The sequence below is a fragment of the Acipenser ruthenus genome, chromosome 16, assembly GCF_902713425.1.
Source record: "Acipenser ruthenus chromosome 16, fAciRut3.2 maternal haplotype, whole genome shotgun sequence".
NCBI lineage: Eukaryota > Metazoa > Chordata > Actinopteri > Acipenseriformes > Acipenseridae > Acipenser > Acipenser ruthenus.
Genome location: NC_081204.1, coordinates 1159938 through 1226644, shown reverse-complemented (window position 1 = coordinate 1226644; position 66707 = coordinate 1159938). Strand labels below are relative to the sequence as shown.

The 66707-nt window shown below is 41.6% G+C and overlaps 1 protein-coding gene and 1 long non-coding RNA gene across 5 annotated transcripts; both read left to right on the top strand.

Annotated features, from left to right (window-relative positions):
- Nucleotides 1-15731: 15731 nt before the first annotated feature.
- LOC117411798 (uncharacterized) lies at nucleotides 15732-18756 on the top strand. The gene is made up of 3 exons (XR_004545855.3): nucleotides 15732-15863; nucleotides 16045-16116; nucleotides 17763-18756. It is a non-coding gene; the product is annotated as an uncharacterized LOC117411798 (long non-coding RNA).
- Nucleotides 18757-26678: 7922 nt separating this feature from the next.
- On the top strand, nucleotides 26679-50221 carry LOC131696506 (GATA-binding factor 2-like). 4 transcript variants are annotated; one of them, XM_058988288.1, is made up of 6 exons: nucleotides 26679-26809; nucleotides 40173-40640; nucleotides 41592-42185; nucleotides 44345-44493; nucleotides 46734-46859; nucleotides 47969-50221. In XM_058988288.1, the coding sequence occupies exons 2-6, from the start codon at nucleotides 40406-40408 to the stop codon at nucleotides 48254-48256; spliced, it is 1392 nt and encodes a 463-aa protein (XP_058844271.1). In that variant the 5' UTR covers nucleotides 26679-26809; nucleotides 40173-40405; the 3' UTR covers nucleotides 48257-50221. The 4 variants fall into 4 exon arrangements, with proteins under 4 accessions (XP_058844271.1, XP_058844270.1, XP_058844267.1 ...); XM_058988287.1 differs by lacking the exon at nucleotides 26679-26809 and adding an exon at nucleotides 30129-30302; XM_058988284.1 differs by lacking the exon at nucleotides 26679-26809 and adding an exon at nucleotides 39577-39865.
- The last annotated feature ends 16486 nt before the right edge of the window (nucleotides 50222-66707 follow it).

The window sequence follows — 66707 nt, the reverse complement described above, 5'->3', positions numbered from 1 at the left end:
CAGTTTCACCACAGTATCCTGGAGCAGTGTCTGGTGCGGTGCTGATAGCGCTGAGGCTCGCCTATGCCCTTTCTCTCCGGAAGCCCGGGACTGGCAGCGGTTAGGCTCCCCGCTCAGACCCCCCCCCCCCCAGCCCTGCTGCTGTTCAGGAAGGACGCTGCATTATTTGTCTTCACTTGTAGAGGGGTGGGGGGAGATGTCAGACCCAGTGGTAGGTGGTCAATGTTTGCCAATAAAGGCCCCAAAATAAATGAACTAACTCCCCCCCCCTCACCCAAAGGACCTTTAATGAGAATGGAGAGGGAGGCAGAAAGAGAAGTCAGGTGAAATGGGGGGTATGGTAGAGATGGGGGTTGGGGATCGGGTAAGGTACCATAGCACAGCGATGGATTACCAGTGCTTTGTATTGGTTTGTTCACAACATTGAACATTTTCCCACTGGTACCATTCTCCTCATCCCATTAGCTATCCTAGTGCTATCGTCACCCCTCAAACAGTGCAAAGCCTTTCAATGCCAGTGTTAAGGGTGAGCGGGTCACATTGTGTGCAGCTGTTCACAATACTGGGCTCATCAGTGAGGGAGCATTAATGAAGGTAGTGAGGATGAATCTCTGATAGCTCCATACAGGGAGCAGGTTCAGTGAAATGTCACTAGGGGGTGCTGCAGTCAAAGAGATTGTGGGTATCCTTGTAAGAAAGACTTCATCTCACTACACCAGTCCTGCTCAGCATTAACTTCACATGACTTACAGATCCCATATGAAATGCATGGGATCATGGTTCTTGTATGAGTTCAACTTTAAAGCACAGTCCCATGGCGGACCCAGGACAGAGGTAGAGCATAGTGAAGAAGAAAGAAAGATAGAAAGTAAGAATAATAAATGGAAAGAAAGAAAAAGAAAGGAGAAGAATTTTCTTTAAACACCCATTCATTAATTCTGAATAAATGAAAGTTTATTTGTGAACAAACATATTGACAGGAATAAATAAATGCAATTTGTATATGTACTTTTAAGTACTCTTTCTGGCATATGGCAGCTATTTCTTAATTACTTTGCAGCATTATCTATCAGTCGATCAGTCATGAGCCAACGGAGTACACATTCTCAGTTCCAAAGGCGACCTGGAAGAAAGTCATGTGCGAAGAGTCTATTGGGCCGGAGTCTGAGGCTTCCTCTAACACATCTGGATCGTGGGCAAGGTTGAGAAGCTCATCAAAAAAGAATATTTGAGTAGTTGTCATTAGAAACGTTTGGATGAGTTGACAAAACTGGGCATGCATTCTTCCTTTTTGTAGTTTTTAGCACCATCTAGTGGCTGTCGTAGAATACCGTCTGACAGTTTCGATTTGTGGTGGTTTCTGCCTCGTGTTACAACAAGAGTGCGCATTGAACTTACAAGTGAATCGGATTTCGAACTCTACTGTGGATAAGTGGCTGACTTTTGGTACCCTGAAGAGAAAGCATTCAGAGACAGACCAAAGGCCTGTTGATGAGCTGGGTGATGAATCAGACCTCGATGAAGAAGCTGTTGATTTACCAGACCCTAGCACGCACGGCAGTGAAGACAGCCAAGATGCTTCTAGCAGTTCTGATAAGTGTCCTGCTACAACAACCAGGGGTAAGTGCACGATCACAAGAAGATATGATCCCAGATATTTAGCATTTGGATTTACTTGGAGCGGTGAAGAAAGTGAAGCAGTTCCTCAGTGCTTTATTTACTATGAACTCTTATCAAATCATTCTATGAAACCTTCCCCTCATCAGCGTCACCTAAATACAAAGAGCAGCTCCATAAAAGACAAGCCTCTCTATTTAAAAAAAGAGAAGTAAGTCAGTTTCAAGACAGTAAGAGAACAGTAACTGTTTTCACTACAAAGTAAGTTTAAGGATTGCGCAAACTGGGAATGTGCATACAACAGGCGAGACTCTTGTGTTACCTGCAGCCAAAGACATCGTGTCATCAGTTCTTGGAGATTTAGCCGGGAAACAGCTTGACGTTGCTCCTTTATCTGACAACACAGTGTCAAGAAGAACTAGAGTCAAATAAAAACTCATTGAAAGCATCAAGAAAAGTAAGTTATTTTCGTTACAATTAGACGAGTGTACAGCTATAACTAATTTTTTGCAGCTTCTTACACACGTCAGGTTTGAATCTGATATGACCATTAAGGAAGAGTCCTTGTTTTGTGAAGCTCTGTCAAGTTGTACAACAGCACACAAGATATTCAAGAAACTCGAAGAGTTTATAACAAAAGTGGCAAAAACGCATTGTTGTGTGCACTGGTGGGCTCGAGTCATGACTGGTCCAGCGGCACTGGCAAAAGTTCAAGTTGCACCCGCTGCCAAATTCACACACTGCAGTAACATCGAGAGACTCTGGCACGTTTGTTTTCGCTGTTGTGCAACGAAATGGGGGAGTGCCCATGAAACGCTGCTTTTCCACACAGAAGTGAGATGGCTTTCTCGTGGAAAGGTGTTGACCCGTCTGTTTGAACTCTGAGGTGACAGTTTTTCTCAGTGACATTAATCTTATGTTTTCTGTCTGCTTCACGAAGGAGCTGAGGTTGTCAAGACTGGCCTATTTGATGGACATGTTCACATGTCTTAATGAGCTCAGTGCCAGTTAAGAAGGTCTGAAAACAACTCCTTTTAAGCTCATGACCAAACAAAGGGCATTTCTAAAGAAACTTAATAGTTCCAGAAATACAAGGGGGTAACTGCCAATCATTCCCACGTTTAGATAGTTTCCTCACTGAAAATGAATTGAAACTTCATCCAGACCTGATTGCTGACATTAAAGAACACTGTTGGTCTGACCTCAAGTTTTGGTGAATATTTCCCTGAAGATGTAGCAGATGAAAGCTGGATCAGAGACTCATCTTCACTTGGAGAGAACACCGTGCCAGAAGACTTTTTCACTAGGGAAAGGGAAGAGCTGGGAGAGCTGTCATGTGATGGTGGGCTTCAGCTGGAATTCAGGAAAGTTCATCTCAGTGATTTTTGGCTGTGGAGAAGAGAGGAGTATCCACTGATTTCTGACAGGGCAATGAAATTTGTGATACCGTTATGAATAACCTACCTGTGCGAGACTGGCTTTTCAGCTATGATGAACAAGTACAGAACGAAATTAAACTTTGAACCAGACCTTTGGCTGAAATGAACCGAGATTTCACCTGACATCCATCAATTGTGTTCCATCAGGCAAGCACACCCCTCGCATTAAAGACATCCCCACAACTTGTCTAAACCGGTCCCTTGATAATTTTTGTATAGTACATTTGTTATATTGTAACTAATATTGTTACATTGGCTTATGAATACTGAAAATGTTGATGTTGTTCAGTACAAAGTATTTTGGGGGGTTATATGAAAAGGTTGCTGGTGGTACATTAGGTTATAGATTTTTTTAATGGTGGTACGCCAGCAAGCAAAGTTTGGGAACCCCTGACCTAGTCAATCAGGTGCCAGAAAGGGGGTTAGTAATACTATTGTTACTTGTTTATTTAGCAGACACCTTTATCCAAGGCGACTTACAGAGATTAGGGTGTGTGAGCTATGCATCAGCTGCAGAGTCACTTACAACTACGTCTCACCCGAAAGACGGAGCACAAGGAGGTTATGTGACTTGCTTAGTGTCACACAGTGAGTCAGTAGCTGAGCCGGGATTTGAACCAGGGACCCCCTGGTTACAGGCCCTTTTCTTTAATCACCAGACCACACAGCCTCCTATTTGAAGTTTAAACATATTGTGGATGTAAGAACAGAAGAACATAAGAAAGTTTACGAACAAGAGGAGGCCATTCAGCCCATCAGTGCTCGTCCGGTTCCTAGGAGCTGATTGATCTCAAAACTTTATAAAGGATCCCAGTGATTCAGCGTCACCAATATGGCTAAATAACCCTTGGTAACCCATTCTATCCCCTCGCCACAGTTCACAGTTATTACACATGATGCCAGTTGCTCTAATTTAGAGTCGTGTTAGAGGGGTGGTGGGGTTGATGTGTGTTACTGACACACTTGATATTAAATAAGACTTGGCATTCATGCAACATTTCTCAAATTATTCTTGTGTTTAAAAACACTCGCTTGTCTCCACTAACTAACCTGCCCTTGTCTTGTGTCTCTTCTCAAATACCAGCCAGATTGGAAATAGTCATAAATCATGTCTTTTGACAATCTTATGATCGCGGCACAAAGCTGCCCTTTCCAGCGGAACCCCTTTGAAGTGCTGCAGGACCCGGCAGCACCGCAGACAGAATTAATAGAGGCGCTGGGCTGAGTCTGGAGACACGCCAGCACACAGAGCACAGGAGTGTGTGCACTGGGAGGGAGGGAGAGGAGTGCGGCTTAGTGTGTAGAGCTGAGGGACTGGGAAAGAGGTCGTGTGGTCTATTGGTTACAGCAGAGGGACTGGGAGGCAGTGTGGTTTAGGGTTTAGTGTTCAGAGACTGGGAGGCAGTGTGATCTAGTGGTTAGAGCTGGGAGGGAGAAAAGGAGGCAGTGTGGCCAGGTGGTTTGAGCTAAGAGACTAGGAGGGAGGCAGTGTGGCTCTAGTGTTTGGAGGACAGTAGCCTCTTATTTGTAACCTGTGTGGAATGTGGCGGCTCTGATTTTGCCGGCATGTTTAAGGTTACAGATGATTTTTTTTCTGCTGCAAAACAAATCCAATTTCACTAGCAAAAAGAAGGACCATTTAAGGACATTTACTGAAGGCATGTAAGTGAAAAATAAAATGAAACTGGAATTCCTGAAAGAGAAAGTGTAAACATCTCAATTTTCACAGTGAAGATTATATGACGGCACCCCTTTGTCACGGCTCCCTGCAATACCCACTTCAGCAACTAGGAGTCTCCATTGCACTACTTTTAAAACATTCCCTGTACCCCCCCACCACACACACATGTTTCCATAAATGTTGTTTTTTTGATTGGATTCTGAGAAACTGTTGCTCTACTGTTAGACCCTTCATTTACTCACAGGCACACACACACACCCTCGCAGTCACACACGTGCGCAGAAAGAGTTCGTTAAATGCCAATTCAGGAGCCCCGGAGTGAATGCCACAGTGATCTATGGGATGCTTTTGCTAAATATATATATCAGGGTTGCGGTTGACCAATGCTGTGCAAAATTCTGTTTAAACCGGAATTCGGAAAAGGCCCTGTATCCTGATGTGGTGAAACACTGATGCAAGCCTGGGGCTACTGATGGAGGAGAGAGAAAGAGAGGGGAGGGAGAGGGAGTGAGAGAGGACTGAGAAAACACTGTCAGGTCTAGAGATATGGGGGTGGGTAGAGGATTAAGGTGTGACAAAAATGGCTTTTGTGGTTCCCTTTTGAATCTGAAGAGACCCCAAACCTCGTGGATGCTGCCATTACCCTCTACAATGGCAAAGCAGACAGGAAGATGGTGGAAGTACAATGGCAGTCCAGTGGGTCTATGTTTTACAAAGGGGTAATGGTTGCACAAGGGCAGATCCAATAGGACCAGGCTGCCTTTAAGGAGAGTGGTACCACATTGCAAAAATTGTCATGTTGTTTCAAGACCTGGGACTTATTGTCTGATTTTTCTTTTCTTCCAAATTCATATATTTGTCATTTCTAGTAATGCTGTTGCCTCCCCTGTTCATAGCATAGCAAAGTGTAGTGAAGTCCACTTTGAGAAGGAGATGGTTGATTGCAGGTATCTTCTCTGTGCTTTACCTTGCTTTCATTGCTTACCCTGTGCTTTTACCAGGGGATACCAAAGCTGTAAACTTTGAGAAGGGGCTGGTTCATTATCGCTTTGCTTTATTTCATTTGGGTTTACAGCACTTTGCTGTGCTTTTTTAAAATCAAAATGTGATTGTTACAAAACTAGTGAAAGAAAAAGGTTTTAAAAAAAACTGATTCTAAGAAAAAAAATCTTTGTAATATTTGAGTTTTTTTTTTCATTGCTTTTTATAGCAGTTGTGCAAACATTTTGCACCAGAACAAAAAGTTATTAGTGCAACAGATTTGTGTTGGTTTGTATGGGAGTGTTCGCTGGCTGTGACATCACAATGCAAAAAAAAAAAAAAAAACACCAGGCCAATCGTAACACAGAAACACACAAAAAAAACAACATTTGGGTCGCCCCCACCAGGTGCTGCATACATTCTAACCAACAGAGAGCAGTATGTCCTAACATATAAAACAATCAGTTTGTTTGGCAAAACAGCATGATGAGTAGCAATGTGAGCTTTTATTGCATGCATGAAGTCTGCCCTGTCCTGGCCTGGTGTGAGCACCTTTTCTCTTAGTGGGTGGTATGGTATCGGAAATCATGCTGTCATGTGATGGTATTTTTTCTATGGGTTTAGTTCCCATGTTTTTAACAGGATCAGTGTTGTGCATTTACAGCAAAGGCGATTATTATTCCTGGAGCGGAGGGTTGGCGGCAGACAGAGAGCTCCAGAATTGAAGGGGTTAAGTCCACAGCTCTCTCCTCTCTCTGCTGTCTCCCATACCGGAGTGAAGAGCTGTTGCTATCTAATCCTGAGCTCAGCTGTCATCCCTCACCTTTAAAAAAAAACAGTAAAAAAGAAGGCAGCGAGTGAGAAAGAGGGAAAGGAAGGAATCTAATCCTGATATCAAAGGATGAGTTTGTCTTTGATACAGCCCTCATCTGTGATCGTCTCTGATCCCTGACAGGAGCTCGTCAGCTTCCCCCCCCCCCCCCCCCCCCCACGCAATCTGTGAACTTTCACAGCACTGCTGTGTCACTCCTCTGCCCCTCCCCTCCCAGGCATGCTTTCTCGCTCTCTCTCTCTGTCGCTTGCTAAGAGGATTTGAATCACATTTCTTCCAGATTTAGAATTTATTTACGGAGCCACTGCTCCCAGTTCAAAGCCGCTGCATCTCTTTATAGATGGGAGAGTGTTAGAGGGCCAATCTCAGTGAGGTTGGCTGTCTGGTTCCTAATTGCAGCACGCTTTCAATATTTCAGTATTTCACTGCTCCAGGATTTACAACATTTGTTTGATTCCCGTTAGGCAGTTGACATTCAACCCTTCACTAATTCGCTGCTTTTATAATTTCAATAATTAGTGTGGGCCGGTGGGCATGGCTGGTTTTTAAAATCTAAAGAGTTGACAAACTCTAGGCAATACTTTTAAGTGCAAGTACAATATAGCAGTGGTGGTAATACCCCTGCTGAGCACAAGAGGGCCGCGTTGCCCCACCAGCAAGCGGCAGGAACTGCTCAGAGCCTTTCCACAATCTAAAGAGCAGGAAGTTGAAACAACCATTTTACGAGTGCTTCAAGGTTCTGTTGCTCCGATAATGAATTATCACTTTTGTCTAAACCTGCCTCTACTTGGCTTTGTACTGGCTTTGAGCTTGTCTGGAGAATCCTAAGTGCCTGGCACTGAACAGCCTTCCTCATCCCCTTCAAATCATGTGACAATGCCCCATATACCCCTTATAAAAGTAAACCATAGTAAAAGCATAGCAAAGTGTAATAAAGCACAGTGAAAGCACAGTAAAGCATAGGCAAGCTTTGTAAAGACCAGCAAAGTATGGTACAACATAATAATACAAATGTCAAACCTGGGTAAACAAGGGTAAATGTAAAGTTCAAGAATGGGAAAAGCATAGGGAAACTGCAAAGAAATACCGTGCAAAAATTCAGACTTTTAGAAGGGACCCTACAAAGGTCATCTTGTCATTTGTTTCTGTCTTTGGGACTGTTGGAAATGAGTTGTTGTACATAGTGATTTTCTATCAAATCAGAACTCAAGACTAGGAACACAGTGTGGCTGTTGAAGGGAAAACAGTAATGAAACACAAGCACTCTCAATCCCAGGTCCCTCTCTGACGTGAGGAGTGGGAATGTGTCTCTCTCTCTCGCTCTCCCTCACTCTCCACTGACAGTGCTGTCTCCCTTTGTACGGAGATTAGACCCCCCCCCCTCCTCAGATAGTCGCAGGTGTGTCGGATGGGAAGGGGCAGCACAAGTGAGAGAATGGGGGGGTGGACAGTGGACAATGAAATAGCCTGTCCCCTCGCACCTGCATCCAGAGAAAGGGGGAGTGACAGACAGACAGACAGACAGAATATAATTACCAGTGACAGACACATGTCAGGAACAGATACCTCTGCGCACACTTCAAACAAAGGGAAGCGTCGGCGTTGACATCACAGAGCTCTTTGAACTCGGGAGCACTGTGGGACTGCTGGGAGCCAGGGGAGGTCACTGCAGCCCCAGGAGTGGGTCGGACTGCAAAACACAACCTCGTACAGCTAACCTCCAGGAGCGGGTCGGACTGCAGAACACAACCTCGTACAGCTAACCTCCAGGCGCGGGTCGGACTGCAGAACACAACCTCGTACAGCTAACCTCCAGGAGCGGGTCGGACTGCAAAACACAACCTCGTACAGCTAACCTCCAGGAGCGGGTCGGACTGCAGAACACAACCTCGTACAGCTAACCTCCAGGAGCGGGTCGGACTGCAGAACACAACCTCGTACAGCTAACCTCCAGGAGCGGGCCAAGGCATGGGCCTGGACTTCAGAGGCCCAGTGTAATATTTAGTACTGTGCGCTTGGCTTTTGTTATTGTGTAATTAATCATAGCTGATTGTACTTTGTCTGTTTATTTGGGATTTTAATGCACAGTGTGTTACGCAATACAGGAGTTCACAAATATTGTCTTTTGAAAATCACTATAAAGAAGGGCAGCGGATATGTCTGACTGTGTGACTAAAAAAATTCCTAAGCAGTTATGTCAAGATCGCTAAATAAAATATATAATCTCATTGAAATTTTGCAACTGTCTTGTGATCTCGACATATCAAAATTTAAATGATCGGTCATGTACATTTTTTGTAAAAATGATAAATCGGAAGATATTTTCACGTAATTCCTGAGAATGCTTCTGACAACCAAGACCGCTGAATCTATCACTGTTTAAAGCAGGAGCAGGCATGCGCCAGGCTCATCAGCTTAACATGTACACTTGATGCGGAGTGTAAATAAATAGGATTTCAGACTTGAACTGGAAACAGTCAGACCGGTCGACGTGTCAGCTGGAGGCTTAGTGACAAAAACGGAGATCCATGATGGGGAGTGATTACATGCACTGCACTGCGGCGGCGGAGTTAACCCTTCGAATCCTGGACCCTGTGAGTGCCTATCCAGAGCAGCACGGTTCCAAAGTCCCCCAGCCTCTACTAAATGGATAATGCTGTCCGTTAAGAAGTGTGTGTGTCTGTGTGTGTCTCCAAGCTAAAACTATTTGTTTCAGTTGGAAACTTAAGTAGCAATGATAAAAGCTTCATAAACACATTGGAATAACTCTGTGCATAACCACTTTGAAAACTGAAATAGCATGCTTGCAGGAACATAATTACAGGCGTTACTCTCGTAAATTGCCCAAAAAGTGCTTGACTTCCACTATCTGTTTGTGTGATTCCTGCCCATCGGCCGTACAGTCCCACACTCGTTTATAAACCTGGGCTGCAGACAGGTGCACAGTGCCAGTAGGCAGTGCAGGTAGACGTGCTGCAGCATCTCTTGATGGTGCTCAGAGGCTGTATTAAAGCAGGGTCACTTCCCATTGCCCTATCACAGCATCCTCTCCCTTTCAGCCCCGGCCGTTTCCACCTCCTATACGGGACGATAGGAAGCCTCTCATTGTTCCTCCAGTGGATATTAGCGCCATGGAGGAAGCGCGCTATCTGATAAAGCCGCAGTAGAGAGCCGAGCCGCTTCCAAGTGAGCGATCCCGGAGACACTGTGCCTTCCTCTCCCTGGAACTGCCAGCCGCCAAGAGGCAGGGAATCCAGGGCAGGGCTTTCTCCAGTGAGACCCCCTCGAAACACGGCTGTGCTAGAACAGGCTGGGCTGCTGGGTTAGAAATGTATCATTTAGGATAATAACCTAAATCCAACCCCAACCCTGGCTATCCCTAGCCCAAACCCTTACCCTAACCCTGATCATAACCCAACCCTTATTCTAACCTTAACACCAACCTAAAACCCCAGTTAAACCGCACATGTACTGGAACGGAGACAAGGCAGAAGCAGTTTTTTTTTTAAATGTATTTATTTAATTAAAGTGTTTTTTAATATAATAATGATCGTGTAATAATGACTGGTTGTAAATGATGCACTGCCATGTTTTGACAGTGTGTGTGAGTTGAACACAGTTTGGCTGTGGTGCCTGATATCCCAAGCAGGGTCTAGCTAACACAGTTAAAACAGGGATGGCCAATTATTCAAGGTTTAACCATGAAGAAGATGGCACAATGCTTGCTTTAATCATGACACAATGTGCCAGTCTTTCTACTCGTGCGTCTCAGATTTTCCGTGCGCTCCACTCCTCTCACGTTCTCGCGCTCTGGGTGTGTGTGTGTGTGCAGGCCGTCACACTGAGATCTCCCCCCAGCCATGGAATTACTGTCTAAATCTGTCTCCTGCAGGAAGAGGGATGTGGGGAGCTGTGCAAACTCTCGCAATGAAACACTTCTTTCCATGACCTCTCCCCCTCCCTGGCCACATATCTCATCTGACGGACCTTCACTGTAGTTTCCATAAACAGTGTGTGTGAAGCGTATTACACATGGTGACCTCACTTGTAAATACGGTTTATTTTTGTGATTTATTTTGAGTCAAAAGCTTATTTTGTACCGGTGTCACTGGAAATTGGTAGACCGTGAAAAAATTAGATATTGCTTATACTGCGCATGCACACATTTCTGAAGTTAAAGGGAAGGTTTGTTGGAAATTCAATGAAGATACAGGATCAAAACGCCACGTTAGTTATTTTTCAGATACAAAAACAAAGTTTTTTTTTGTTTAAAAATGGGGCATTGTCATGTTCTCCAGGTGTAAAGTAAATGAATGCTTAATTCATTTTTATCTTTGAGATCGATCGCACCGTTCAATGTTTTTTTTGTTTCATTTTTTAACAGATGGCTGTGTTTGAATATTTAATGAAATGTGTTTTTAGCATATATATATATATATATATACATTTATATATATATATAATTTAAAAAATGACATTTTTAGTTCTGTTGTATATTTGTGTGTGGTTGAAATCACTTTTTGACAAGCGCTTGCTTAAAAAATGTTGTTCCTATGATACCTCACTGCTTCAATATGCAGCATTAAGTTTGCAATTCATTTTTCTACGGTAAACATTTACAAGAGCTGTATTGACTTATTGTGATTGGGGTTCAATAAATAATAATTCAGCAGGGTGGCACTGCAGATGAAGCGTGACTGTATTTCTTTTGCATGCATGTTTGTTTTAGATCCACAATAACAATAAGCTAATTTGATTGCCATACAACACGTATAATACAAATAACGAGAATAATGAACGCAGTTTATATATATATATATATATATATATATATATATATATATATATATATTACAAAGTTAATAAAAAAAACTAGACATAATTTCTGCTCAGCTGTACTGAGAAGGGGTCATACAAATTTCTGTTAAATTTTTATAAAAAAGATAACACATTTTATCATGATTATAATTGCACATAAAAATCAACGGCAAGGTAAGTGCATGATTAGTCACATATACAGAATAATGCATTTATTAATTTTATTTTAATATTTGTACCACGAAAAACAATGACGTACAGTTCCCAGCGTTTACAAATGTAACTTTACCTTCCAATACCATTGCTATTTCAGAGTATCTCTTGTGCCTAACCCTCACAAATTGTTGGGTATTCCAATTTTTCCAAGACACCCCTCTCATGTCTCAGTGCGCCGAAGGCAAAGGGGTCAATACACTGTCCAACTGTTTGAACCTTTCCTGGGAGTTCCTTGATCAGGAATTCAAAAGAAATCAGAAGTCAAGAAATCGAAGCCTGACCTCCAGTCTCTTAATTGACTTCTATATATTTTTAAAATGTTGCACAAATGTCTCCCAGTGGTCTCAACCCTTATAAAAGTGTGTCAGGGTAAACAGTTTCCTCCATGCTTTTCCCATGGTTATGCTATGCATTCACCATAGTTTGAGGTGGTTTCCCATCCCATGCTTTTTAATGCGCTTTACCGTGTCTCTCTGCTTTACAATGCTTACTTATGGTTTGCCATGCTTTTACTATGGTAATCTTTTATAAGGAGTGCCTATGAGGAGGTTGGTGTAAATCAGGCTTGTAACCCTTCTTGCCCCCTTGCCTGGTGCAGAGTGACCCAGTTCCCTCTCCTCTCACAAACCAATAATTTCCATACAGCTGCTAATGGAAGCCCAGCTGTGTTGATCGCTGCGAAAAAATAACAAATAATAAAATCCGTCTGTTGCCAGCAGCACCACACTGGCAGGAAACATTCCCTGTTGCACCTGCTTCCTGTCCGCCATGTTTATTTGCTCCCATGGCACCATCTGGGCTGTGCCCCCTTCTTTTGTCCTGGTAAAACTTTAGCAAAACAATTTGTCTGTGAGCAATGAATAACACACAGTGTGTGTGTGTGTGTGAAGGAGGGATGGAGGGAGGAAAGGGGAACCAGACATTTGTATCATGTTTAAACCCTATTACACTGTAAGAACAGAGGAAAATATAAGAACAAGAGGAGCCCGTTCAGCCCTCAGCTCATCCAGTTCCTAGTAGCTGGTTGATCTCAAAACTTTGTGAAGTCGGGTCTTAAAGGATCCCAATGATTCAGCATCAACAACATGACTGGGTAACCCATTCCAAACCCCAACCACTCTCTGTGCAAAGAAGTGTCTCCTATCTCTGTGCTTAAACCATGAGATATTAATACTATCAACACTGATTTCCCTCTGCTTAACCATTGCCAGACCAAGTTTGGTATATGGCAGCACAGCCAAACCGTGCTAAGCCATACACATTGTTATTGCCATTGAGCAGGGAGTTTCAGTATGGTATGGTTATACCAGCAGTGACTTAGGAAACAATCTTGCTGGGATCCGGTATCCCCTGGAGCTATCTGAGCAGATCACAATCCAAGAAGAACTGACCTGGCCTGACCCTGCTGCTGCTGCTTACATTAGATATAATCAGAAGGTGTTTCGGGATACAGGTTTATGATCGGTACACTCTGTGCAGAATAAAGTGTTCCCTTTGAAACCTTTGAAATCTACATCTCTGGAATCAATCCCAGTGAGTCACTGAGTGTCACGGAATTACAAAATAGAAAGAAAACGCGCCTGAATCCTGGAATACCTGGGCGGGGCTGTCCCGAGAGAGAGAGGGTGGGGGTGGTTACGGAGCGGTGATATCAGAGGCAGGGGAGGGGTGCAGGGCAGCTAGCAACACACACGTCCCTGTTTCGGACATTGAGCTACAGTTTCAGGATGATGTGTTTCCAGCAGGTTTCCGACTCAGTCATGGACAGTTACACTAACAGACGAACGGATACCAACACACAGACAGAAAAGGGGAAGCAGTTAGTCAAAAGGGGCACATTTTACTTTAAGCCCCATGCACCATCTGTCTAAATATTAAATTAAGCCTTAATACCGATACCAGGTTTGCATTGTACATTTTCTGTACTGTGCTGTACTAATGGATAATGGTATTACAGTGTGTTGTGTAAAGAGATCAATAAATTACCTGAATGCAGGAGTTCCGTTTTTACTGAGGAACATGCCACAGCAGTGCCAGTATCACTAATTTTACTTCCCTTTACTTCTTTTAGACCAGGGCTTGAGTGTCCATGGCGACGGGTGTCATTAATTAGTGTCTCCCAGCAGTGCTTTATTTTCCATTCTTTTACTGAGTAATAACAGAACGTTTGAACTCCATAGAAAACAATGGGAGAGCAGTGTTCTGTTCTGTAACGTGGGGTATCCCTTTTAAAAGTTGTTCACTAATTTTGCAGTTTTCCTATGCTTTTCTTAATGGTGTATTACCGTAGTTTCCCATGGCTTGCAGTGTTTTTTTTAATATGCTTTACCATACCTGTCTGGTCTTTACAATGCTTTCCTATGCTTTACCATGCTTTCAATATGCTTTATCACCCTTTGCTATGTATTTACGATGGGAAGCAACTGTGCGTTACTATCCTCTTTCACTATGCTTTCCAGCTTTGCTCTTACATTCATAATTTGCACAATAAATCTTGTTCATTCACATCCAGCAAGACATAATCAGCTTTACATTTGTGCTAGTATTCCCCCGTCACCCCCCAGTTCCAACCTGAGGAAGGAGGTCAGAGGTCACGGCACAGCAGCGGTTACGGTAAAGAGTACACAGAAACATTCCCATCCTGCGAGCCCCGAGCTAGCGGACTCTACCATCCTGTTCAAGACCTTCTAGGAAACCTGATCCCACTGCCCCGCGACTCCAAACACTGACAGGTACAGAGAGGGGGGAGCCACAGCAATAGGAAGAGGTTCGCAAGAGGGGTTTCCACAGTGAACACAGCGCTCCTTCCATCATTTTCAAGGGTCGTATCTTGGTTCTCCCTACTAATGAAATACAAAACATGACCTCCCCCGACACCATCACAGTTTGTTGTCATTAAAGAGTCACTAGTGGGTTTCCGAAAAATATAGCGGTACACGTCCTCTTGTGTTGCTACAACTGTTTAAATAATGTGCCTGTCATTTTTCTTTTCATTGTTAACATCCTGACAACTTTTTACACTCAACTTTAAAGTCTGTTTCAAAGCTTTTTACAAAATGTCCACTCAGCTTTGTTTTGACACCGGTCCTTTTTTAAGACAATGTGATGATGAGAATTAACTCAAAAGCAAAAAATACCATGTGGGCATTCTGACACCATCTCTGAATATGTAATACAATATAGTATTATGTAGAATATTGTGTAGTTTACTAGAACTATGTAGCTGACTGAAAAGTAACAAAGGCATTTAAAAAAGACAAAAAAGCAGATCCGGTTTACCCTGTCTGTACGACGACACAGGTTCAGCATGTTTAAACACAACATCAGTTTGTATGCATTTTGACATAACTTGCTTCTACCAAAGTTAGTCCTGGCTATCTTTTCAAACCCATGTTATCCCTTATAAAAGTTAATCAGAGTAAAAGCATAGCAAAGTGTATAAAGCACAGTGAAAGCATGATAAAGCATTAACAAGAGTAAAGCACAGAGAGGTATGATAAAGCACATGGAAACATTGTAAAGCATAGGCAAGCATTGTAAAGTCCAGAGAGGTCTGGTAAAGCATAGGGAAGCATTGTAAAGCCCAGAGAGGTCTGATAAAGCATAGGGAAGCATTGTAAAGCCCAGAGAGGTCTGGTAAAGCATAGGGAAGCATTGTAAAGCCCAGAGAGGTCTGGTAAAGCATAGGGAAGCATTGTAAAGCCCAGAGAGGTCTGGTAAAGCATAGGGAAGCATTGTAAAGCCCAGAGAGGTATGGTAAAGCATATAAAAAAAACCTGTCACAAGTATACAATGGGGAAAACTGCAAAATTACCATGCAAATCTACCGTGGTAAGCTTTTATAAGGGATGAGCCTTGAATTAAATGTGATACTCGGGATTGTCATCCCACTGTGCAATGCAACGGAGGGGACAGAGTCCTGGCTTTCAGATTATTGCAGTAGCAGAGCCAAGGACTTTCCAGACCGCCTCATGAAGGCACTCAAGGTTGAAAAGTCAGCAGGGGACCTCCGAGGGCTAGGCCCCCCCCGTACAGAACGGCTGCAGGAAGAAGGCTGGGAGCTGCCCACACACCACCAGAGTCCTGGCGTCTCTCAGAGCCACTTCCTGTCAGGCACAAACACACTTCCTGCCTCCCTTCCTGTTCTCCTGGTGCAGGGAGAAAGCCGACAGGCTAGCTGGGAACACCTGCAGGACAGCTCAGCTGTGCAGAGGGGCACTGTGTGTGCTTTAAAATAATATGAATAATAATCCTCATCAGAAGAACAATAATAATGATGGTAATAATAATAATAAAACTACTGCTACTAATAATATTATGAAGTTTTGAAGCATGTATGGAAAGGTAGGAAACATTTTATATCAAAGTTTGTATGTTTTTTTTTCAATTGCTTTTTAATATTTACCTTATAATTTTTCTCTCAATCTGCCTTCACCTGGTTTTGAAATTGCTCTGCAAAGATGTAGACAAAATGTTTCCCAGCATGTAGGCTTCTCCAGGCATGCACAAAGCCAAGCAAAGGCGAAAAAATGGTAAGAACTCAATGTTGGATCTTTTTTTACTTGCATTTTTTTCTGTTCTGGGGTCATCTACTGTGAGGCAGTGCACTATAAAGAAGCTTTGATTCAAATATCATGTGAACAGTTTGGAATGGCAGTGATTGCCTGCTTTACTTTTATTATACATGTGTATATATTTCTTAATGTTGCTTAAAAATGTCTCTTATTAAAATTGCACTTTGCGATGACTCCACCATGAAAGACAAGCTTTATTAAAACCCAGATTGTTGTTGTTGTCAATCAGAAAGCACAATAACCCAAACACTCCTCTCAGGTAGTGCGGAGAGTGAGCTGGGAAGCACACAGGGCCACTGTGTCTCACATGCAAACCTCTAATGGAAACAGACAGGTTAGGGGTTACAAAGAGGACAAGAAGTGTGCCAGAGAGTTCATGCACTGCCTTCTCCCTCCTTCAGAATAGGAACGTCTGATAGGTATTTAAATAAATCTGTAAAATATATACAGAGAGAAGTCATGCTTTTTTCCTTTTTTCTTTTTTTACCAACCTCTCAGGACCACCACTTTGAAAATGAGCTGATTGCTTTCAGCCTTTAAAAAAAAAAAAAAAGACTGCATGAAAGCGCCATTCACATAAATGGGTTTACATAAAGTTTACATAAATTACTGGAGAAATTACAATGTGTCAGACATAAGCATCGCTCCAGTGTTATGCACTGAGGAGCCTGCTGGACTCAATATCCCGGGGATATTTTCAGAAAGCTGGGTGATTGACAGGTTGTCAGGGCGGGCGAGAAGCTGCCGTTGGAGCTCTCCGCAGAGACAACCCCAGGATGTGTGGGGCATTACACAGCGTGCAATTAACACATGTGCTTCGTTACATTAATAAGAGGTCCTCCCAAGCTTGAACTCTTTGGCTTTTTTTTTTTCTTTTGTTCAAGTGAGCTGCCTTGCTGTTTTTCCTTTTAATTCAGGACCCCAATCATAACAAATAAAACCTGCATTAACTCCTGCAGAGTGCTTTTCCTCCTCCAACAGAATTTCATCCCTCGTCACTTGACCCGTCACTTTACTCTGTTTCATTATGACTCCATCCTTCTTGCTGCTTATATATATATATATATATATATATATATATATATATATATATATATATATGTGTGTGTGTGTGTGTGTGTGTGTATTACAGTGCAGTGTCAGCGTTTGACAGCTGTGATCGGAACATTTCAGTACAATAATGCTAGACTATACGCAGGTTAACAACAGCACTGCAGAGCTGAGAATGGAGTGTGCAGACTAGTGCTCATTATTAAGGTGCTGGTAATGATAGTGCTGGAGGGCTGAGAAAGTCACTACCAGATTGCAGAATTGCCCTTCCCCAGCAGGATGATTGAAATTATCTATACAACAGATACAAAGAGTGGCTCCTTTTGGAGAATTTAGCACAGTCTGATTTCTGTGACCTCTCTGAGTTCTCTGAAGAGCCAGCTGCCCGCAGTGTAGGTGCTATCATTTTTACACAGGTTTAGCAGGAGGCTGATGCAACGGCAGTAACTGCTGGTTTATTTCAATGTGATTCTGTGTTTGTGATGTCATCATGTCACCACGCAGTTCTGTTCTCATACGTCAGTTAATAGTCTGTATGTATTTTTGCTGTCCAGATTCCGGACTCCCTGATCTGTGAAGTGACTGGCGTTTGGATTGCTGGTCTCAGACGCTGGGGAGTCTGGTTCTCCCCTTCACACTGGGGGGTTCAGCCCTGTTAGAGGAAACCGCATCTTGTGTCAAAGAGCCGTTACACCACGGCCACAAGAAGATTGACCCGGCAACGAGATGAGTGCAAATCTAAAGACCACGAGGCAACTTTTTCTAACAATTTGAAGGTTGTAGATGGCATTTGTAATCAAACGCAAATAGTCCAATGTACATTTTCTGAACAATCTTGATTTGAGCTACTGAGTGAAACTACAGAAAGGTTGCCTGAGTGGTTTGATGAAATGAAGTGTTTTAGTTTACAGTTGTATTAGCTGTGCAGGGTTGTCCTGATCATCAGAGTCACTGAGCAGTGCCGTTCCAGTCCGCTCTGCTATGTGAGCTCAGGCTAGCAGGATACGAGTGGAGCTGCCATTCACAAACACCGCAGCCCAACACAATACAGGTCAGGGATGCCTTTCAGTAATACAGGAAGTCGTGAAGGAAACCTTCATGGATATTCTGAAAAATAATATATAGATTTTTTTTTTTTTAGCAACATTCTCGAAAGTCATGTTGTTAGAAGAGGTCGAAGCAAAGCTGCTTTTTGGAGAGCACACACACAGGCACATTGCCAACACCATTTTATAATGAATTGTTTTATTACATTGTAACGATAACTGTATGGTTAGCTCCTGTGTTATTACAGTGTAGCTGGGAGGTGCTCACATCAAACCTTTTAAACATCACAATGTTGCACTTGTGTATCAATATGCCCCCCTCGTCTGATGAAGCACAGAAAAAAAACTGCATCACGTACTTGAGAAAGCCTTTTATTCACACAGAATTGCCATTCACTGTGATGTTTAGACGAGCACAGGAGCGTGGCACTGATGAAACACAGAATTCAGCCAGACCTGTCTTTACTGGTCATCTGAAGCAGGTGGTCCGATTTGCTCTTTCTTAATCTGCGTGAATGAGAGACAGAGAGGCTCATTGAATATACAGCAGGGCATGTTCAGTACCTTGGGTGGTCAGGTTGCACTGCTAAAATAGAAAAATAAAAAGATGAGTAAACAAAAGGAATGCTGTGATGTTGTTTGACAGACGAGGATTAGAGTTTTATAAACAGGCGGTGTAGCCAGAGACCCAAAGCCTTTTAGATTAATTGTCCTTCACAGCGCCATGAAACATTGTGACTGCAGGGACACACGCAAACACTCGAACACACACACAAGCATTAAAATACTAACACACAAACACTTAACACACAGAGACTCACACAAACAGACACTAACATACACAGACCCATACTGACATGGTAACACAAATAGTTGTGTAGAATTCTTTCTTTAAGAGTTTGTATACAGTAGCCTTCATGACGTGGGGTCATGTGCAGAACTCTTCAAAATGAGCTATATCTCTATCTGAGATTCTTCCCTGGTAAAGGCACTACCATGTGGTGTGCAAGGTGAGTCTTACAGTCAGTCTTTCCACAGGTGAAGGGACCCAGCCCGCTAGTTCATCTCCTTAGCGTCTAGTCTGCCTTCTATATCTCATTACAAAGCTGGGTTTCTCTTCAAAGTTTCTCAGCCCTGTTACGAGCTCTGACGTATTCTTCTGAAACTCGCTTGTTCTGGTGTAAGGAAGAGAGATTGCATCCCCTGCATATGTTATGTGTTGCTAATACATTCCTATTGAATTCAAGGGATATAGATACCTCCACCAGATAGGTATGACACATTTAACACCTATTCACGTGGAACGACATCAGTTAATCAGAAACAGCAAAAGATACAGGATCTAGATTTGCAATTAGCAAAGCACAGAGCGTAGAGCATGGAACAATTAGCAGGAGCACTGTATGGGAATTAGCTGCAGATTATCTGATGAGTGTGATTGAGGTCGGGGGGGGGGGGGGGGGGGTCTGCCTGCATGGGACCTGGCAGGGACTCGAAAATATGGAGAGCGCTCTCAAAATCACTGCAGCCAAGCAGCTCTCTGTGGCTTATCTAGGAAAATGTATTCTCACCCTCATGAAGTATAGGATATATATATATATATATATATATATATATATATATATATATATATATATATATATATATATATATATATATATATAATGAAGAAAAGTAATTGATACACTGAAAACTCACAACTCACTATTTCAGTATTTCGGCTTCCTCCTCTTTCAGATATCGTAGACCAATGTTTGTGTTTCAGTTTGAAAGCTGCACAGTGACTTACAGATGAATGTTCTAAGAACACTGAGACACAGGTATTTCCGAGGTGGAGTTCCAATCCTAAAAGGATGCATTGTCTTCCAGGTTCAGTTGAGAAAAATAGCAGGGAGGTATTCCTTTTAAAAACAAATGTTGTAGGACTGCTTTTGAAGACGGAAATCCAGAAATAATGGTCAAATACTACACCCCCCCCCCCCCCCCCTCCCCGACAAAAATGAGTCTTCCATCCACTGAAATCGGGACACTTGGCTGCAGTCGTGTTTTCATCGCTTTGCGGGTTAAACAGTAACCCGCTGTTCGTCTGTTGTTCGCTAGGTGTCACTGTTCTCTTTCAAATAACGCACTTCGTCTGAGCTTTCTATAAGCCCTTATACACCAGCAAGACATTCATCCTTAATGGGCTATAATCATGTAAACACGCATAATGCATTTCTCCATGCCAACACTAAAATAATTACACAGTCTCTGTACCCGTGTTAGTGTTTGGAATGTCTTCATTACATTCGTCAGAGTTGGGGCGCGTGTTTTACACACCTAACCGTTTATAGGACAGTGATTCTGTGAAAAGGTCATTTTTTTAAAGAGCAGAAGGTATACAAGGATGTTAAATATTCCAGGTTCTATGACTTTGTGCCTGACCTTTTGCAGTAAACGAACTAATCCCAGAATATAATAGTCCTTCATAGAGATATGGAAAATGGCTGCTCTTTATCGCAGTTGCCTGGGCGACCATCAGAGCGCCGGGCTCGTGGAGATGCTGGGGCGGTTATTAAAGTCGAGTTGTCTATATTGGAAAAATACAGCTTTGTGTCATCCCGTGTCACTCACAGCTCTCGATACACCATATTCGAGACGTTTTAATAAATGGAAGATTTTTTTTTCTTTTCTGCCGGAGCTGCGAATGCAAATACTTTGAGCAAGATTAGATTTCTTTCTTTCTTTCATTGCACTAAAATGTCCTTGTAAATGCTACATAAAACACGTGTTGTATGCTATACTGCAATACATTGTGCTAGGCTGCTGGTGAAATAATATACATGCAAATACAGAACACAACGATCTACGCTATATATTAACACTACTTTATATAAACTTATATATATATATATATATATATATATATATATATATATATATATATATATATATGTAAACGATGAACATGCTAAAATATTTAAAACATATATGCTCGTATGATATTTTTTACAGCATAAGGTTTTTAATTAAAACAAATTCAGCAAACGCAACATGCAGAGGTTAATTACGCTTTTGCAAATATTGTATAACCCTGGTACAGCCGTATCCTATATGCATTGCTTTTTTAGTTAATAGCGTGCTTGTTTTCTGTGCAATAACGTGACTGCAATTCACAATCCGATTAAAAACGTCTTTAGATTTGTTGTGACGATCTTGTGATTTTTTTTCAGTTTTGTAATTAGGATTGTTGTTATTTTGACATGATTGTTTTCAGGCGCCATGCATTTCAGTTGCTGTTAGTTATGTGTATAGACATTCACACTTTGCTAGAAGAAAGAGAAGCAAGAGAAGGCGGGTTTGTTTGCAGTGAAGCAGTTAAAGGAAGGGTGTGTGTTAATCTGTACGTGAAGATAATAAACGTGTATACACGCAGGTGGCCTGCGTAATTACAGGGCTTAGAACGTTGGCGACAGTGACGCAATAGATGTAGGTTATTTCACTGGAACCGGACATTGTGCCGGTGTTTAATACAACTTGCATGCCTATTTAATGAAACGCGTGCGTTTTAACTTGTTTTAAATGTTTATTATTATTATTATTATTATTATTATTATTATTATTATTATTATTATTATTATTATTTTTACAACTTTAAGGTATTTATTTAGATTGACATGTGTAACTTACAGTTTGTGTGTTTGTGTGTGGGGGGGGGGGGGGGGGGGCATTACAGTAATACAAGGATTTTTTTTTTTTTACACCAGTTTGTTTGTTTGTGACAACACAATCCACGATCCCTTTCAGAAACATTTCCCTAAACGGTATTGTTATTTAAACATTTTTAGGAGTGTCTCCCAGTAACTCGAGTTGACTTGTCATCATCACCGGTGAGTGATGCGCGCCTGAAGGTTGTAAACCCGACCGCTGAGCAAGAAGAGGACACGGGCTCGATGTGGTGATAAGGCGCGCCGCTCTTCAAGACGTTCGGAGATAGGAACCGGACCAACAGGGGGGGCTTCAGAAACCTCCAGCAACATCCATTCAATAGGGCTCTCGTCATTCCTTTAACAGACAAAAGAAAGTTGAGCCTACAAGTGTGTCTGTCGACTCATTACTTTCGCTACGGCTGTACCCCCTACACCACACAACGCAATCTAAAATGAATACATTCTATTTGAAGCATGCAAGTTAGTAGAGATCTCATATTGTTTCAATAAACCACCAGAACACGACATTATGTATTTCAATTGCTGGATTGCAGGGTATTAAATAAAATACATGCTAGAATACCGCCATTCTATACGAGTCACAGTGAAGTATATATATATATATATATATATATATATATATATATATATATATATATATATATATATATATATGACAACATCCCTCTGCTTCGTGGCGCTGTATCGATATCTTAAGATATGACTTCATTAGTTTTCTTTGTGACATCAGAATGTAGTTTTGCTGTATTCAGTTTTTTTTTTTAATATCTATCAAATCGTCACTTTGCAGCCTGTACTGTTTATATGCTTGTGAGCAAACATCTTCCCCGTTATACCGAGGCAGCGGAATATCTTCTTTTCATACACGGAGGCCAGAAAAGTGTGTTTAAGAAATTAGAAGCATACGTTTAAATTCTGCCCTTACAATAATTTGTTGGATATATATATATATATATATATATATATATATATATATATATATATATATATATATATATATATATATATAATAGAACCACCAGGAAATAACGCATTATTATTATTAGTAGTATTATTATTAGAAACGTTATCACGTACATTTTTTCTTCATCAATTGTTTTGCAACCCTTGCAGTGTTTCCTACAATAACTACCGTTATGTAATGTATCGGAGAGTTCAGAACAGCATTGTACGGATATGTATGTACAGATAATTAATGTAGGCCTATATGTATGAACACACTGCAGTGTGTGTTTCTGCAAAAGATTGATATCCAATACTAATTCAATTGAAATGGTCAGTTATTTGATGAATCAATAAAAGTACAATTAAACTACACTACATAAACAATATATATATTGGAAAATAAAATAATAATAATAATAATAATAATAATAATAATAATAATAATAATAATAATAATAATAATAATAATAATAATACAGCTTTTAAATTAGTGCCACATGAAAGCGGATCTCGCTCATTCAGATTTTAATGATCGCTTCCTCGTATATATCTTGATAAAATAAAAAGATTTTAAAAATTTGGACGAGAGATAAGATAATCAAATCACACCTCTGAAAGACACACAAACATGGATGTAGCCTGATTAACAAACAAACCACGGGTACTTACTACATAGATACAGCCTTTTCCTTTTATTTCCACTAAAACTGTTAACAAATATACTTATATATATATACAACATATCGAAACGTGGGCAGCTGGCTCTTTGAGCTAATATATATATATATATATATATATATATATATATATATATATATATATATATATATATATATATATATATGAAAGAAAAGGTTTTTTAAAAATGTACACAAACAGTTTAAAAGATTAAAAAATCTTTCAGGACATTTCGGGCAAGAAGCCCTTCTTCAGCTGTTTAAAATAGCCTGTACAAATATTGTCTGTAAAATAAAATAATAGAATTAAAAAAGTATATTGAATTATATTGGGGAAATGTCATCATAGATATATATATATATATATATATATATATATATATATATATATATATATATATATATATATATATATATATATATATATATATATATATAGTGTATGTATGTGTGTGTGTGTGTATATATATATATTATTTTCTAGGTCCTATCTGTCTATCAAGCGGCGAGATCTCCACTGGTAAATGATGCATTAGATGCAGAGAATGTATTTGTTGTGTGAGTTTGAAAAGGCTCTGATAATCTGGAAAGGGGAGATAAGAAACACCATTTATCCAACAGCACTTTGGAGCCAATTTCCAGCCCGCTCAACCCCATTCTCCATCTACCTCCCGGAGCTGCCAGATAACGATTAGGCTATTTATTATCTTCAGAAGGAACAAAGATTACCTAGCGCCGATGAAAAATTACCCCTGGATAGTAATAATCACAAGAAGAAGGGCCCCAGATCTGCCGAGCATATTTCTTAGTCCAAATCAGTATTGAAATTGCACTTGCTCGTGAGCTAATAAAGCATGCCCCGCTCTCTAGCTGTAGCGCAGCCGGGATCCGCTTCCTCACACCGGACTGCAGTGAGACGCGCATTGCGATCTGAAGATGACATCTTCATATAGATAACAAGGGGACTGGAGCAGCGTTACAATGCACACGCTTCTTCATAATAACACTAAATGCTGGGAATAATGAAACACACAAATCAGACTAAGAGCAATCTTCAGCAAATACCTATTAGCATTGCCCTAATTCTGATTCCCAAGACAATACTATTATTATTATTATTATTATTATTATTATTACTGTGATGCAGAAGCGATACTACAAGTTAAAGCGAGTGCATTTAATTCACCTGTTTTTTGTTTATTTTAAAGATTTTTTTCAAAAACATTTAATAGTCTGATATCTTATATAGACTAGAGTAAAGCATATCATGAGGCATTTAATATAATTCACATTCGTAATTAACATTATAAACAGTACACAAAATGAATGTTAGCATCACACAAATTATAGACCGATAGATAGATAGATAGATAGATAGATAGATAGATAGATAGATAGATAGATAGATAGATAGATAATGTTCATAAAGGTTATTTATGAGGCTGCTGAGATAATAAAGCGTTTATTCGGATTATTATCAGTATGTGTACAATCTGTGTGTGTGTAGTGGAAAGACTAAATGAGTAATTATCACAGATCACTGTATTTTACACTATAAAATAGACGGAGATGTGTAAAGTACATGTTTTGTCTTTCAAATCCGATTCTAAATATGCATGTGGCCAGTGTTATATATCTAATCGTATCTCTCTTCCTTCGGGGTGATGGAAATGAAGCAGTCGTCTTTGAGCTGTGTATAGCTCTGCACCGAGGTGAGATTCATTAAAACCTCGTCCCAATGCAGAGCCGTGGAAATGCGTGTTTGCTCCCGATAACTCTTATCTGCCCGGCCATCGCGGGCGCTTCTATTCTCTCAGTACAGCGGATCATAAGGGCTTCAGCTAAACGGCAGCGGAACAGCCCCTTGTAACGCTAATATGTATCTCTGTATTATCATGGTGATTCACTTCTCATTAAACTCCGGTTCATTTTCTTTGTTTCTTCCACCCGCAGTGAGTGTACAATTCGGACGCTTCTTTTCAATGCGGCGCACATGCACACATCAACAAGATCAATGCGATATTTGCAATGTCCGATTGAGGCGATAAACAACCAGTTCAAATATGAAACTCTCACGGAGGCGCCCTTATTAACATGCACATTGTATGGACAGTGCTATTGCTATTGTATTCACTTCCAGTAAGATAGATTAATATCCTTTGCATAAAGCTGATGCAGATTCCCAAAATATAAAAGAACTGTATTGCAAATAGATCTAAATATATGTGTATAAAATTCATGGCACTAACATTATTATTATTATTATTATTATTATTATTATTATTATTATTATTATTATTATTATTATTATTATTATCATACTGCTATTACTATTACTACTGCTACTATACTAATAATAATAATAATAATAATAATAATAATAATAATAATAATAATAATAATAATAATAATAATAATACAGCATTCTGAAGAGAGAGATAGCATCTGAATTAAATCGAATAAAATGAGATTATTGCAAAAGGAAAGAATGAAAGCGTGTTCTACCGCAGTACTAGAGTATATAGAAGCCCTGCACAGGCACACTATACCCGCGGCTGTGCAGAGCTCCTCTTTAGACGATTCTTATATCAGGAAGACGATGGGTCGCGTGGAGCGGTGAATGCGACGTTCTACACAAGGTGCAAAGCGCGCACAATGAGACGCGCGCGTGTAAAGATATTGTAATGATACAAATGAAGGCGAAGGGACGAGCCGCTTTAATATGTCCATAAATACACAAATGGACCATTGTGTCACCTTGGAGAACCCGTGCAGAAAATAGTTATCAGCTTTCAACTGAATACCGTGGCAACCTGTGTGTGTGTGTGTGTGTGTGTGTGTGTGCGTGTGTGTGTGCGTGTGTGCGTGTGTGCGTGTGTGTGTTGTGTGTGTGTGTGTGTGTGTGTGTGCGTGTGTGTGTGTGTGCGTGTGTGTGTTGTGTGTGTGTGTGCGTGTGTGCGTGTGTGTGTGCGTGTGTGTGCGTGTGTGTGTTGTGTGTGTGTGTGCGCACACACACAAACCTAAAGACCGAGCGGATAGGAAGCAGTGTGAGGGCTTCACCATGCCCTCGCATTGAAGCCGCAGTTGTGTCTGCTGTAAATGTGCTTATGAGTTGTAGCGGATAGGTAACACCACACCACACACGAGAAACCCATCTGAACTGCGCAATTAGAGAACCACAGGGCGAGCCGCTGAGTGAGACACCGAAGACACGAAAGACGAGGTAAGGCCACTTCACACAACTCTTGTTTCAGTCCGGTTATTATCACCTGACTGGACTGTAGCCCTTATTTGGTTTATGATGTGTTTTTTTTTTCTGTCATGGATTCCCGCAGGTATTGCGGAGAACGCATTGACAGCAGCAGAGCTTTGTCGCGTTGTTGAGCTGCAATGCAATGTTACACACTGTGCAGACATTACAGGGAGGCGTGCGAGGATTGCGGGGTTATATTAACTGCTATGGATTGTAAACTTACATGAAAACAGGAGACGACGATAAGAGAATATAACGGACTCGGAAACTATGTAATACACAGCCTGGGGCGTCTAGTTTTATCCAGACATGCTTACATACAAGAAGCGCAAAGGAAAGTGACAATGAGACCGTTTTATTAAATAATAATAATAATAATAATAATAATAATAATAATAATAATAATAATAATAATCAATATTGACTAATAATAAGTAACATGAAACATACGTTTTTCTTTATCACCGCAGACGAATGATTCTGTATCTCCCACGGGAGAGACCGGAGGGGGTATGTTATAAACAAATTAAACATGTCATAATATTGTAAAAGAAATAATACCGACACGGCAGTATGTTTGTTCAGAGGTTAAACCCAGATAGACCCTTTCCTCCGAATTCAACTCTATTCCTCAGCTGGACTTGCTGTTAAAATGTAGAATGTGATACTGCCGCTGCTAAAATGAACCGTTCAGGATTCTTGCCCCTTCTCCAGTGAGTATCCGGTTCCTTTATAAGCAAGTAACGATAAAAGATGATATCGTTCATTAACATGGTGTAATCGTACAACACAATAAGCATCTTGTCAATAGCTAGCTGCATAATATGTGCACAGTGATGTTACATGTCTACACAGGATTACAAGAAACAAAAGCAACGTGAAATATGATCATTCAGAAATCACCCTCCCTTTAAAACAATCGCACCTATATATACCTATATCTATCTATATCTATCTATCTATCTATCTATCTATATATATATATATATATATATATATATATATATATACATATATATATATATATATATATATATATATATATATATATATATAATGCGCATTTGTGAGGTTTGCGTTTTTATTTAAACAAAAAACCCTGCTTTTTATATTATTTAATTCTAATAGGAAATGATGAGCAAAACTACTAAAGACAAGACTTCGTTTAAAGGATAAGAACCCAACAATAACACACTTGAATTTTAAGCGTTATATAAAATACAAGATAACAGCTGAATACCTGTTTTAGGAGAGAATGCAATGTGTTTTACACACACACACACACACACACACACACACACACACACACACACACACACACACATATATATATATATAGCATATATAGAACCAAAAGGTCATCTTTTTAGATGTCGCAAATGCACGCACAAGTGTAAATAATAATATAAAAATCAGATGGACGCAACTTTTACAAATGGAACTAAAACACGGAGCTTACGACCCTTTTGTTTTAGTTTTGTCCTGTTTTTGCTTTTAAGCCACAAGCTTCGCTTTGTAGAAGCGGGCATTGTCTTTCACAGAAAGGCTGGGTGACCCTATAGCGGCATTATGAGATGCCCTTCGCTGATGCCGGCTAGATGTGGATTTGGAGGAATTAGAATTAATTCGCTCAGAGTAAACTTCCATCTTTTTTCTGTTGTTGTTTCTTTTCTTCGGGGAGTGAGGCGAGTCGCGAGCCCCGCAGCCGTCCTCTGCTGCACCTGCCCTGGCTGCTGCGAGCACGGGCCTGCAGTCTCGTGCAGGAGATTTACTCCGATTTTGCATTTAAAAGAAGGGGCTCCCCTTTTCTTGGAGAATAACCAGATTATTTTTTTTTAGGGGGGAGTGGGGGGTCCGTCTTCTCTGTTGAGACACCCCACCCTTTTCTTTACTGTTTTAAACATACACATTGCAGGCTGCATGGTCTACTAGATTGCACATGGCAGATGCAATTGAGGGTTATTTAAGTAAAAAGGGGGCTGGTTTTAAAACTAATAATAGTTTAATATGAAAATCGTTTCAACGCTGGTAAAAAGCTTCGACAATTCTGTAGAAAGTAATGTCTTCATTGGGTGTAATTCTTCTCTGTGAAATCGTTCCTTTGTGAGCAATGCCCAGCCTCACCCCGGGCTATAATATATATATATATATATATATATATATATATATATATATATATATATATATATATATATATATATATATATATATCCCGTGGTGGAGCTGCGTGCCACAGAGCGCAGAGCCACTGCAGGTACCATCTTTCTCTATATAGCGCCTAAATGAACCTGAGCTATTTATTTGAAGCTTTTTAACACAAACATTTCTTTACTTTGAGGTGGAAAGGGACTGCGTTACTTTCTTGGTGGTAAATGCACTGTAAACATGCCCCTGGATGTGATTTAGGGAAGTCCTGTTGTGTCTTTTTGATATTTTACACACAGTTCAGGCCAGATAATATAGTCACAATAATACAGCAAGAACCTATGAGGGCAGCACTATAACCATGTTACACACATCATATCCAGCATGCCGTTTCATTTGAAACAGCTGCTTTTGCAATACACCATTTGGAAGAAACTAAGTGTACCATATTTACAATTGAAAGCGGAAATTCGCGGAAGATATTATGTACAAGTGTTAGGCTGCAGTGCGGGTTTGGACGCTTGGGGCGTTTGGGTGAACATTACTCTCACTTACACATTTAGTTTTCTTCTGACACTGCATGGAAGAGAGTTTAATTAAAGGACTGCTATCCTCACAGCGGCATTCAAAGAGTAGCACACACTGAAATATATAACAACCGTGATACACTGCATGCAACAAGCGACTGTGTCACACTTGTGTGCTGCGTTGCTTGATACTTATTATAAACACTGTAGGGATAGCGGAGGCATGATTACAATTTAACTGAGACAAAAAAAAAAGGCAAATTACCAAAGTTTGAAGAATAAAGTGATTTGCACGTGGCCTGTACTCTGCAGAACTGGGCAATCCCAGGCAATCCCATGCAATGATATTCATGCGCTACACCAGCCCCGGATCGAGTGCGAGGCGTGTATTCACTCAGTCAGACAGACTCGAATGAAGGTCTGGCGTGTTCGTTACCTGCTGCCTCCTCGGTTTGACAATAAACTCCGGCAGCGCGACAACCCGGAAGAAAGAGAGTTTGTATTCGTTCTGACGCCAGTCTTACGTGCAGCTATTTGTGTGTAACCACCTGAGTACACTGACTGACAGATTCTTTATTTTACAAAAGAGTGAGAGGACGAGAGAGAGAGAGAGAGAGAGAGAGAGAGAGAGAGAGAGAGAGAGAGAGAGAGAGAGACTCGCATGCCGGAGCGCGGTGTTTCTTTTCTATAACTATGTTCATTTTGCTGCAAACGCGGATGACTCTTCTACTAAATGATAGGCAGATCTGAAGCATTGAATTGATCATCGCCGGCTATTCTCCTTTATCGAAGTGAGTATTGTCGCAATCTCCTTTCTGAATGCCTACAGTTTGATTAGCCCGCTTACACACTGTTCCACTTCTGCTTTATTTATGTAACTCAGAGGGTATCGGGGATGAATGCACTTGAGCTGGACTATTTTAACTCGATAAAGAACATCTTTTTTTTATTACAGTAATTAGTAAAACTCGACTTTATTTGTCTCGTAGTTGCTTTTCCTCTGTTTCGTGTCTCCAGCGCGGTGTTATAAATAAGATCGCTTACAGTTTCAGCAGCATGCTCTTAATTGAGTTGAAGTGTTTGCGTGGATTCAAAATATTTCTAAAGGTCAATTGACGTGTTTTTCATTATTCAGAAAAATAAATAAGTGCAAGAGAATGTGTTACAAAACCAAAAAGCATGAGCGCATTCACAGTATACCGCGAAAGAGCAATTCTGATCAAATACTACTACTGATAATAATAATAATAATAATAATAATAATAATAATAATAATAATAATAATAATAATAATAATAATAATAATAATTAATCAGTTGTTATATACTCCTAAACTAAAACGCATTGCAATTCAACAACAGAAACATGCATATAAAAACTCGCAAGGGAACAATGTTGTTTGGATAGTTGCTTGTTTGTATTAAATCTAACGCAGAGCCCCGTGTTGCATCAAAAGCACCCTCTCTTGTATTATTTAGTCGTTTCTCTCTTGTCCTGTTAAACTCTGAAAGCGATCAGCAGCTTTCCTGTATCTCCGAGTGGAAAGCAGCGCCGGATCCCGCAGCGCCGGGCAGGCTTGTTTGGGAGCTGGGAGTGTACACGGGGGCCATGCATGCGAGCCCTGAAAGAAAGCAAGACAAGAATGATACCTCCCTGAAAGGATCTCAGCGCTTCCCAAACAAAAAAACTGACATTTACATCGAAAAAACTGCAAAGCCAACTACACAGACTACGCCCATTATTATTATTATTATTATTATTATTATTATTATTATTATTATTATTATTATTATTATTATTATTATTATTATTATTATTAGTAGTAGTAGTAGTAGTAGTAGTAGTAGTAGTATTAATATTATTATTATTATTATTATTATTATTATTATTATTATTATTATTATTATTATTATTATTAATCCAAGGTATGCCATCATATTAATTAATTTATCTCCTAGTGTTACACCATTTTATTTCTGAGAGTAAAAAAAAGTTTTAAGAAATCTTGTCAGTTCTGCAGTAAATGCTTTTCCTTTTACAGAACAACTAAGTAGCTAAATAAATAGTATATATATATATATGTATGTATGTATATGGGAGAGAGTTGTTCTTCCACTGGCCCGTGCTTGAAGATATTTACCGCTGCTCCAGTTCACCATCTCGGGTTATAGTCGCTCAGAACAGTCCCGCTCTCTGTCGATCTCTCCGGAGACCGCTTTAATAAAATTGACAGCATCGCTAGTTAACCAGCCGTGTGAAACAGGCTAAACTGCGCTCAGACAGCCGCGGAGATTCAGTTAAGCCTCTGCTAAAGACCCGCGGCGGTATGTCTTGATGACTGAATTCATTAAGTGTGTCAGAAAGATGAAAAGGAGCGCAGCAAAACTCGGGTTCAAACAGTGCCGCTGGATCCGTGCGAGGCAATGGCGTTCAATGTGCAGCCAGGACTGGAGCTCGGAGTCTCTTCGTTCATCATATATTGCATATAAAGTCACTACAAAACAACCTGTTATCAAAAAAATAAACAAAGGAAATCAAATAAAAACTGATGCGCATTTTCTACACCTGCTGTATTCGGAAAATGTTATTTTTTAACATCATTAATGTAGTATTGAAGAACAAAAACCATTTCACGTTCGTTTTAAATTCATAGCTATGTTTGTGTATTTCTGTTTCTCCATCTATAAATCTGTGTAGTTATCTGTACATCTGAGATACAGTGCGACTCTATCACATTGAAATCGCAATGCAATTCATTGAGGCTGTTTTAAATGCAATGATCTTAACTCTCCCATGAAGGGATTTGAGCCGCTGTAGGGTTACGTTGTCAATCAGCTATCAAATGCAAATCCTGATCGTTTTCCAGCAATAGCGGCACATTACACTCCCCGCCATGGAGAGATGCCACCAGTACACCGTGCTGACACAGACCCATTTTAACCGTTCATTTGCGGGTGTGTTCATTTCTAGTTGGCTTCTGTACTGGCGGTGTTGCAGCTTGGTCTCTGCCTGGTGTAGTCTGATAATATAAGCAGTTTGAGCAATGTTTCCAACGTGATTTTGTAAACCACGTTGTTGCTGCAGCTCTGTACAATATGCTGTTAATAGCCTGTTTAGAAGGTGGGGGGGGTGCAGTCAGTATTTGACCAGGGACGAGAGTAATAACAATCCATACTAAGTGGAAAATCCGGATAAAAGGCTCTCATTCCGATAGTGATTTCTGGTCCTCTTGTGACTCTCCAACAAAGTTACAGTTAATAAAAATAACGCGTTCCACACAGACAGATCAATCAGTGCCCAAACCCGCTAACCATGCGCGAGTACTGTACTGTGAAGCTACTCTATTCGATTAGAATGTGATGTTGAAAAAAGAGCTTCATGACCCAGGCTATTTCCTTATATTCATGAAGGCACATTTCCAGAGCTGTGGTATTGGCTGAAAGTTTATATATATATATATATATATATATATATATATATATATATATATATATATATATATATATATATATATATATATATATATATATAAATACACATAACATATAAGACTTATACTATAATAATAATAATAATAATAATAATAATAATAATAATAATAATAATGCATCTTTTCTGTAGTGTGCAGCGTTTTGGTATGCTGTGACTTCTGTTGGTAGAAGTGACAGGATCAAGCTCTGTATCCGAGGGGTATTTGTTCTTATATTTTATAACAGATTGTTTTTGTTTTGTTTTGTTTTCCAGAGTGAGATAACCTTTCGTTTGGGTTTGACAAGCTTTCAGATCGTGAATGTGATTTCTAGCTCCTTTCTGGCCATGTTGTACCCCATGCTATCTTAGACAACCGGCCTTAAACATTAGAAAAGAACGTTTCTAACGAGTTTACCACAGCGTTATTTTTAAAACTGTTTATTAGAGTTAAAAAAAATAATTGAGGCCAACCATATGAAAACACAAATATATTTAGGCGTATCTGAATATATTTATTTAGCTGGCATAAATAGTTCAATGTTATTGTAAGACCTGTTTGTTTTGTTTTGGGGTGTTTAAACTGCAGTAATAATGGATGATTGAAAGAACTGGACTATGTGCACAGCTTCAGTTACTTCACCAATACAACAAACTTATCTGTTTTTTTTTTATTTTATAAAGACTATCTCAAAAACAATCAAAATATATAAATATTATTAATTGCGCTCTTATAAAAACAACCTGTGCATTCTGTGTCCTCGGAAGGGGTTGTGCTATGTTCATCTTGAATAAGAGAAGGGGCTGTGCTGTGTTCATCTTCAATAAGAGAAGGGGCTGTGCTGTGTTCATCTTCAATAAGAGAAGGGGCTGTGCTGTGTTCATCTTCAATAAGAGAAGGGGCTGTGCTGTGTTCATCTTCAATAAGAGAAGGGGCTGTGCTGTGTTCATCTTGAATAAGAGAAGGGGCTGTGCTGTGTTCATCTTCAATAAGAGAAGGGGCTATGCTGTGTTCACCTTGAATAAGAGAAGGGGCTGTGCTGTGTTCATCTTCAATAAGAGAAGGGGCTGTGCTGTGTTCATCTTCAATAAGAGAAGGGGCTGTGCTGTGTTCATCTTCAATAAGAGAAGGGGCTGTGCTGTGTTCATCTTCAATAAGAGAAGGGGCTGTGCTGTGTTCATCTTCAATAAGAGAAGGGGCTGTGCTGTGTTCATCTTGAATAAGAGAAGGGGCTGTGCTGTGTTCATCTTGAATAAGAGAAGGGGCTGTGCTGTGTTCATCTTCAATAAGAGAAGGGGCTGTGCTGTGTTCATCTTCAATAAGAGAAGGGGCTGTGCTGTGTTCATCTTCAATAAGAGAAGGGGCTGTGCTGTGTTCATCTTCAATAAGAGAAGGGGCTGTGCTGTGTTCATCTTCAATAAGAGAAGGGGCTGTGCTGTGTTCATCTTCAATAAGAGAAGGGGCTGTGCTGTGTTCATCTTCAATAAGAGAAGGGGCTGTGCTGTGTTCATCCCGATACTGTATTTTATTTTCAATTAAAAGTTGGCCTGCTGCAGTTAATCACGACATTATGGGGACTCTGAGACGCTATCAGGACACACTTGTTAATTATATAAGTCATTTTAACGGCTCACCCTTTTAATTATTATTATTATTATTATTATTATTATTATTATTATTATTATTATTATTATTATTATTATTATTATTATTATTATTCAAACAATAGACAACACAGAAGGTCAGAGAGGTCGCGGGTTGTCTCCTGCTGCAGATTAGCAGTGCTTGCTGGGCGTTTTAGGGGGATCAGTGTAACATTACCTACAGACACAGAGAGGACAGGGTCACGACGGGGTGAGTCATGCAGTCATGCACAAAGAAAGAAAGAAAGAAAGAAAGAGAGAAAGAAAGAAAGAAAGAAAGAAAGAAAGAAAGAAAGAAAGACTCACTGTATCGCAAACCCGTTTTATACCATCATCATTGTTATATATAAGACCAAAATATATTATTATTATTATTATTATTATTATTATTATTATTATTATTATTATTATACAATGTAATACAATAACCGTTCTATTTCAAGAGAGAGAGAAAGAGAGAGAGAGAGAGAGAGAGAGAGAGAGAGAGAGAGAGAGGTGTGCAGCAGCAACACTAACTGCCAGTAAGCTTATAAATTCTGTTTTCATTTATTGCACATGTAACACAATCTAATATCTAATGTTTATACATTTATGATTCGCAAAAAAAACAATAACACACACACATTCACGCTCACAGACACACACAGCATTTTCCGATTACTTGTTTATTTAAAAATATACTGGCTCTATTTACTGCGTAAAACGCCGGGTCTTTGATGCTTATCGATCGCATCTCAAGTAAGATCCTTTAAAAGAAAGAAAGAAACCCTCGAATGCGACCGTTTGCGTTTCGACAGAATTCCCCTGGCTTGCAAAGCAACGCAAAACTGCAGGAACGACAGCGTGAAGGCCAGGGATCTTTTCTGACAGCCCATCCATGTAGCTTTGTATCATCTTTACCTCAAACATTATTAGATGTTTCGCGTTTTGTTTTTTTAAGTACAGGATAGGGGTAGATTCTCATTCCGCGTTTCAGGAATGGTGTCGTGGGACTAAACTAAGCACCGGATTGCTTCCCCCCCCCCCCCCCCCCTCCCCCATATTATTAAAAGTTCATTTCCTGGTGATTTTTTTTCAAGCAGAGATGACGTCAAGCTCCCGGCGTCAAAGTGGCTGCCTGACTGTCGAGGGGCCGGAATCAAAAGACGGCCTCCTGTTACCCAGTTACATACTGTCAATCCTTCAATCTCCCGAAAAACACCAATATGAAAGAGCCCAAGTACAAGGAGAGAGGGAGAGAGAGAGGGAGAGACAGGGAAGGAAGGAGAGGGAGAGAGGGAGAGAGACAGGGAGGGAAGGAGAGAGAGAGGGAGAGACAGGGAGGGAAGGAGAGGGAGAGAGGGAGAGACAGGGAGGGAAGGAGAGATGAGAGGGAGAGACAGGGAGGGAGGGAAGGAGAGAGAGAGAGGGAGAGACAGGGAGGGAAGGAGAGGGAGAGAGACAGGGAGAGAAGGAGAGATGGAGAGGGGGAGACAGGGAGAGAGGGAGAGGGAGAGAGGGAGGGAAGGAGAGAGGGAGAGGGAGAGGGAGAGACAGGGAGGGAAGGAGAGAGGGAGGGAGAGACAGGGAGGGAAGGAGAGAGGGAGAGGGAGAGACAGGGAGGGAAGGAGAGGGAGAGAGGGAGAGACAGGGAGGGAAGGAGAGATGGAGAGGGAGAGACAGGGAGGGAAGGAGAGAGAGAGAGGGAGAGAGACAGGGAGAGAGGGAGAGGGAGAGAGGGAGGGAAGGAGAGAGGGAGAGGGAGAGGGAGAGACAGGGAGGGAAGGAGAGAGGGAGGGAGAGACAGGGAGGGAAGGAGAGAGGGAGAGGGAGAGAGACAGGGAGGGAAGGAGAGATGGAGAGACAGGGAGGGAAGGAGAGAGGGAGAGGGAGAGACAGGGAGGGAAGGAGAGAGGGAGAGGGAGAGACAGGGAGGGAAGGAGAGAGAGGGAGAGACAGGGAGGGAAGGAGAGAGGGAGAGGGAGAGACAGGGAGGGAAGGAGAGAGGGAGAGGGAGAGACAGGGAGGGAAGGAGAGAGAGAGGGAGAGACAGGGAGGGAAGGAGAGAGGGAGGGAGAGAGACAGGGAGGGAAGGAGAGAGAGAGAGGGAGAGACAGGGAGGGAAGGAGAGAGGGAGGGAGAGAGACAGGGAGGGAAGGAGAGAGAGAGAGGGAGAGACAGGGAGGGAAGGAGAGAGGGAGGGAGAGAGACAGGGAGGGGAGGAGAGGGAGAGAGACAGGGAGGGAAGGAGAGGGAGAGAGGGAGAGAGACAGGGAGGGAAGGAGAGAGGGAGAGGGAGACAGGAAGGGAAGGAGAGAGAGAGAGGGAGAGACAAGGACAGAATGACAAGCTTCCCCCGGGGTCTCGGTTGCACAGCTATGCGTCTGCAGATCAGCCAGAGGCGAGGGAGGCCAGCCAGCCAGCCAGCTCAGTCGCTTTGCATTTTACAAATAGGCGCAGCAGCTATTCACCCGTGTAGAGATACATTCGTCCATTCATGTTTTTGTATACACGCTTTTTGTTTTTTTAACGGTTAAACCCCGAGGTTTTACACTTTTGTACAACAAGGCAACGGTCTGCCGTCCACTGCTTTATGTCATATATATATAAATACACATTTTTCTGGACGGGAACATCTCGTTTCAGTGGTGATCTGGAGACACAGAGGTCCAATTAGTGTTCGTGGTATAGCGTGTCAGATATTTCCCTTATATTATTATTATTATTATTATTATTATTATTATTATTATTATTATTATTATTATTATTATTATTATTAATAATAATAATAATAATAATAATAATAATAATAGGCATGCATGCATGCACCACGAGTACCCGTGTTTTCCTGTTCTGTGAACACGTTTACTCAACACTGCACAGTAGGCGCATTTTGTACAGTAGCGGGTATCGAAATGGAAAGTGTATATAAGCATGTGAAAGCAGTCGTGCTGTCGTGTAACCGCGACATCTGCTTTTTGTGGTTCGCCGCAATATTCTAACCCATAATCGGACAAGCAGGTTCTACTGAACGATGCCTGGCAATACAAGGCTTCTACCTGCTTCACCAAGGCCAGGTAGTGAAATGTGGACTACGTAACATCTACCTGTTCCACGGTGTGCCTGCTTCTCTAACCGCGCCTCGGGAATGCAACGCAGCTAAACACGAGCAATGCAGGGCTGCGGAAAGACGTGCCGTTCATTAATCAGGGGCTTTCATCAAGGCACAGAGAGGTGACAAAGATGCGCACAGGACACCGCATGTTTCTCATCGGACCTTTTTATTGCAGTCAGCATATTGTCTCTGTATATACGGGCTGTGCAGTTTTAAACCTGTATTTTGGATATATATATATATATATATATATATATATATATATATATATATATATATATATATATATATATATATATATATACATTTTAAAAGTGTGTGTGAAATTCGTGGAATTTGAGAAGCTGCCGTTCCAAAACTTAAAAAAAAGAAAAAAACCATTATACATTATACATTATAAAATAGATACATAGATAGGAAACTTAACATGGCACACTATATATATTTGAAGTTCATTGCGACCCTTTTTGTTTGTTTTGTTCACACATGTCCGCATTAACACCAAGGCGTTGAGTTTTGATTACAGAAAGGGTGCATTTTTGTCTTATAGTAAACGCGCTCCTGCGCTCCCCTGTCTTGATTGCTAATCAAATTCATTAGCGCCACAGTGTCCTGGGCACCGCTTCGTGTTTGCAGAGGAGTAGATCACTCCTTGGAATCAGATAATTGCTGGTTAGGATTAACAAACCCTCGCTAATAGCAGCAATCCCATTTTATGGCCCTCTCACGCCCATGCTGGATAAGAATGGCCGGAGAGAAGGAGGCTTTCACATGTAAAGTGATGTTTGATCACCCGGTTTCATAGACAAAAACTGTTTTTCTAAGAGGACGGTTTCATTGTTTCTTGGAAGAACAGGGCTAACACCGAGTTGCTGTTATTTCACCCGATACAACATGTAGCCTGTATACATGTGTGCTATTCATTAATGTGTAGAGCCTACACAAATGTGAAAAAATAAGAGGGTGTTGTTTTTTTTGGAATTATTTGATTTTTTTTTTAACACAGAATTTTGGAAAACAGAAACATAAAAACAAATGTATATGAACACACACACACACGCACGCACGCACGCACACACACACACACACACACACACACACACACACACACACGCACACGCACACACACGCTTGCATTCCTATATTTGTGGGGACTTCTCATTGACTCTCACTATATTTGTATTTGCTATTTCAAACTCGACAACAAACTAAATATTTTGGCTTTTTTTTTTTTTTAAGGCATATTTAGTTCTTAAAAACGTGTTTTACAACGTAGGGACGTGTCCACAACGTCGGTTTTTCAGGAGTTGCTATCTTTGTGGGGACACATTTTGTCCACACATTGACTGTAATCTGCCAAGTGTTTAACCTGTAGTATTTTGTATTTAATCATATCCTGATGTAACTATCACTATTATCTGATGTATTATTGAATTGTGGTTTGTCGCACTTGTACTTTGCTAGAACAAAAGTTATTGTATTTCTTGCTCTTATTGTATTACTTGTATTGTAACACTTAAAATGTATTTGCTTACGATTGTAAGTCGCCCTGGATAAGGGCGTCTGCTAAGAAATAAATAATAATAATAATAATAATAATAGTAATACCTGCCCACACACACACAAGGAGGGTCATTAGTAGTCACAATTAGAGAGCCTGTGCTTTAAAGATCTCAATAAATTACCCTTTGTGATTAATATGTTTTGGTGGCCGGCCCAGGTTTTTTTTTTTTTCAGTGTATGTGTGTTTCGAGCAAACTAAGAATGTTGAGTTTTTCGGAGGGGGGAGTAGCCAATGGCAGCGTGGCTGCGTTCTGATTGGCCGGTGCGAGGTTATTAGGAACGCGTAGCCCGATCCTCAGTGCATGTCTACCGAATTTACTGGCGCCAGTGTTGACAGTGGCTGTGCTGCTTGGGCTGTCGCTAAAAGGCTAGTTTTTTTTTTTTAGTTGGGCTTACAACCAGCTGAACAGAGTAGTCTTTCCTATACTTGACTCATGCAGGAGACATTCACTAAACCTGCAAGCACAAACGCGTGTACCTGGATACAGTGCCTGTCTGCTCTTTAAATACATATAAGGAATATCACCTGGGTCAGTCGCTTTAAAGATCACATGTATTTATTTTAGACAACGCCGCGGGGAACTTGTAAGTATAATTTTATTTTTAAAACAGCATGCATTCTTTGTTTTATTCAGTGTTGTTTAATTTACTTTAAAATTCAGAGGCGTGTGTAATATATTTGTTTATTATGTTAACGGTCTTATCGCCCTCTGTGCATTTTCGATTAAGATTTTAAAAGCAGCTTAAAGCCTATCATGTAACCTGTTGCTTTATCCACATGCCCTTTGAAAATGTACATTCTCTCACAGTGTACAAAATGTCATTAAAAACTGAAAACGGCATTGGGTGATTTGGAATAAAACGTCATGACGTGGGTTTTCTTTTTCTTTAGGTTCCCCGAGTTTTGAATCGTTGTGTGCGCATCATGAGAGGAGTTATCGGAGTGTAAAAAGCACAGAGTCGACAGCTTGGACTCGTTTTTTTAAGTTATTTTTTGAACTGTCACCAATCTTTAAGCAATTCCCTGCAGACTAAAAGCAAAAGGAGAAGAACTCACAAAAACAGTTTGTGTTTTAAAAGCTAAAAAACACTCTCTCACACGTCACACACACACACTCGCACAAAATGGAAATAGCGACCGATCAGCCTCGCTGGATGACTCACCATCACGCCGTGCTAAACGGACAGCACCCCGATTCTCATCACCCGGGGCTGGCGCACAATTACATGGAACCGGCCTCGCAGCTTCTGCCCCCGGACGAGGTGGACGTGTTTTTCAACCATCTGGACTCGCAAGGGAACCCCTATTACCCAAACTCGGCGCACGCCCGGGCACGAGTGTCCTACAGCCAGGCTCACGGTAAGTCGAGTCTCCACTGCGTGGCACAGTGCTGTCTTTATCGACAGGACGGGTTTGTTTACCGCTTTACATACGAGTTTGCATGCAGCTCTGAAGTTTAGTGTTCGGTTGTCAATTATACAATGCATTCAAACAGAGCAAAATGCCTGATATAAATTACAAACTGAATTGTGGACAGTGCTGTCTAGGGAGAGTAGGTTAATCAATGTAATAACAGAGCTACTGTTGTTGTTGTTGTTGTTGTTATTATTATTATTATTATTATTATTATTATTATTATTATTATTATTGAAGGGTTTTTGTTTACTATAGGAAACTTACTTGTAAGTTTCACTCTATTAAAGTTGTTGAAAAAAAGGTTTGCAAATAAAAAAAGGAAGCAGAGAGACTTTGAACCACTAAAGGGAGGGTTTCAGAGAGCTGAATGAGAATAACAACACACGCAGCACTTCCCGGATATGGAATCAGATGTAAAGGGCTAATATTGTGCGTGTCCGAGAGGAGTTGCGTTCGGAGAAGCTGTCCAGACGGCTCGAGGCGACCTCTCTTGTCTGCTCTTATTTTTTTCTGTGCTTGTGTCATATGCCTTTCAAAGCCTGTGCTAATTTAGCCTGTACAAGGCTACAAAAGGTCTATGTAATATGTATGGCTGTGGTTACAAGGCTTATATAGTTTCTTGCTTTACTAACTGTATCTGATAACAGTGTCGCGTGGGTGTCTGGTTTTCGTTGTGTGCGTGTACAGTAAAGCAGAACAACGATTGTACCGATTGAAACGTTTTTATATAGTCGCTGCGCTATTGCCGTTAATAACGACAATACGTGCTGGTGTGACGTGTTTATAGCATCTTTAATACTGCCTAACATTTCCGTTTTATTCTTACTATCTGCAACGGCTCAATCTCTGAATATAGATATATATTCTTCAACATGCCTCATAAACTTTTTGCAGCTCGCTTGACCGGGGGCCAGGTCTGCCGACCTCACCTCATCCACAGCCCCGGGATCCCTTGGCTCGACAGCGGGAAAGCAGCTCTGTCAGCCGCCCATCACCACAACGCCTGGGCGGTGAGCCACTTCACCAAACAGAGCCTCCACCCGGCCAGTACCGGGGCACCGGGCGGCTTGTCAGCGGTGTACCCTGGCAGCAGCGGCGCAAGCACAGGCACCGTATCCTCACTCACCTCAGGGTCCCACTCCAGCCAGCACCTCTTCAGCTTCCCTCCCACCCCGCCCAAGGATGTCTCTCCAGATCTGGGCGCCGCGTCCCCCTTGTCCGCCAGGTTAGACGAAAAGGAATCCCTGAAATACCAGGTCTGCCTGGCAGAAAGCATGAAGATGGAAGGATCAAGTCCACTGAGGAGCAGCCTGGCGTCGATGGGATCACAGACCTCGTCCACCCACCACCCGATACCCACTTACCCCACTTACTCTCTGCCCGGAGCGCATGAGTACGGCGGAAGTCTGTTTCACCCGGGTAGCCTCCTCGGGAGCGCCTCATCGAGCTTCACCCCAAAATGCAGGAGCAAAACCAGGTCGTGTTCAGGTAAGACTAGTGCTCCTTAATACATTTATTTGATGATAATAATAATAATAATAATAATAATAATAATAATAATAATAATAATAATAATAATAATAATAATATAGCTCAAACCAGCTGCCCAACGTTTCTATATGTTGTACATCTCTCTCTCTCTCTCTCTCTCTCTCTCTCTCTCTCTCTCTCTCTCTCTCTCTCTCTCTCTCTCGAAGTTCGGTGTTTTCACGGTTTCTAAATGATACGTATGATTAATGTGCCATGACTCAGAATAAAGATTTTATGAATGTATAAAGTTATAAATGACTAATAGCCTTAATAAAAAAAAAATTAAAAAGTAGTGTAATATTCATAGTTTCGAAATCAGTAAATTAAATGGAAGTTTTGATCTCAAGGTAAATTTGTTTGTTCCTTTTTTAGCCTTATTTTTCTTTTTCTTTGTAAATATTATCTTTCCTTTGCCGGAGTGCAGCTCCCAAATAGAAAACAGTTACTGCACTCCAGTAAAATATGACAGCGATGTTGTAAGCGGTACTTTCGTTTTCTCTAAGCAGAACCTGGAAATGGCACACTCTCTTGTGCATTAGAACCCATTCGGTTGAACCAAGCTGAAGTGAATGTTGTGAATGTTCAGTTAAACAGAAAAAGCCCTGCACCTGGCTCCCTGCCTGTCGGGAAAGGAGATCATTACAAAAGACAAGTGCATTATTCTGCTAAATTGCGTTGGGTACAAATGTGTAGGAGTTTAAAACCAGCTCGACTTTGATGCCCATCCTTTTTCCCTATTCTTTTTTAAGTGTAGTTCAAGTGTGACATTGTTTTGTGGGTGTAGTTTGCGGGTTTATCTTATCTGTTCGAGTTGTTAACGCTTGTTTTAACAGCTCTTATCGGCTTTTAATTACCCCTCCGCGACACATGTAAAAGCACTCCGCTGTAAGAGCATTGGAACAGAGTTTTCGATAAACACGTAGACATTACCGGGGCCACCTTTTCTTTTGAAAAAATACACGATTATTAAAATGACAAACAAAAAAAAAAAACTTGCTTCACAACCAAATCATTTTGACACAACATTACATAATAATATTTTTCTAATGGCGTCCTTGTTTATATAGCCTGTAATAATCACCCTTAATTTAGAAATATTGTACCCTTCCCCTTTTTCGGCAGCGGGTGGTTCTCAGCATGCTGTTATTAAAAGAATGAGCTCATTATTCTCAGTAGTATTATTAGTAGAAGCGTGTGGACTGCCGGTCACGACGCTTGGGTTAATGTAGTTTGAAGTAAACGCCTCGAGACCACGACACAGTGACTCGGGGTGCTTCCTGAGTATCACAGTTCGGACAGGGCACGATTTCAAGAGTTTCCATCGGCCTGCAACCCTAACAAACCAGTAACATCACAAGGACACGTCAACACTTTGAACACACAGCAGCCGCCAGTGCAGAGGCTGCAACACGCATGAAGCAGCCGCATATTTAACACTGGAACCACTGCACTCCGTCCTTTAGTTTTTGCTGTTTCAGGAAAGAAACGGGAACATGCGAAGCAGGGTGTTAATTTTGGGGGTAAAGCACTGGTTTCGATAACTTCCATTCATTATAACAAACTGTCGCAAGGCTGGTGCAGAATCTTATGAATCCATCTTGTAAAATGCATGCACCTTGGTGGATGTGAACACAGTCTTCTGACGATGTTAAAACGCTATAACACTCCTCGCTGTATTGCCAAGCAAGGGAACCCATTCATATATTCGTTGTCGCCAAATCAAATGTTAAATATTTGTATTTAAAAGGCGGGAGAGTAGAAACTTCATTTAACTTATAATGTAATCATGTAACAAAAAGGCGGTTCAAATAAAATGTAATCTTAATTTAGATAAACCCTCCCACGCGTATCTATTATTATTATTATTATTATTATTATTATTATTATTATTATTATTATTATTATTATTATTATTATTATTATTGGTGGTGTTGTTATTATTATTATTATTATTATTATTATTATTATTATTATAATGCTATTGTTGTTTCTGTTGTTATTATTATTATTTTAATATTTAACCTCCTCTTTCGGGGTGTAAAATGTGTGTACGATGAGTAACCCATTTTTCTTTTCTCCTATTTTCTTTTTTTTCTTTTCTTTTTCTGTTTCATAAGCAGAGGGTAGAGAATGCGTGAACTGCGGGGCCACGTCGACCCCTCTGTGGAGGCGAGACGGGACCGGGCACTATCTGTGTAACGCCTGCGGGCTGTACCACAAGATGAACGGGCAGAACCGACCGCTCATCAAGCCCAAAAGGAGACTGGTATGTACTGATCCTGTAAGACACACATTACGTTTATGTGTGGGCCTGTTTTTTTTAAGAGTTTAATTTTACATTATAGATTGAACGGGTTTTTTTTTTTTTGTAAATTATAAATACATAAAATGATTTATATAAATGCCAGAAAACGCCAGAGTCCCGCTTTCCGGCCTTGTGTTTAATAATACGTGTTTTATTTGTTCCACACCACCAAAGGCAATATTAAATAACTTTTCTTATTTGAAATATTCGAAAATAATTGTGACTTCATAGAGCACTACCGTACAGAACAGTGCAATCGCCTGTCCTATAGCACACCGTCCTTAAGCAACATGCTGGTAAACCCGCACGGTCAAACTCACGACTCCTTTCTTCACATGGAAACGCATCTTGTGTTTGCAAAGCGGGGGTCATTAAGACAGGGGATGAGTTCACATACTTTCCACTGGATTTATAATAATAATAATAATAATAATAATAATAATAATAATAATAATAATAATAATAAGTTAATTTAAAAAGTCGTTAATAGGCTATAAATGCGTCATCACTACAGTTGGCTCGTATTAAGTTACAGGGAAACACAATAAATGATCTGACAGCTTTCGTGTATAGCAAAAGGTAAATATGGTCATTCAGACGAGCTCTTAATTGAGGAAATCATTTAAAGACATAACAGTACCCGAATAAGCAGCATCGTAAATGGAGACTGTATGGGCTTGAGCCGAGCTCCAAGCGGTTGTAACTCTTTTGAACACTAACAAGGCCGCAGCGCATTGGAAACGCCACGCCACTGTGTCAGATAGGGTACACAGAAGAATCACGTCCTTTTTTTTCTTTACATTTTTAGTCACTCGGGTCTTTACAGGGCAGGGTTATGTTTAGTTCGACGGGGACGGCGTATTATTTATGTCTCTATGTCCTGTCAACTCATAGAGGTTGTTCTCTCTCAGCCCCAGACGCACCAGCACCCCCCACCCCGCCGCCGAATTAAACAAAAAAAAAGAGCCATTCTTTTCCATGGAGTCAGTCGCCCATATACTCTGTACTTTAATGCAAGTGTTTTTCAAAGTCCTCTGAGCTCTCAACAGTTGTTTCCTATCCGGATATCTGAAGTTCAGCGATAAGGAAACTCGGTCCCTCTGTTTCCGGGCTCGACGACCTTTTCATAGTTTCTATAGTCGATGCTTGCCAATGCTCCATGCAAGCGAGTCTGGAATTACTATTTACTCGAGCAATTATTTAAAAAAAAAAAAAAAAAAAGACTAAGAAAATAAATAGATTTTGTTCTGCCTCGCTCTTTTTTTTTTTTTTTTTTCAAGGCTTGTTCTTTAGCCTGAATAAATATTCTCACCGTATTGTGGCTTGTGGATTTTTCGGGGGTGGCGGTGGGGGGTTTTCGGGCGGTGGGGTTAAATGAGAAGATCAGATACATATTCTGCACACTGCCTTTTACAAAAAACACATGTGATATGATTTATAAAGATAGTCATGTGATTGTCTTGTTAAATCACAGCCTAAAAATTATATCTTACATGTTTAATTCGATATTTTACTATGAATGTCAAGGCGTCTTAGCTAAAGCTAACTATAGCTGCCGTCTCATGTTTTGCATTGGCAATAAATGTTACATTATCTGTGTAGGATAAGAAAAATGAAACGTTTGTTTACAGCATTTTAGTAAAATAAATTTTAGCGTATAAAAAATATCTGTAGCCTACCTATAAATACACTCTTATAAATTCAAAATTGATAAGAACAAAAACACCGCCAAACTTCATTTTAAAATGCGTTAATTCATGCTGCACGATTTATTTTTCAAACTTTCTTCACAAAATGTGATATAGCTAAAACGCGAATTTTGCTTTTGTATAATTTTCAAAACGTTTTAATTATATGTGTGTGTGTGTGTGTGTGTGTGTGTGTGTGTGTGTGTGTGTGTGTGTGTGTGTGTGTGTGTGTGTTCACCTGGCAAAATCGCCTTAGCTTTCCTCACTCTTTATTTATTTATTTATTCATTCATTTATTTATTTATGTATTTATGTGCTTATTTATTTAGTCATTTATTGATTTGTCCATTGTTCTTTCAAAATGTTAAACTTTATTTATGTAAGCTAACCTTACATGATATCATTGTGGACTTGTTTAACGACTCGTTGATTGATTGACTGATTGATTAAGTCATCAATTAATTAATTGATGAATTAATTCTCGTAATTAATTGAATTGATTTGAATTTCCAGTCCGCTGCCAGAAGAGCGGGGACCTGTTGTGCCAACTGCCAGACAACCACAACCACGCTGTGGCGACGCAACGCTAACGGGGACCCGGTGTGTAACGCGTGCGGTCTGTATTACAAGCTGCACAATGTGAGTATACAGAACCCTACAGCAAGCCCTCCTCTGAATGTGACAGTGCACCGCTGGGCTCGTTTGTACCGACTCAGTCAGGGGTAACAGCGCTGTATTGATGGAGAAGATTCGGAGGCAGTTTTCCTTTGTGTGTGTCAGTGTGTGTTCAGTTTGGGGGCGGTTTCCCCGAGGGGCTCCACGCTGTCATTCTAAGTTGGCGTCACCGATGCGCTCTTCCTCTCAGGAAGACTCAATAAATATTAGCTTGGCTTCTATCTGTTTAACATGAAAAAAGAAACAAAACAATAACAAGCTACAATAAGCTTTAATTAAATGTAGTTTGATAATAAAAAAAAGTTCTAAATAAATCACTTGGTGTGACTTTTCAAGGGCAGTCTGGTGCGAGGTCATGGGGTTTGAAACAGAAAGAAAAACACAGATGGGTGTCCAGTTACTTTATTACTTGCTAATAATTTAAAGTGAACATTGTTTTGAATCAAAAAGACTGTAAAACATTTCTTTTTTTAATCCGATACCATTCCAAAGTAAAAACACGATGATAACAATATCGAATAATGAGAGCATTTCCAGGAGTTTCTTGTCTGGAGTAAAATGGTCAAACGTTTTAGCCCTGAGGAGCTGGTTCTGAGTGAATAGATAATACCAGCATGGCAATTTCGAAACATAGCTTTCCTGATATAATGAGACTAGCTGTGTCCTGCTGCCCTTTACAATTAGCAACAATCCCCCAGATCCTTCTTCACAGCAGCGTCAGAGCTCCGACTTTCTTTAAATGACGTTTTCTGGGCATCAGATGAACAAACAATTCTTTAAGTTAACGCATCCGAAAACAAACGGTGTAATGAGTCCACAGATCTTAACCTTAAAAAAAGAGAGAGAGAATACAAGTTTGGGAATAATGGAATTGTGAAATAAGAAGGGATCATTGCATTGTACTGTACTGTACTGTACTGTATTGATTTGTACTGTACTGTACTGTATTGATTTGTACTGTACTGTACTGTACTGTATTGATTTGTATTGTACTGTACTGTACTGTACTGTACTGTATTGTATTGTATTGTATTGCGTGCACTAACCCCAGGTTATCCCCTCCATCTCTCCAGATAAACCGACCCCTCACCATGAAGAAAGAAGGCATCCAGACCCGCAACCGCAAGATGTCCAACAAAAGCAAGAAGAGCAGGAAGGGTCCAGACTGCTTCGAGGAATTCTCCAAGTGCATGCATGACAAGAGCTCCTCCTTCAGCGCCGCTGCCCTGGCAGGGCACATGCCTCACATGGGCCACCTGCCCCCCTTCAGCCACTCGGGACACATCCTGCCCACCCCCACGCCCATCCACCCCTCTTTCGGGCACCCCCACCACGCCAGCATGGTGTCCGCCATGGGGTGAACCCCTCCACCCCCCTGCACCCCCCAGCACAAGGGTGGAGGAGGGTGAGGGGGGATCGGACAGCAGGCTCACTGCCAGGGAGAGCACTGGTGGTGTGGAGGGCACGGCTTTCACTGCATTCATTCGGACACCAAGAGGAAAGATTTATGGGATGGATGTGTGACTTAGAGACCTTTTCGGTAAGGCTGTGGAGAGGAATATTCTCCTGAAGGACTGTATTCCTGCAAGGAAGGAAGCTGTTTTTTTCCCCAAGCCCTCTCTCACCCAGCTGATCAACCAACTAACTAGCAAACCAGTAAACCACTCGCTCCCCCTAGCCCTCTCTCACCCAGCTGCTTCATACCCGAATCCAGACAAACAGAACCCTGGCTGTCTCTCTGAACCAGGATAAATCTTCAGAGAAGAGACGCCTTGATTTCTAACTGTGAATATTGTAAATGAAGAAGAAGAAGAAGAGGAAGAAGAAGAAGAAGAAGAAGAAGAAGAAGAAGAAGAAGAAGAAGAAACAGACAATGTACCAGGTCTCACTTACTGACTGTGTGTGTGGGGTCTCTCTCAACCGTTATATATATATATATATATATATATATATATATATATATATATATATATATATATATATATAGAATGATGCTGGATTACTGATCATGGACTACTTCTGTTTTAAAGGACTTTATAAGAAGAAAAAAGGTTTATAAAGCTTAATTTTAAAATAGTTTGCTATTATTATTATTATTGTTGTTATTATTCTTATTATTTATTTTTTATTCTGCTTTTTCTTTTTGGTCGATGTTTCAGAGAAGATCCTTTACATCATTTTGTTTTTATAAGAAAGCTGTTTTATTCATCAGAGATTATCGTGTCACCATTCCTGTAGGCATATCTGAGCTGTTATTGAGGAGAACGTGAATCTGTCTTAATTGGGGAGGGGAGGGGAGGAGTTTTTGGAGGATTGCCCTACAATTTAATGTACAGATTATTATTTTTTTCCTTTAAAATATTCATGTCCTTATGCCAAATTACATTTATTTAAAAAAAAAAAAAAAGCATTTGGTCGACTGGTTGTGGTTTTCAATATCTTAAAAGTGATTGTGATGATTCCTAGTGTGTGGGAACCCTTATGGTAAACTATAGTAAATGCACAGTATAACCATGGGAAAAGCATGGGGGAAAACTGCAAAAATACCATGCAGATTTACTGTGGTGAATTTTTATAAGAGAAATCAATCACTAGAGCTTTTATAAAATTCAAATAAAAATCAATGATAATACAAATTCTGTTTCCATATATATGCAGCTGGCTCGTTGAGCTAATATATATATATATATATATATATATATATATATATATATATATATATATGGGAGAGAGTTGTTCTTCCACTGGCCCGTGCTTGAAGATATTTACCGCTGCTATATATATGTATATATTAGACTAATTTTGTTTTGTATTTAATAGTCTGCCTATGCATCGTTAAGAAGAATGCCCCTCCCTCCCAAAAAAGAAAACTACATACAAGAACAAACAAACAAAAAGTAATAAAACTCCTTTTCGACTTACAAAAGATGTGTTTAATATTTCCAACAACAACAGCAAGGACAGTAATAATAATTTGACTGAAACTCCAGCGTGATGTCACCACGGCTATTGTGCTCGCCCTCCCCATCTCTATGGCAGTGCCGTCCCCTAGTGTAATAATGGGTGCTTTTATGAAAGCCGCTGCCCACAATGCACTCGTGAGCAGGGCTTCACAACGAGGTCAAGTCAAGCGCCGTGCTTGAGGGAGGGAGGGAGGGAGAGTTCCAGAGAGGGAGGAGGAAGGACAGAGCGGTCTATAGCTGGACAGAGGAAGGAAAGCTAATCAACAGAGCCCTGACTCTCACAGTAGGAAAGTTCAGCCAGTCTCACCCAGCCGAGAGCAGAGGAAGCACTCAGTGGCATTGCTTCATCACAGCCTGCCCCAGAGTTTAAACTGCCATGCCCATCTGAGGAAGTCATCTCACTAACGAGAGGAGCACATAACAGCACTCTGATAACGAGGATTATTCATTGAGAATACTCCATCAGGAAAACTAAAGCCCATAGTCATACTGCTACTGCTACTACTGATAATAATAATAATAATAATAATAATAATAATAATAATAATAATAATAATAATAATAATGCAGACAGTGATTCATCGTCAATATATTGTGCCAATCCCATATCTGATTAGTGTTAAAAAGAGGGCGGTCAGATGTCAGCCCTTTTAGTTTTTAAGTGCTGTGCCCGATCCACAAAACCCAGGAGTTAGTAATAACAATTAGTTTTTTTTCAATCATTTCTTTTATTATGAATGAAATACTGGTTGATATGTTAATAAAACAGTTTTGGTCTGCTTTTTAAAAACAAAAATACAAATCTAGTACAGTTTTTGCAAACTTTATTATTTTTTTCCATAAACCAAAAAAAGGAAAAAAAAAAAAGCCCTTCTAGATTTTTACAGGTTCCATTGGAAGCATGTAATGGTGATTAGGGTGAAGGCTGTGCATACTCTATAGTGATTAGGGTGGTTAGGGTGAAGGCTGTGCATACTCTATAGTGATTAGGGTGGTTAGGGTGAAGGCTGTGCATACTCTATAGTGATTAGGGTGGTTAGGGTGAAGGCTGTGCATACTCTATAGTGATTAGGGTGGTTAGGGTGAAGGCTGTGCATACTCTATAGCCGGTATTGATTCTGAAGGCAGGCTGGTTTAAACACTTGGAAGGTACAGTGAGGTGAACCCTGTGAAGATGCGCTCCTCTGTTTTGTTTTGTTTTGTTTTTTGAGAGTGGAGTTCTGAATGACCCAGAGATCAGGATAAAGTGCAATATAACGTCATTCACTGCCGTGTAGAGAAGACAAAAGAAAAATGAATAAATAATGAAACTTAAATTATTCCGTTGTCTGTATCAACACAAACCGTTTTATTCTTATTATTTTCTGCAGTATTTCTTTTCTCTTTTTCTCTTTTGTTTTGTCACATTAGTTTCAATTGCTCGATTAAGTTATTGGTAAAAAAAAAAAAAAAAAGAAATAAAAATGCGTCCAACATGTTTATATATTGTCTGTAAAAAGTGTATTCTATCATATTCCTGAACATGAACATTGCTTTAAAATAATAAATGCTTCTTTTTTTTTGGTGAAATCTAACTCTCCTGTGTTTTCATTATTGTGCACTGTTTTTTTTTCTCTAATACGATGTTGTCTGTTCAATGGAATTGAAATGTAGTGTTAAAGGAAGCAGAGTGACTCAAACCACTCACGACAGTCAGGACTGCCGTTGCCAGCTGTCCCGGTTTTCCCTACATCGTCCCGGTTTTGAGGAAGGTGTCCCAGGATTTCAATCGTATCCCGTGTTTAACGTTATGTTTCCACATCCACGTAGATTCTACAGCAGCACCGCAATGCCAGCAGCGTACATTGAGCACACCTTTGATAAATCAGGATCCGATATTACTGCAATAGAAGCACAATATGAATCGGTTGTCAATACTAGACCAGTAATACTCTCAGCGTTTCCAATTGGATGATTTCTAGAGAGATTACACTTGTAAGGAGCCCCTTCCTTTCAGATGTGGTTGTTTGTCTCTCCGAGGTGGGGACTCTAGGCAGGACACATGATTAAACTGCATTGAGCTCAAGTCCAGGGCTCTTTAAGTGTATGGTTTCTGAGTAGATACAATGTGGAAAGAGGTTTTTAAACTGGAACGGGAGACCGTTCTCTTCAAGCACACTCGGTGCTTTCTCTAGTTATAGCTGGTACATGACAAGCTCTGGATTGTAATACAAGTAAGAAGTAACTCCTATTAAAAACCAAAAACAAAACCTGAAACAAACCAAAAACTGTTCATTTTAACAGAACCGAAGCACAAAGGAATACAGTTCAGAGCTGGCAAAGAGCCCCTGTTATTTTCAAATGTTTCTCATCACTGACGTGGATTGTGCTCCATTACAAAAATATGAGTTTGCTTGGGAGAAACAGTTGTCATCCCCAAAAACAGAGGCAGCACCTAAATGCTTGATCATTATTGGACGCCTTCTACAGCAAACTTTGCACAGATTAGTCACGGAACAGCACTTCGTGCACCAGTCCCTCATTGTTAATGTCAATGCAGTGTGAAAACAGATTGGGGACACCAATAATTACACGTGCAAACCAGAGCGCAGTGAAAGTGCATGCTTAGGACGAACGGGTGCAGATAATGCAGTTAGACTGTGCTGTAACTAGGTAATAGCTCTATAAGTAGCAGTTTCAATCTAATTACAGGCCAGCGAACTGCATGGTGTGAATGGGAGCACGCTGCAGGGATATTAACCCAGTAATGCCCAAGTGATACAATATGAAGCACACAGGGCTGAACACACACACACACAGAGGCAGCCTGAGATCTGTGCTCTGAAGCACACAGGGCTGAACACACACACACACAGAGGCAGCCTGAGATCTGTGCTCTGAAGCACACAGGGCTGAACACACACACACACAGAGGCAGCCTGAGATCTGTGCTCTGAAGCACACAGGGCTGAACACACACACACACAGAGGCAGCCTGAGATCTGTGCTCTGAAGCACACAGGGCTGAACACACACACACACAGAGGCAGACTGGGATCTGTGCTCTGAAGCACACAGGGCTGAACACACACACACACAGAGGCAGCCTGAGATCTGTGCTCTGAAGCACACAGGGCTGAACACACACACACACAGAGGCAGCCTGAGATCTGTGCTCTGAAGCACACAGGGCTGAACACACACACACACACAGAGGCAGCCTGAGATCTGTGCTCTGAAGCACACGGCTCACTGGGTATGAGCTCAACTGCACTTTATGAACTTCTGTTTTTTACATTGAATTCATAGAAATAAAGCAGAGCCCCTTGACTGAGGTATAGCATGTGATGGAAAATTAGACATAATTCAGATAATAATACAAATAACTAAGCTAAATGGAGAACAGGGAAATGTTTTTGTTCTGATTGGGGTTATATCAGTTTATGAAGTGGTCAAGACAAGGGTCGGGTTCAGGGTCAGGGTTAAGGGTTAGGGTTAGGGATTAGAGCTAGGGTTAGGGTTAGGGGGTTATGGTTAGAGTTAGGGTTAGGGTTAGGGGGGTTATGGTTAGGTCAGGCTGACCTCTCACCTCCAGGGTTCAGCAGCTTGGGGTCACCAGGTTAAAGAGGTGCTCTTCAGTCCTCATGATTGATGAGTAACATTCAAATCTGCCGTTTGAAACTGGGGAGAAAACGAGGATCAAATACATGATTGGGAACTATATAAAAAACAAATCAAATGAAATAATTACCCCCACCAGCACAGTCATGTTGCTGTTTCTCCACATGGTGAAGGCTGGTATGCAGCACTGCAGAGACCTCCACACACAGACAATAAGGACGAGCTGCTTCATGCACTGCAGAGACCTCCTCACACAGACAATAAGGACGAGCTGCTTCATGCACTGCAGAGACCTCCTCACACAGACAATAAGGATGAGCTGCTTCATGCACTGCAGAGACCTCCTCACACAGACAATAAGGACGAGCTGCTTCATGCACTGCAGAGACCTCCTCACACAGACAATAAGGACGAGCTGCTTCATGCACTGCAGAGACCTCCTCACACAGACAATAAGGACGAGCTGCTTCATGCACTGCAGAGACCTCCTCACACAGACAATAAGGATGAGCTGCTTCATGCACTGCAGAGACCTCCTCACACAGACAATAAGGATGAGCTGCTTCATGCACTGCAGAGACCTCCTCACACAGACAATAAGGATGAGCTGCTTCATGCACTGCAGAGACCTCCTCACACAGACAATAAGGATGAGCTGCTTCATGCACTGCAGAGACCTCCTCACACAGACAATAAGGACGAGCTGCTTCATGCACTGCAGAGACCTCCTCACACAGACAATAAGGATGAGCTGCTTCATGCACTGCAGAGACCTCCTCACACAGACAATAAGGATGAGCTGCTTCATGCACTGCAGAGACCTCCTCACACAGACAATAAGGATGAGCTGCTTCATGCACTGCAGAGACCTCCTCACACAGACAATAAGGACGAGCTGCTTCATGCACTGCAGAGACCTCCTCACACAGACAATAAGGATGAGCTGCTTCATGCACTGCAGGCGTATCTCTGGGTTTAAAGAACTCAGATCGAAAGACGGGGCTGGGACTGTGAGTAAAAACATGCATCAGAAAATATGAGATGCTAACAAGTCAAGCAGTCAGGGATTTTTCCCTGGTTTCAGCACTCAAGCGAGCAGCTTTCTAAGAAAGTGATAATCTGAATGCTGCTGACACATTTCCAGAAACCTGTTGTAGATATGTCTGTATTCACCTTGCAATCTCCTGACAATATCAATCTTTGAAGGGAAGGTTTAACATGGCTGTACATGCTCAATGCAACGTTCAGAACAAAGCTGGTTCTCATTGAAGGAATGGTACTCAGCTCCCCTGTGCTGTACCCTGCTCCCCTGTGCTGTACCCTGCTCCCCTGTGCTGCACCCTGCCCCCCTGTCCTGCTCCCCTGTGCTGCACCCTGCTCCCATGCGCTGCACCCTGTTGCTTTAACATCCCTGATTACATTGCTGGACTTCCTAGTCTGATGCGCTTTATCTGCAGATACATTTTCCAACAAGCAGGTAACCCCTTATAAAAGCTCCCCTCAATAAGAGCACAGCAAAGTGTGATAAAGCACAGTGGAAGCATTCCAAAGCATATTAAAAACAAACCATGATAGACTATGGCAAAGGCGGAGTACGCTTAACCATGAGAATGGCAGTATTTTATAACGGACTGTGCAACCACGGGACTGCTACCCCCTTAAAGGTCTGTCCCCACGTGGTGTCCCGTGGCCCCCGCTCCCAGCCCCGTGTCTCAGACCCCCGCCCCGGCACAGCTGCTATAAGCCTCAGCGAGCCCACATTTTTTTCCAAGTACAGAAAACAGGAAGTGAGACATTTGAACAGGAAATACTTATGAAGTATTATTATGAAGACGAGAGAAAGAAAAAAACACGCAGGGCCTGCTGGTCTAAATGTTTGCCTCGAGGGAAAAGCACCCAAAGTGTCTATTGAAACAGAGATCAGGCGGTTTCATATCATTAGCAGTGGTTACACGTCAGAATTATTGCTTCTTTTTGTGGTTAGAACAGAAATGGAACAAAATTACTTTAAAAAAGAAATGTCTTTCTTTCCTAGATGCTGCAATTGAAGTGAATGAATTGTCTGTCTGTCTGTCTGTCTGTTTGTCTGGTGGATTTTGCCTTCCTGCCTGATATAAATCTTTTCCGCTGGGATTTCCCTTCAGAGCATCTATGGGAAAGGTTGGTTTAGACTGTTGTGGTCACGAGTCAAAGGTCTATAGCAGCGCTTCCCAACCCTGGTCCTGGGACCCCCTGTGTCTGCTGCTTTTCATTCCAACTATTACTTAACCACACCCTTCATTGAACGGGTCATTTGCATCATTAGACCTTTGTCATTGTTTTCAGCTTTTAAACAGTTGCAGAGTTCAAGTTACTTATAAAATGGAATAGCGAATTCAAACCCTGCAACTGTTTAAGAGTGGAAAGCAATGAAAAAGGTCTGAACGAAGCGAATGACCAGTTCAATGAAGAGTCTCGTTGAGTAACTGAATGAAATCCAGCAGACACCGGGGGTCCCGAGGACCCGGGCTGGGAAGTGCTGCTCTACAGGATGGGACACAAGCATGTCATATTTCCTCTGGAAGTTGTTTCACCTTCAATGGCTCTATCACTGGGGGTATATTTGCAGAACTTGTCTGTTGCCACAGTCATTTTTTCCACGTGCATCGAATCCCATGCAGGCCAGCTCGTGCCCAAATGTTTTTAATTTTAAGGTTGTTTTTCCTCCTTTGCTTCCATTTTCTAATGTGAGCTCCGTCTTTAAACAAGATCATCTTTAAATATTTACCATAATGCCAAACAGCAAACTGAAGACTGAACATGTTTAAAGATGACACTCTCATTTAAAAAACAATGGCAAAATGTAGGGAAAATGACCTTAAAATGGGTTGATTAAAAACTGCTGTCAACTACATACCCTCTGACTTAGTGTTAAAGCCGATGGGAGGTTGAGTGTTATGGTTAGGGTCAGGGTTGAGAGTTTGCAGGAGGCTTGGGGCTTTGGTTAGGTCTCTTCAGTAGACTGGGGGTTAGGGTGAGGATCAAGGTAAGGGCTGATGTTAGAGCCTTCACACTCAAACAGGCTTGAATGGAGGGCTAAGGCAAGGTGAGAGCTTAGTGCTTGAACCTGGGCTCAGGGTAACTGATCATCACAGCAGACTGGCTCTAGTTTTACATAGTTTTCAATAAGGTTTACCATGCCTCTCTGGTCTTTACAATGCTTACCTATTCTTTACACTGCTCTGCTTTAACTGAGGGAACCTAACAGGGGCAGCTAGTGGAGAAGAGAGAGACAGAGAGAGGGACAGACAGAGAGAGGAGGGAAGTCATGCTACCCTTCAAATACCCGTTTTTATGTGCATTTGTATTTTTAAAGACTTCCTTCCCCTTTCTCGTACTGTGCTAGTGAAGGGACTTCTGTGGTTTTCAGTTCTGTGTGGGGATGAACTGTAGATGAGCTCCACTGGCCTGGCAATCTTGTCAATCTGTAAGGTATGTATAAGGTGGTCCCACCTTACAGCCAGAGCACATTCTCACCCCCTGGCTCTGCACCACCTCAGGGAGTTAGATCCTGTGGGAATCTTTTAAATACAAAAGTAGAGGTTGCAATTCATTGTATTTCTGGAGATAGGGAAGTGAAGCTACTTAGACCGAAGATCTGCAAAAACTTGTTGTCTATTGACTGCAGAGGCGGCCATATACATAACCTTTACTGAGCTTCTTTTTAAAAGCAAAACAAGTTCCCTTATGAATGTGTCTTGCTGCCACAGTCCTCCTCTCCCTCTCCTTCTCTCCCTCTCCCTCTCCTCCCCCCTCTCCCTCTCCTTCTCCCTCTCCCTCTCCCTCTCACCCTCTCTCCCTCTCCCTCTCCCTCTCCCTCTCCCTCTCCCACTCACCCTCTCTCCCTCTCCCTCTCCTTCCCCCTCTCCCTCTCCCTCTCTCTCTCACCCTCTTTCTCTCCCTCCCTCTCTCTCTCCCTTTCCCTCTCCCCCTCCCTCTCTCCCTCTCTCAAGGTGTCGGGCAGTCTGCCCGCAGCTCAGTTGAATAATTGCAGGTTTGTTAAACAAGACAAATTCATGCCTCTCCCTGCCCACAATGAAACTCTTCTTCCCCCTCAATGGAGATAATGAGACTCCACACACAGAATGCAAATGGCAGGCCTGCTCTCAATGGCTCTGGCGCTGTATTGAATCTGCATTAGCCTCCTGCCTCAATAGACTCTGACCCCCTTTATTGAGCAGGTAACCAGAGAGGCATGCTGGCCTGAAACTTTCAGTCTGTAAGACAAGGGCTCTGCTTGTGCCAGTGAAACCACCCCTGAACACACACACATACCTGAAAAATATGAGACAAGACACCTGCAGGCCCTGGAGAGCCAACTGTGCAGGGTACAGCACAGGGGAGAGGGGTACAGCACAGGGGAGCAGGGTACAGCACAGGAGAGCAGGCTGCAGCACAGGAGAGCAGGCTGCAGCACAGGGGAGCAGGGTGCAGCACAGGAGAGCAGGGTACAGCACAGGGGAACAGGGTAAGAATTGTTTTATTTTTATTTTTTACAACTGTGTAATACCAGTCATGCAAAATCTAAAAAACCTACAATTACACAAAATACAATTCTACACAATTACAATTCCACAAAACCCCAATCCAGTGTTTGAATTTCCATACAATGCCCAGGTAATCATCAGGTGTTATTGCCTAATTAACTCATTCCTGACCTCCCAGCCCAGGCCCACACCCGGAGACCGTACCTGGGGGGCTGGCTGACCCTGCACTGTCCCTGGGCATCTCGCTACAGGAGCCAGCCTGTCTGGCACAGAGCATACAGTACTATTGCAGCGAGGGAAATCCCTCCAGGGCTGTCAAGCACAATTAAGATGTTTCTCAGGTTTTGTATCATTAACATGGAATCCTTTAAAGAAAAAAACAGGAGTTAATTAAAGACGGGAGGTAACGCTTTGAAGAAATGGCCCTACATGTCTTCAAAATGGAGCAAGAGGGAGGGCTGGGGCTCACACAAGGCAGAGAAGGGCCAGCACATTTCCATTTGCATGTCATTCCCCCTGTAATTCATTTCAAGGCTTAATTGGTGGGGTCTTATCAGATGGATGAGCATTTGGTTTACATTAGAACTCCTCTCCGACACGACACGCAGCTCAACAATGTGGTTCTGTTTGCTGGATGTTTGTTTTATTTCTATTGTCCTGTTTTTTTTTTTTTTTTTTTTTTAATAAATGCACAAGACGTGAATAAGTTAATAGCGTAGAAAACTGCAACGCATTATCAGAATATTGTACGTGAGCCTCAATGCAGCTCTGCCATGACAGCTAACAGGAATGAGTTAACTCCACATTGATTTTGTAGTGTTTGCTGTCATTGCTCAATATTTTTACATCTTCTCTGAGATTTGCTTCTGCATCTGTAAAACACCTATACAAATCACAAGAAAGATTAAAACACCACTACATTTATGCAACAGATCAAATCCACCACACACTACACTAGTCTGTGTTTTTGTACACTGTTATATAATCTGACACACATTTGAAATGTAGTCATATCCCAGCCATGTGTAGTAAAGCTTGGTGATAAAAACAAATACAAATATGTATTTTTTATACAGGTATATATATATATATATTTGGTACATTTGGGTTCAAAACAAGATGGAAACAGTGGTGCTATTGATGGGGGCATGCTAATTTATCTATAATTGTGTTTCAATGATAGACAGACAGACAGATAGACAGATAGATAGATAGATAGATAGATAGATAGATAGATAGATAGATAGATAGATAGATAGATTTTTGCTTACATTTTCTTCTTAATTTTTAAAGATATATAAACAGATAGACAGCTAGAAAGACAGAAGGATAGATATATATTCTTCTTATTATTATTATTAGTAGCAGCAGTATTCTTTGTTGTCATATTATTATTATTATTATTATTATTATTATTATTATTATTATTATTATTCTCAGTGTAATGTTTCATTCTGCCAGCCCCTCACTCAGCCCTGTCCTACCCTGGTGTGTGTTTCTGTCGTCTCTGTCTGTTTGTTTGTTTTACCCTGAGCTCCTTTTCTTTCCCCTGCTGTGTGTAAACACTATCAAACACTGTCCTGTGTGCCTCCCAGTGCCTGTCTCCCCACTCCACACAGCACCCCCTCCTCTCTGCAAACAAGGCGTGGAGTCCAGCTATCATCCCAGTCAATGGGCTTAGCAAGAGGGTCATTACTCAGCCCCTCTAATTGATTTAAGATGGCAGGGTATTCACACTTAAAAGCTGCTCAGTGGTTTGACCTCTGCTCAACAAAGACAAACTACCCTGATGGATGTTGACTGGCTGGAGAGCTTTCTTTAAATGCAAATGAGCCTGTAGGCCCTGAACCCAGAGTCTCAGCCAGGCCTCTCTGCTCTGCTCCCCCAGCCTGCTTCATCACTTATTTATTTATTTTAACCAGGAGATGTATTCATTACCAGGGGCTCCGATTTTATTATTTAAAAGAATCTGTGGCATTAAGAGTTAAACGTTGTGTCACACTGTGCGAGCGCAACAAAGCAGTAAAGACAGAAAGAAAGACTAAAACTAAGTGAAAAACATTTAAACCATCAAGTGAATTTTCATGAACTCAGCAGAATGTTGGCGATGGTATCAAAGTGCCATGGACAGTAGCACCACAGTAACAGAGAGGGTGCTGCTCTCAATACTTCATCAGAATACTATGCTACGCTATGCTGTGCTAGAGTACACGATACCTTGTCACAATAAACCGGTTCCCTGCTATTATTTCTCTTTCCAGTAGCCGGGACAGTCAGCTGGGCCAAACTGAGCCGAGTTGTGCTCTGGTTTAATTACACTGAGGACTAACCTAAACAAATAATTTCACTTGTGACCCAAGTGAGCTTGAATCCGGGTCAGCATTGCTGAAAGGCTGCCTAGGATCCCCTATTGCTATATCACTATCTGACTGACGCGGAAATGATCATGAGAAACTGTGGGCAGTGAATCAGTGATGGAGGGAACGTTGCATAATAAGGTTCTGTGCTCAGCTGTGATGCTGAAAGGGGTTCTTCATAATGACAGGGGATCCAACCCCTTCCTTCTCTCTTCAGAAAGCAACTGCTCGAGAGATGGAGAGGTTCAATGAAATGGGATTTGCCTGTAATTGTGAATGAGTGTTTGTGCGTTCCCTCGTCGCCCCTCACTCTCCTCAAACTCCAGAGGAGGCTTGGGGAGGGGCAGCGGGGCCTGTGGCAGGGATGAGAAGAAGAAGAAGAAGAAGAAGAAGAAGAAGAAGAAGAAGAAGAAGAAGATGATAACGGCAGTGAGTTCCAGCGGATTGGGTCAGTGACCAGTCTGTGGCAGGCTTTCCCCTGTTCAGATCACCTGAGCTAATCTGCATGGGAAGCCACATTACCTTGAAGCTTGAGCCCTGCAGAGACGAGACAGAGAGGCATGAATGAACGCAGAGCAGGGTGTTGCTTATGTACTGCATGCAGCAACCCTTTGAGCCTTCATTTAAATACTTCATTTCCATGTGAGAATGTGGACTGGAGAAAACTGTGGGCCTTGATGGGAGATCCACTCAATAAATTAATTATTCAATGTGGTTTCAATGAGGCAGGTGTGTATAAAAGGCTGCACCTGGCCTGTCTGTTCAGTCCTGTAGAGACTGGGGCTTAGGAAGGTACGGTGCTGTGCTGTGCTGTGCTGTGCTGTGCAGTGCAGTGCAGTGCAGTGCAGTGCAGTGCAGTGGGTTGCTGGAAGGTAGAACATGTCATTATTTGTTTAAAATCCTTTGTTTTGTTTTATTTTTGTTAATTAAAAGTCCTCGGTAGGGTCTCTGTTTCATGGATCCCTGATTTCTTGCCTGAGCTCGTTCCCCTAACCCTTGCAAGGCGACAGTACGACCAGAAGAACAAGCCTCACCACCACTGCAGATCATATACTACAGATTAAAAGGCAAGCTTTTTATTTATTATTAATTTATCTCTTCGCGGATATCCTTCATATCTGCTGAAACATCAGCTTCAATTTCATTTCCTTTTCCAGAGCACGTTATTTATTTGGTTTAAGCTGTGTGTGTGTGTGTGTGTGTGTGTGTGTGTGTGTGTGTGTGTGTGTGTGTGTGTGTGTATACCATATATATCGATCACTTTTCTAAATTAAAGACTATGATTGCGTTTTTGCAACCCCTATCTGTATTAACAAGTTAACAAGTATAATATTACTGAAGTTGGTAGCATTGATTTTGTATTTCAGACAATACATAAGAAATATAAGAACAGCAGAAAATTCCCGAACGAGAGAGAGGAGGCCATTGAGCAGAAGTGCCTCCTACCCACTGTCCTGAGTCTGTCTCCACTTCACTTCATGGCTACAGTCAATGCATTGTATAACCCTGGGAAAAGTATGAGAGGGAAACGGCAACACGACTGTGCAGCTTTACTATAAATGTACTTTCAGGTGTAGTTTATCAGGTAGACAAGCGTTTCAGCTAGAGGCTTCATCGGAGTAGACTGCAGTGAATTGCAAAGCAGACATGTGAAAAGCTAGTGTACGGGAGATACACAGGGTCCCAACAGCATGGGCTCCCAGGAGCCGCACGTGGCCCTCGGTCCGGCTCATGATGACCCCTGGCTCTGGTACTGTTCTGAGGCTCCTGGGGTCGAGGGCACTGCCGAAGCCGCTGTGCGTGACACAAGCAGGGCGGTTGTGCTGAGCTCACAGCAGCGAGTGGTTACTGCAGGAAAGCGTGTTCCTAGAAGTGAGATTGGAATCACAGGGGTTTGCACCAGATATCAGTGGTTGTTTTATCTCCTGTGCGCAAGTAGTAATGCCACTGGGGAGATAAGAGGCTCTTCTGTCAGCAGAACATGTGTCAAAATATTTCCTATCAGATGTGATCTGACTGAACGACACTCGCAATATCAAGGAGGTGGGGCACGTACACAGAGAATATGCTGGTTTGTTTGGATAATCTCTGTGTTATTCATTAATAACAGTGGAATTACCTCACACAGTACGTATTATAGGAACTTGTTTGGAAGTCTTTGGTATTGAATGACAGAGAGATGTTGAAGGGATGGATTAAAAATCTCTCTTCTCAGAGGGTAGGTAGGGAGCACAGATAGAAAACTGCACTTCTCCTATTGCGGTCAGCAGGCACATTAAAATGAGGGCCGTCCAGCCAATTTCTACATAAAAGTGAAATCTGAAAGTCATGGTAGCTGGTTAACCCCAAGTTACTATCTCCAGCTCAGTATTGCCGTTGAGTCAGAGGACGCAGACGAAGAGAGTTCAGAAATACCAGTGGGTTAGTTTCACCAGGTAACGAGTTCTGTGCAACCGCTAAAAGAAAACACTGGGGTCATTATTCAAGAAATGCAGACCCTGCCACCCTGAGGGCTCTGCGGGGCTAATGCTGCCCCAGCGAGAGATGAGCCTTCATCGGACGCCTCTCATCCTATCTCAACAGACAGGCCAGGCAGCCAATCCGCTCCGCTAGCTGGGGTGCTTGAGTGTGAATGGGGCGCACCTCATTTAGCAGTGGAAGTGTACTGTGCTGTATTGAGCATGAAGACGGTGGAGCTAGGCACCCCTGGAGAGTCACTTACTTTCCCCCTGTGAGAGAGTCAGAACCGTGGAGAGGACAGCCCTCATGAAAGTTTTACCCGGTAAATCTGCATGGCAATTTTACCCAGTTTTCTCATGCTTTTATGATGGGGATGCGATGCATTTACTTTTTCCTAAATATTTCTGCAATAAAGAAAAAAGAAAAGCAAGAAGCTCAGATATAAAGTTGCCCACGCTGTGGCAGGCTGTAGATTGCATCTCTGTGCAGAGCGATCCGCTGCTGTCATGAACTGCAGATCTGATACAAATCATGCTTCAATCCTTCCACTGGTTCACAAACACACAGAGACACGTGGAAAAAACACAAACCTGCACACATCCGCATTTTTAAACAACCTAGGATGATCAGCTGGTGCACAATCACATCGAGAACGAACCCCTAACAGAACAGATATTTTGGAATGAGGTGACAAACAGGGTATTTCAATGGTAGTTATTTATTTATTTATTTATTTATTTATTATTTACAATGGGTGAAAATACAGGTGCGATACCATAATAATAGATCACAGATCACATTTCCATTCTTTCTTATTTAAAAAGAACAAAGTTATTTATTTATCCTTTTTAAAATACATTCTACCTTTACTGAAGGAAGCTAGCTACCCCAGTTATGCCAAAATGCTGCAACAGTTCACTGTAATAATTATAATAATAACAATAATAACTCAGCACAAATCTTCTCAGACATTCCAGCAGGTCAGGTGACTCCCTCGCTCTCAGTTCTCAACAATGTCTCCAGAATTCCGGAACGGAATATCATGGCTATCATGTTCCAGAACTCCATTCACTCGGAACGCTGAGTGCACTGCACTGCACTGGAATACACACACCCACACACACAGCCTCCCTCTCCCCTCCTTTGCTTCCTCTGAAATGTGAAACATATGGCTCTCATTGAGCCTGATTGTGGCCCAGCATGCCAATCCATCACAGGTGCTTGTCAGATCCCAGCAGGACAACAATAACACACAGGCCCTTTCACACCTTGGGACTGCAGTGCGTGTCAATGGAGCGCGACAGGGCTGGAGTTAGCTCTGCTAATAGACTCATTCAACTTGCACAGAGGGGCTCAGCATTACTCTCCATTCACTGCACTCCAGACCTCAGGGATGGAAATGACACTGCCATTGCAACGCAGTGTGATCTATTCCTGGTTTTACTACAAGTCTAATAAGACACACCTGAGCTTGCTACCAACACCCTGGGGCTAATCCAGCTGGGGCTAATCTATTGAAACCTCATGGCTTCCCATACTGAAATCCTTGCAAACGCAGCAAAGCAAACACATAGAAGATGGCCCCCCAGGTATTTTTCAGTAATAATTTCCCAGGTGCAACACAGTTATTACCTGACACTTTAAACACTGAAGCAAGCAGCCGCCTGCCTCTGCAGAGGGTAAAGGCTCATTTCTTTGTCCTCCTTTCCTCGTAACGTTGCGACTTCACAGAGTCTCACAAGAGTCCTGCCCTTTGTGGCCGCTGCTCTCACTCTGCAGTTACATCATTCCTCTGCTGTATAAAAGCTGACTGTCTACAAAGGGTTAGCCCCGAGCTCGTGAGCGCTGGTCTGAAAGCAGTGGGACTCTCGCAGAAAAAGGGGGGTAGTGAAAAAAAAAAGAAAAAGGTTATTTCATTAGTTTTCCTGGCAGCGACACAAAAATGCAGGGAATGCAGTCAGCGAAAATAAAAACATAAAGAAACAAAGCAGAGACACACTGGAGGAAGTGTCCTTTTGAAAGTTTACCGCAGTATTTGTGCACTGTATTACTGCATTTGTACCATGCTTTCCCCGTCGTTGCACTCTGCATTTACCCTGCTTTGCCATGTTTATTAATATGCTTTACCATACCTCGCTGTTCTTTACAATGCTATTGCACTGTGCTTTATTACACTTTGGTTAATGCTGGTGCTGGTGCTGGTCTCTGATTATCCCAGTAGCTCTGGGTTAATGCTGGTGCTGGTGCTGGTCTCTGATTATCCCAGTAGCTCTGGGTTAATGCTGGTGCTGGTGCTGGTCTCTGATTATCCCAGTAGCTGTGTTTGCACCTGTTGCTGGGCAATGCTTGCTGCTGATGCTGGGCTGGCCTGCCACCATTGTGTTCCATAGACTCAACACTGTCAGGACGATTCCCACACTGTCCCCTCACCCTGCCTGGGCATCCCTCGATTCAGAATCCTCTGGGTGACCCGAGACAGAAACAATGTGAGTGAGAAACGCAGGCATGCAATATTCCTGCAGTGAGCTCTGCACGCTCGATAGGGAGATGTTTGGAAACTGGAGGGCGTATTTGAATGATCTTGATACCGTCGACTGAAAAGCCCTCATGTCAATGTGTTCCTAAATGCCCTTCCTTGAACTGGGCTCTGAGACAGGCTAGTGGTGGTCACTGTGGTTCGTGAACACTGCATATTCTCTTGAGGAAGTTAGTGTTAGCCTCAGAGCTGAGATAACCATGCTGAGGCAGACTGACAAGGCTTCAGCAACAGTACAAAGTTTGAATCAACGTTTTTCTAGAGATTTGACTTATTTAATAATCAAAGTACGGCAACTTTAAAGCAAGTACATCACTGTAAATTTGCAGAGTAATCTCTGGGCTTCACAATGCTAACCTGCTAACTCTTTTCCTATGGGAAACTTTCATAAGGGAACCAATCCAGCCTGATGCCAAAACTATTTTTAAGTTGTGGGGACAATGAATTGAATGAGTTTCTGTGTAGGTATTTTGAATTTGCAGAGCCGTCGCGGGCCGGTGATTAACGTTCTCATTGTTTCTTCACGGACTGAATTGAACTCACCTCCACTGTTCTCTGCTAGGAGAGTCAGTCTGTATTGTTGGTGTGTTCTATCACAGGAAAGAGTCCTGGAGTCTGCAGGCCCAGCCGGGACGCTTCTATAAGGGGGTGCTGGGAGGCTCTGAGTCTCAGGGGCAGCCATTCTGCACCTCACACATTTAAGTATACAGGGTGTAATAACTAGCCTGCTGACACATTGATACAAAAAAAAAGTTTTTGTTTTTTGTTGTTGTTGATGCTTAGTAATGCATTTAAAGACATTTCTGTAGTAATGTGATGCAAACGAGACCTCAGATTTCAAAACACAACTTAACCAAAGGGAATTGTTTATAAACTCTAAATTCTTAAAACTGTCCTTAAAGTTGAGAAGGACCCATTATTAAACTCTCGTTCACCATTTCAGAACCTAGACCCATTGCTGTAGACCATCAAATGGGCCGACGCAATGTCCAGTAGCCAAACTTTCTGATATCACTACTGTGCAGTCTCTTCTTAACAAACAGCTTGGTCTGAACAATGTCAGATAGCGGGGTCTTATCTCTGAATAGCCAAATGGCTGAGTGACCACCCCCCCTTCAGACTGACCCCCCTGTCCTAGCTCCAGTCCCCATCCCAAGAGCTGACAGCTGCTCTGATCCCCCACCTAGACCTCCCCTTATTGTATAGAAGTAGTGTTTGCTGTAGCTATAAAGTCATCACAAGTCACCATCACAAGGCAGATTTTCAAATAGTTAGAAGACGCAAAGCAGAGAACTACTGGATACAAGGGATTTAAACTGTAAAGGTCTCCAATCACAGTACAGCAGTTTATATATACTGTATAAAACAGC

Bases quoted from the DNA above. Each gene is read 5' to 3' on its own strand.
- LOC131696506 (XM_058988288.1), top strand. From the start codon at position 40,406: ATGGAAATAGCGACCGATCAGCCTCGCTGGATGACTCACCATCACGCC. The intron at 40,641-41,591 runs GTAAGTCGAGTC...AACTTTTTGCAG, and splicing joins GTCCTACAGCCAGGCTCACG to CTCGCTTGACCGGGGGCCAG. The intron at 44,494-46,733 runs GTATGTACTGAT...TTGAATTTCCAG, and splicing joins TCAAGCCCAAAAGGAGACTG to TCCGCTGCCAGAAGAGCGGG.